This window comes from Cornus florida, unplaced genomic scaffold (assembly GCF_030987335.1).
Source record: "Cornus florida cultivar Cherokee Brave unplaced genomic scaffold, ASM3098733v1 CherokeeBrave_3.0.0_Hap2_Chr08, whole genome shotgun sequence".
Taxonomy (NCBI): domain Eukaryota; kingdom Viridiplantae; phylum Streptophyta; class Magnoliopsida; order Cornales; family Cornaceae; genus Cornus; species Cornus florida.
The window spans coordinates 94,846,551-94,918,639 of record NW_026775578.1 but is presented as its reverse complement, the minus strand read 5'-3'; the positions used below and the strand labels follow the sequence as shown (position 1 = coordinate 94,918,639).

General features: G+C 36.5%; 2 protein-coding genes and 1 pseudogene across 2 annotated transcripts; all 3 read left to right on the top strand.

Moving 5' to 3' along the window:
* The first annotated feature begins 22,754 nt into the window (after positions 1 to 22,754).
* Positions 22,755 to 24,539, top strand: LOC132270602 ((R)-mandelonitrile beta-glucosyltransferase-like). The gene is made up of 3 exons (XM_059771775.1): positions 22,755 to 23,367; positions 23,890 to 24,227; positions 24,309 to 24,539. The coding sequence occupies exons 1-3, from the start codon at positions 22,755 to 22,757 to the stop codon at positions 24,537 to 24,539; spliced, it is 1,182 nt and encodes a 393-aa protein (XP_059627758.1).
* An 8,371-nt stretch (positions 24,540 to 32,910) lies between these two features.
* Positions 32,911 to 35,674, top strand: LOC132268286 (7-deoxyloganetin glucosyltransferase-like). Its single transcript, XM_059769118.1, has 2 exons — positions 32,911 to 33,456; positions 34,493 to 35,674. Exons 1-2 carry the CDS (start codon positions 33,012 to 33,014, stop codon positions 35,434 to 35,436), a joined length of 1,389 nt encoding a protein of 462 aa, XP_059625101.1. The 5' UTR covers positions 32,911 to 33,011; the 3' UTR covers positions 35,437 to 35,674.
* Positions 35,675 to 37,829: 2,155 nt separating this feature from the next.
* Positions 37,830 to 50,926, top strand: LOC132270601 (7-deoxyloganetin glucosyltransferase-like; annotated as a pseudogene).
* Positions 50,927 to 72,089: the final 21,163 nt, after the last annotated feature.

The window sequence follows — 72,089 nt, the reverse complement described above, 5'->3', positions numbered from 1 at the left end:
ATTTAACCAACATTGGAACTTTCAATACAACGCATAAAGCACAATTTTGCAAAGTTAACATCCTGTAACTTAAAATGGAACGACAAATAAGAAACAACACGCTACAACATCATCTAGTTATCAACTTGAAAATGAAATGCGAAATCAAATAAAGTGGATACTCGGACGTCACGCCGGATCAGACCGACAACATAGTTACTTTAGGGTTACTAGCCCATGGGTAACCTCCTTATGTGCGCATTAGACTATATATAGAGGGACTATCCCCCGTACTAGAACTACGTCCTAGCCATAGTCAAACAACGACATCCCCAAGTTTCCAAAATTAAGAAGTTGTGCAACAACGCATATATCAACAGGAATATGCAAGATAATTAACTATCTACTAAGCACAACCAAATTTGGAAACCCATACAATACATGCTCTAAATCCACAACTAATATGATATGATGAATGTCGAATCTTCAGTGTGCAATTTGTTACACGCTATGCATGAAAGATGTTAAACACGAAGTGTGCAAATCATTACACAAGGCAACAATATATTTAATAAAGAAAACATATTCTCATGAATACAAACATAGCAACTATGTTATCCAATGTTCAAAACATAACCAAATGAATATATAACAAGTCGAAGTCCATGATTTGAATATAGAAACCACTTCTAAAACACAACTAAATCATGGAGCAAATTGATAGAATTTAAATAGATAAACACAATTAAATTCTCTAGATTCTGATTCAATTCCAAATAACCTCAATTTAATACATGTTAAAGGACATGGGATGGTCATCACCTATATCCATTCTAAAACTCAATTAGGTTGTTGGAACAACAAAGTAAAACTTTAATTAAATAATGCTAATTTAAATCCCAAGGTTCTAAAACAACTTCTAATAGTCCCAAATTAATATATGCTAGTAACAAGTCATGATCAATACAATTATCAAGTTAAAAACTTGATTAAGTTAAGGGGACCATTAAATAGATTTTAATTAATTCTTTTAATTAAAATCCCTAGATTTTCAAACTTAACCAAATGCTCTCAATTTAACATATCTTAGAGAACATGCCAAGGACTAGTGAAATATCACATTACAAGTTTATTTCATTCAATTTACGACCATGTGAATTAAACTTTCACTAAAGTTAAATACAAAATAAAAGTTGCAATTCTCATGCAATTAATTCCAATTTTATATATGTGAACAACTATACCTAAGCTTAATTTTCTAACATGCCACAATTCAATTCCAAGTTGTATATCACCATGAGGATTAAATCTTAAATATGGAATTTAATTAAATAAAAGGTTTCAAAACCTAACCGAATATTCTAAATCAAATATATGTTAAGCTATGTGGCATGTAAATCAAGAATATCAAGAAGGAATTTAAATAGAGTGAATAGTGCACTCGGGGCAAATTAATTAATCAAATTAATTAATAATTACTAATTTTCAAAACACCTCCAATTACTTTCAAATTCAACTATGTTGAAGAGCATGCTAAGGCCTAATATAATATACTAACATATTAATTTCAAGCTAGTTAATGCCACGTGAATTAATCTTTCACCTAAGATAAATATTAAATAAAATCTTTAATACTTGTTCAAATGTTCCACTTTTAATACACGACAATGAGCATATCAAGGGGCAATATAAAATCATTCTACATGTTTAAACCAAGTCATGACCAACCGGGAAAATTAGATCCCGTACAAGAAAAATAAATAATAAAATCTCTAGATTTTATATTTAATCATACAAACAAGTAGTATAAGCATCACAAGCATGCTATATAACAAGAATTTAAACCTAGAATATCCCCTATTTCAATTTGAGAAGAAAATCTCAAAAGTCATCAAAATGGAACGGCTCCGAATCCGACGAAACTACTAGGTTTTGTCGGGGACAACGCCGTGAACATAAACCCTATGAAAGCCCCATCAAAATCATAACTTGAGCTCAAAACCAAACTCAAGAAATGGTCAAAACTAAATTCTAATAAGGGGGAAAGGTAGAGCACGGCGAGGGGAACAACAACCGTTAAGGCCGAAGACTTTCCATCAAGGAAAAATGAACCAAAAGAGGAGAGAGAAGATGGCAGCACCCCTTGGGCTACCATGGTAGCTCCAGGTCGTGCATGAAGAGGGGAGAAGATGAAAAATGAAATATCTCACCCCTCTTTTATAGAAATCTCAAAAAGTGCCCCGAACGGGCCTAGCCGGGTCTGAAAAAGTAAAATTTGAGCAGACGCGCTCAAATGGCAAAACTTTGTGAACGAAAAAGATTCAAAATGATAAAATATAAATAACGGAAGAAATGACGTCAAAAACTGAATCTCGAGCAAAAAGTTATGCTCAAAACAAGTTTGACGCTAACTGGGGCCAGAAACCCTGAAACTGGAAAACATCGACCAGGAGGAAATTCTAAGAGTACACAACTCGACGAAATGTGAAAATGAATCTTGTACGAGGATCTAGGTTCAAAACAAGACATTTTGCAATAACTTTCATTAATTGCACAATGGCCCCTTCAAAAAGTGAAAATTACACTTATGGCCCAGAATGAAAATATCTTCCAAAAATATTTTCTTAAAAACCCCTGAAATAAAATATCTTCAAAAGATATTTACAAAAAACACCCTAAGAAAAGAAAATAATTTCAAAGAACTTTGCATCCATGCCCCTATGGACACCGGGAGTAACTAGAGTACTTTCTTGCAAAAGTAAAGATACGTATTTCGAGGAAACCACTCAAGATGAAGGCACATGAAGTCAAAAACCAACTCCAAGCATGAGAAGTGAGGTTGTGCCAAAAACTGACAAACAGAGATAAGGCGAAATAGGGAAAATGACAGAATAGGGAAAAGACGAAAAGCGCATAGTGTCCGAAAAACGAAAAATGCGAAAATGACTCGGTCCTTAAAGGAAGTTGTCAATTCACATGAAAGAGTCTCAGAAACCAATTCTGAGCACTCGAGATGACACTAAGCGACACGAAACAGAGCTCAGAAAAGAAAATTAAACGAAAAAAATTCATTCGTAAAATTTCAAGAAAAAGGAAAGGGAGGCAAATGACCAGGTCGTTACAACCAGAAGCCTCACGCAGTTTGCTTCCCATACCCAGCACAAGGCCACATTGGGCCAATGCTAAAGTTGGCAAAGATACTTCACCACAAAGGCTTCTATATAACCTTTATCCACACAAAGTTTAACTATGCTCGTCTTCTTAGATCCAGAGGCCCAAACTCTCTCCGTGGCTTGCCCACCTTCCGTTTTGAAACCATTCCCGATGGACTCCCGCCACGCAGAACCACGATGCCACCCAAAACGTCACCGACCTCTATATCTCCACCACCGAAAACTGTTTGGTCCCATTTCGCAATCTTTGCCATAGATTCAATTCTATGTCGGATGTACCTCCAGTGTCTTGCATTGTCCCCGATGGGACCATGACCTTTGCGCTTCAAGTAGCTAAAGAATTGGGAGTTCCTGGTGTGTTGTTCTGCATGAACAGCGCACACTGCTTTTTGTGCTATCTGCACTTTCCTGAACTCATTCGACGAGGTTTCACACCACTTAAAGGTATGATAGCTTGTGGGTATATATATATGTGTGTGAAATGAAAATGCTATCTTATGCACCAAACAACAAAAAAAAAAAAAAAAACAATTCCATGCTTTAAAGTATGGAATCTGATACTTGGAATTCGGATTGGATGATAACTAATTCAAACTTTTCTCTACCCAATTCTATGACATCATCCTGAAGTTCTTCATTTTTTTTTTTTTTTTTTGGTTCAAACACACTCCCATAAATACTCTTTGTAACAATCGTTTGTAAAAAAATAATGAAAATAATTCATTTATTTGACATAAATGTAATGCACAAAATATTGTATTTTAATATGTTGCAAGTAGTTTATTATCAAAAGTGAATTTTAATTAATTTGTTATATGTATTAATATTGCTAACAATACTAACGGGCCAGTGGCCAAGCGGTATTAGCCTCTTACTTTCCAAAGGGAGGTCAGGAGTTCAAGTCTCAGAAGAGACGTGTGTATGAGTACCAACTAGGAAAAAAAAAATATTGGTAACAATTAGTTTTTTTATTGGTTACAAAATATTGGCAGGAGAAAGTGAAATTTGTATTTTAATGAAGAAAGACGCTAATGTTAATTTAGTAATAAATGGCATTACTGAAAGAAGAAAAAAAAAAAAAAAAAAAAAAGAAAAGAAAAAAGTGACCATAATTCAGAGAATATATACTTATCTAAAAATATTTCAAAGAAGTATAATTTCTTGTAGTATAAATTTCTTATAGAACGAACTTGTGTTTAAAGTTTAAAGATAGGACTAGCCGGTAACTTCATTTTTTTTTTTTTTTTTTGTTACTTTTATTAGGTCATGTACTCATGGCCCCATGAATATAATCCGATAGCTAATATGTATTCACATAGAGTTACACAAGCTATATTGCTGTAAATATAATGGTGCTCAAGTCTCTAGAAAGTAAAAACCAAGTATGAATACAGCTTATGTTCCAAATGTAAATTCTAATAACATATAGTTTTTACAGATGCGATTTACCTCATAAACGGATATTTAGACACCGTTATTGATTGGATCGCCGGAATCAAAAGTATCCGCCTACGAGATCTCCTGAGCGATATCCGAACAACCAACCCGAATGACCACATGCTTGAATTTGGTAACGGTGAAATTTCAAAAACTCACAAAGCCTCCGCAGTTATCTTGAACACATTTAATGCCTTGGAAAGTGATGTTTTGGAGTCACTTTCGTCGATTCTCAAACATATCTACACAATTAGACCTCTTCAAGTCATTTCTCAGAATCAAGTGATAGTGATGAAGATATCCATATGATGAAGTTTATTTTCCCCAAAACGGTGATAAACTTATTCTTGAAACAGACACCTTCGATTTTTATTGGGGTTGTGTGTTAAAAGCCATTCCATCCGAAAAATGGGATGAGGCTATTTTCACAGATCATCAGATACGAGCACGCAAAACACCTATTCCCAAAAAGCTTCAAAAAGAAGAATTGATTTGTGGATACAATTCTGAAAAATTTAAACCAAATGAACAGAATTATATTATTTATGAAAAAGAACTTCTGGCCATCAAATTAGCAATCAAACGATTTCATATTTGTCTTGCTCCAGAAGACTTTATTATTCGAACTGACAATCAAGCAGTTAAAGATTTCCTAATAAACAAAAAGAATTGTTTAGATGGACGCCGATTAAAATGGTATAATGTTATTGCTCAGTATTCCTTTTTTATTGAACATATTAAAGGTACTAACAATTTTCTTACAGATTTTTTAAGTAGAAATTATAATGAAGTATCTAACCACGATATTTCTTTCCACACAGATGAGTGACCAAGGTAAAAAGCCTCTTCCTGACAAAGATGGTTAGATCACAATTGCTAAAAAGGCAATCGATAAGCCAGCCCCATCATAGCCGAATAAATGGTTTGTGGTTTTTGCTGGTCACCAACCAGGAATCTATTCAACATGGAACGACTATCACAAACAGTTACGATCCTTTTCTGGCTCATGTTTCAAAGCTTATGACACACTTATAGAGGCTCAAAATGTCTTCTATAATGTGGGTAAAGCCTCACAAAAAATGTTTTCGCAACTCTAGGAGCAAATAGAGGTAAAAGACTTCTATAATCCCGGACTTCCAAACAATTTTTATCATGAAATTAATAATGTTTGGAAATGTCACAAAATTGGTGCCAATAAGAAATTTAGGCAACACCTGAGGACTCTTACGTCACTTATAGCTGAACAAATAGCCATGACTGATGAGCTTAAAAAGCTTTGCATCCAAATCTGTCTCACCATTGACTGGGAAAAAGATTTTTCTTTACCACAAATAAATTGTTTTCTTAAACTTGCCCAGTTAGTTGGCGAACTAGATTTTCCACAAAATACATTTGCCAAGATCAATCGTATATGTCTTCTTGAAAAAGCAAGGAATATTTTTCCTCCTGAACTTTTTCGAATAATCCACTCCAAAACAGTGGATTATTCTGATACAATTAAAATTTTTTATTTCTCAAATCACGAAGACATTAACACTTTCGAAATGATTTATAACGGGAAAAAAATTCCAAAAATAACTCTTTTCATTGTTCTCGGTTTTCCCTGGTCAATGGAACCTATCGATTGGGGAGTAATTAACAAAATAACTTTCTCATCTCATGACTCCTGGAATACATTTCCTGCAATGATCAAAGTAATGGTCTATAAAGTCACTTCTCAATGGCAATACAGTCAAAATCTAACTTTCTGGATTTCGAGTACTATTGGATGGCGAGAAAAAACTCGGTTCTTTCAACCTTATCAAATTTGGTTTCTCAAACTTACTGAAGAAGCAGATTTTGAGCATACTCCACTTTTAAACTCAGAAGAAATCTCCAACAGCATCGCTCTCTATTATCTTGCAATGCACAGTCTTCTTCACCTGCAAGATAAAGGCCACAGAATCCTAAACGGAACTTTTAATAATTATGATCAACTCGGTTATTGTTGTGATGGACGAAGACTTTTCGTCACCTCTCTGACTATGTACTGTCCTGAATATTCAGAGACTCATATTTTAACAGCCAAAGAATTTTTAAAAGAAATTGTGGCTACTACAATTGATGTTCTGGACACAGTCCGTAGCGGTGCCGATGACATCAATCTTGATTGGGACATCGCTGATGCACAGTCACCAGTCAGCACTCCTCCACTTGATGAAAATGAACTCCATAATCTAATCAATGCAATGGAAGGATAACCTGTCACTCCTCTTTCTGAAGGACTGCAGTCCATCTAGCACACGACAAGAAGAGCTGTCATTTTTACTATTCATCAACAGTGAAAGTAGTCGACAAACTATTCATCAACAGTGAAAGTTGCCGACATCCACTTTAAAGGAACAGTAAAAAGAAAGATTCTTTCTTATCCTCTCGAAGACTGTTTAGTTTTTTAATGCTATTTAAACCGAACCTCCATGAAGGTTTCGGCATCTGAAGTTTTATATTCTCTCTCTCTCCCTTGTAAAACATTCTCAGTTTTATATTATCTTTCTTTTTTCGCATTTGCTGTAACTGGTATCAGAGCGGTACCTCAAGCTTGGACCATTATTCTAAGCTATCCTTATTATATTATTGTTCTATTACAGTGTTTATTGTGCTTTATTTACTGTTATAAATCTCATACATTTGATTACTGTTTAAAGCCCATATTTTACTGTATAAGTTTGTTTGTCTGTTGGACTGTATAAAAACTTTGTTATAAGAACAAAAGGTTTTAGGTACCATAACAGGAATCAAAAGGTCTTAAGAACCCTTAACTGTTTCTTATGGCACAATCTACCTCTGTAGGATGTATCTGTAATATCGTAGGAAAATACCCTAATAATTATAGTCATACCGCACACTTTTTAACTTCAGATCCTCCTAATTTTAGCCAACTTGGTGCAGGAATGAACTTTTTGACCGATATGGTTAATGATTGGAAATACTCATTTCAACTTAACCTTGAATCTATAAATTCTCAAATGGAAACCTCATTTGATGATTTGCAACAAAGAATGATTTCCTTAAATAATAAGCTGGAGACTCTTACGCAGATTATCTCGCTATTTGACAGTCAAGATCTAAAATATCAGATTCATCAGATGACTATTGATTTAGCAAAATTAAAAAAGGCAAAGTTATCTGATCTTTACTTTCGTAATGATCCACCGGATAAAGTAGATAAACAATCTACTCCTTTTTCTCACAACGAAGATAACCGGCCTACTTCTACTCGTACCATATATAAGGTTAAACCCCTTTTTTATGGTAATGTGGATATTAAAGTACTTAATGAGCAACCCTCATCAAGCTACAACAAAGAGGAATATGATAGCATCGTAGACTTTCTAAGTTGCCTACGAGAGCTATATATTAATTCTCACTTATCTATTGATGAAAGCACACACATCATCAATCAGATACGAGAAACTTCTATACAAAATGAAGCTCTCCTTACACACTTCGGATACAATTTCAATTTGTCCGATAGTGATACAAAATCAGAAGACTTCAACAATTCTGATAACTCAGAGTCTATTGATGAAGAAATACAAGCTGATCCACAGCCCTACACATCTTCCTCTCATCGAGAACGTGTTTCCGACACTATTTTTGATGAATCATTTTACGGTGATTTTCCTCCAACAGAAGAAATGCATCCAGCAGAGGAAACTGCTATTCCAGCCTCTGGTATACCTGTCGAGTCTTCTAAAACCACCGAACCCAAACCTACTGCTTCTGCCACATCCTATAATTACGATTATATGACCTTTCCCACCTTTACCAGAAAGGATGAGCTCAATAAGTTTCCTATTTCACAAAATGGAACTTATCTTGATCTTACGAATGTCCCCTATAAAGATCATCTCAAAACCATCGACGAATGGGCACAATCGTTAGCGTTCTTATCAATAACCAAAAACAATTTGGAAAAGAGATCGTTTCCTCGATTACATTGTAGCCACCCTGCAAGGAGATACTCTTGACTGGCTCCGTCAATGGGATCAAACTCCTCAAGGTAAACGACAAAAAGATGAGCTTCTTAACAATTTTGATGACCTTGATGGTGTTTTACGCGGTTTTGTGAAACTCCTTAAAGAAGAACTCGTCAGACATACCGGTGAAGTACTCCTTTCTGACGACGCTACTTTCGCTCTTTCTAAAATTGAATTATGCGACATCTGTCATTTTCCTGAATACGTCAAGATATTTAGCAAATATTTCAGGCGTCTTCCTCCAAATTCTATGGAACATTGGTTACCTCAGTTCTTCCATAAACTTCCCAATCCCTGGGATGAATTAGCCATTAAAGGCTATCCCAACTTTCTTGTTCGCATCAAACGAATAGATAATCTTGGCTTTCATACAAATTTCATTTATTGTCTTATTAATGAAAAATGTTTAGAAACCAAGGCCAAAAAATAGGTGAAGAATCAAATCAGCAATACTCCCGCCGGACAGCGTTGTTGCGATAAAATTCTTCAAGAAACCTGGAAAATTGGATATGCACCAAGCCGCACTACCTCTACACGATGACCATATAAGAAGAAGAAACACTTCCGATGGCGAAAATGGAAGAAAGGAAAACCTATCCAAAAATCCAAGAAGTATGTTAAACCGACATCTTCAACAGCCTCCACTTCTAAACGAAGCAAACGACGAAAAGGACAGAAAACTCCTGAGATCAAAAAGATTGCAAATGTTATATTTGTAATGAACCTGGTCATATTGCACCCAATTGTCCCAATAAGGGCAAAAGTGCATCCAAGATGATTAAACGACTAAACGCAGAAGACCTCTGTGTTGTTTATAGCAGCGATCTCTCCGATTCCGAAGATATACTTTATGAAATTTCAAGTCATTTCTCAGAATCAAGTGATAGTGATGAAGATATCTGTATGATGCAGTTTACTTCTCCTCAAAATGACGAAACCTCTAACATTAAATTAAGCAGTGTTATTGGAGAAGAAGTCCAGTGTATGAACGAACAACTAATTCAGTTCGCTAAACTCCAGAAGTTGAAAAAAGAAAAAGTTTATAAAACTTCTAAGTTCTCTATCTTTTCAAAAAGGATCCTTAAACAATTCAGTGGTGATACCACTATCGATTACACCTCTAGTGGTAAACATGGATTCAATATCCTCAAGAACAATAAGGTTGCTCGATACCGACAGCAGAATCCTCTCGCACGTTATATCCATATCAGAATGGTTCAGATCAAAATTACTTCGCTATTCCGCAAAGGAACAGATCAACCTATTCTTGCTCTTGTTATGGATAATCAATGTGATGACCCTAGTTTTTAAGCCAGCGTGTCCTGTGATGAACCGTAAGGATGATCCGATAACGGATTCGAATGCGGAAGCGAAAACAGAAAAGAAGACTCTAAGAAGTCAAAGTGAACTTCCATGAGGTCGTGGAACTCAACAAGAACTGATGTGGAAGCAAAAGATCGAAAATATGACAAATAAGCCCCTAGGGGCAAAATAGTCATTTCTAAAAACTGTAGATTCAAGTGCCACCGAGCACCCCGCTGGAAGGACAATGAAAAACTAATGAAGATGGACTCAAGAATCGCATGATTCGGAGTCCGGACGAAGGAGAAACGGCATGACGAAGAAAAACGAGCACTTAAAGCAAAAAGGGTAAATTGGTAATTATCCAGGAAGAACTGGGTGCAACCGAGCACACCGTTGGAAAGACAGCGAAAAATTAGTCAAGTTCAAAAAAAAAAAATTCACTTGAATCGGAGTCCGGACGAAGAAGAAAAGCCCAAAAGAAGAATTGACGTCGCGGCGGCCCAACGAGGGCCCATGGCGCACACGGCGCCCATGCGCGAGCCCACTGGCGCGCATGCCGGTGCCCAAAGACATGGCTGGTGGCAGCCCTTGGCTACTGCTACATTTTTTTTTTATCTGCCCAGAACTAAGGCTTGAAACAGAGGTCAAGACAAGTTTTTCTGGAAAAACACGAAGAAGAAACCCACGTAAATCGAGTTTTCTACTCGACAACGCCGACGGAATTGAAAAAAACTCACTGTGAAATCCCCAAAATGCCCCTAGATCAGAACTGAACAAGATGGTCATAAAGCTGCTAAATTAAAACTGGAAGCTGAAACTTTACGAGGGATTTACGGTACCAAGCCGACATTTTCTGGAAAAACACAAAGAAGAAACCCCCCCTAAAATCATGTTTTCTATTCAACCATATCAAAAGAAGAAAATAAAACTGATGTGAAAGGTCCATAATGCCCCTAGATCAGAATATGCAAAAAAAAAAATGCAAAATGAGTTCACAAGAGGCTCAAAACACAAACGATAAGGTTTTGCCCGCAAACGACCATGCACGTAAATGTAACTTACCTATTTAGAGGCGCTACAATGGTCCATGGCTTAAAAATATAGCCGATGCAAAATCCGACCCCCTAACGGGCAAAAAGGCGAAAATGGACTAGGAATGGAAAACATGGAATCCAAAAATGTAAAATGGAGTCAAATGACTATTTGGCCCTTGGCCACACTTCATACAAGATTAATAAGACCCTATAAAAGAATGAAAATGGAATTCCCACACCCGATGCAACCATGGTGAAGCAATGACTTTCGATTTTTTAAGGTTTTCAAAATATTTCATGAAGTTAAAAAGTTGTATAGAATACAATACACATGTCATTGGCCTCCGGCCTCATCTCATACATGTCAAATACATTGAAAGGAGTGCACTTATGTACACATTACATACATGGAATCAAATATACATATTTTGACATATAAGTCTACAAAATGACATTTCATGCTAACATTTGCATGAAATGGAAACTTGAAGGTTACACGACGTCCAACGAATGCTAGGCGTCATGAACCAAGTCTTCGTACCTGAAATATGCCCCAGTATCGTAGGGGTGAGTAACATAAAGCTACTCGTAGGAGATGAGCATGCATCGACCTAGCATTTTACAAATTTATCACCTTAAGGTGAAACATGTTAAAGGGGCTCATGCCACCTAACGTCTATATCCAAGTGAGACTCGGGGAGCATCCTAAGCTACCTTAGAGTCTAAGCAACAAGAATCATGATATACATACGTGTATGAAACGAATCATGGTTGGGATAATCTAAGAACACGACAAGAAGAATGCTTGAGCGTTGATTAACATGAATTGCATTTTCAATACAATTGAACTAGGTCTAGAGTAATCCATATAACATGACGAAAGCATATTTAAATACAAGTTAACAAGAATCACATTATCCATGCAATTCAACAACAAAAGAGCATGTTATACAGTGCAACAAGGTTTAAGTTCTCAAAGCCATCAACTTAGAATCTAAAGCACAAAATAACAGTAGTGGCTCATGCCACCTAACGTCTATGTTATAAATGAATCAATAGGATCAATCCTAAGCTTTATTAGAACGTCAAAACACGATTTTCAATATCGGTGCAATTTAACCAACATTAGAACTTCCAATACAACGCATAAAGCACAATTTCGCAAAGTTAACATCCTGTAACTTAAAATGGACCGACAAATAAGAAACAACAAGTTACAACATCATCTAGTTATCAACTTGAAAATGAAATACGAAATCAAATAAAGTGGATACTCGGACGTTACGCCGGATCAGACCGACAACATAGTTACTTTAGGGTTACTAGCCCATGCGTAACCTCCCTATGTGCGCACTAGACTATATATAGAGGGACTATCCCCCGTCCTAGAACCACGTCCTAGCCATAGCCAAACAATGACATCCCCAAGTTTCCAAAATCAATAAGTTGTGCAACAACACATATATCAACAAGAATATGCAAGATAATCAACTATCTACCAAGCACAACCAAATTTGGAAACCTATACAATACATGCTCTAAGTCCACAACTAATATGATGTGATGAATGTCGAATCTTCAGTGTACGATTCGTTACACGCTATGCATGAATGATGTTAAATACGAAGTGTGCAAATCATTACATAAGGCAACAATATATTCAATAAGAAAAATCTATTCTCATGATTATAAACATAGGAACTATGTTATCCAATGTTCAAAACATAACCAAATGAATATACAACAAGTCTAAGTCCATGATTTGAATATAGAAACCACTTCTAAAACACAACTAGATCATGGAGTAAATTGATAGAATTTAAATAGATAAACACAATTAAACTCTCTAGATTTCCGATTCAATTTCAATTAACCTCAATTTAATACATGTTAAAGGGCATGGCAAGGTCATCACCTATATCCATTATAAAACTCAATTAGGTTGTTAGAACAACAAAGTAGAACTTTAATTAAATCATGCTAATTTAAGTCCCAAGGTTCTAAAACAACTTCAAATAGTCCCAAATTAATATATACTAGTAAACAAGTCATGGCCAATACAAACATCAAGTTAAAACCTTAATTAAGCTAATGGGAACACAAAATAGATTTTAATTAATTCTTTAATTTAAATCTTTTGATTTTTAAACTTAACCAAATGCTCTCAATTAACATATCTTAGAGAATATGCCAAGGACTAATGTAATATCACAATACAAGTTTATTTCATGCAAGTTACACCTATGTAAATTAAACTTTCACTAAAGTTAAATATAAAATAAAGGTTGCAATTCTCATGCAATCAATCCCAATTTAATATATGTGAACAACTACACCAAAGCTTAATTTTCTAGCATGGCACATTACATTTCCAAGTTGTATATCACCATGAGGATTAAATCTTAAACATAGAATTTAATTAAATAAAATGTTTCAAAACCTAACCGAATATTCTAAATCAAATATATACGAAACAATATGGCATGTAAATCAAGAAAATCAAGTCAGAATTTAAATAGAGTGAATAATGCACTCGGGGTAAATTAATTAATCAAATTAATTAATAATTACTAATTTTCAAAACACCTCCAATTACTTTCAAATTCAACTATGTTGAAGAACATGCTAAGGCCTAATATAATATACTAACACATATTAATTTCAAGCTAGTTAAGGCTATGTGAATTAATCTTTCACCTAAGATAAATATTAAATAAAATCTTTAATACTTATTCAAATGTTCCAATTTTAATACATGACAATGAGCATATCAAGGGGCAATATAAAATATGCTACATGTTTAAACCAAGTCATGAGCAACCGGGAAAATTAGATCCCGTACAAGAAAAATAAATAATAAAATCTCTAGATTTTATATTTAATCATGCAAACAAGTAGTATAAGCATCACAAGCATGCTATATAACAAGAATTTAAACCTAGAACATCTCCTACCTCAATTTGAGATGAAAATCTCAAAAGCCATCAAAGTGGAACGGCTCCGAATCTGACAAAACTACTAGGTTTTGTCGGGGACAACGCCGTGAACATAACCCCCATGAAAGCCCCATCAAAATCATAACTTGACCTAAAAACCAAACTCAAGAAATGGTCAAAACTGAATTCTAATAAGGGGGAAAGGTATAGCACGGCGAGGGGAATAACAAACGTTAAGGCCGAAGACTTTCCATTAAGGAAAAGTGAACCAAAAGAGGAGAGAGAAGATGGCAGCACCCCTTTGGCTGCCATGGGAGCTCCAGGTCGTGCATGAAGAGGGAGAAGATGAAAAATGAAATATCTCACCCCCCTTTTATAGAAATCTCAAAAAGTGCCCCGAACGGGCCCTGCCGGGTCCGAAAAAGTAAAATTTGAGCAGACGCGCTCAAATGGCAAAACTTTGTGAACGAAAAAGATTAAAAATGATAAAATATGAACAACTGAAGAAATGGCGCCAAAAATTGAGTCCCGAACAGAAAGTGATGCCCAAAACAAGTTTGGCAAAAACTAGGGCCAGAAACCCTAAAACTGGAAAATATCGACCAGGAGGAAATTCCAAGAGTACACACTCGACAAAATGTGAAAATGAATCCCGTATGAGGATCCAGGCTCAAAACAAGACATTTTGCAATAACTTTCATTAATTGCACAATGGCCCCTCCAAAAAATGAAAACTGCACTTATGGCCCAGAATGAAAATATCTTCCAAAAATATTTTCTTAAAAACCCTTGAAATAAAACATCTTCAAAAGATATTTACGAAAAACACCCCAAGAAAAGAAAATAATTTCAAAGAACTTTGCATCCATGCCCCTATGGACATCGGGAACAACCATAGTACTTTCTTGCAAAAGTAAAGATACGTATTTCATGAAAACCACTCAAGATAAAGGCACGTGAAGTCAAAACCAACTCCGAGCATGAGAAGTGAGGTTGTGCCAAAAACTGACAAACGAAAATAAGACAGAATAGGGAAAAGGACTAAATAGTGCATAGTGTCCAAAAACGAAAAATGTGAAAATGACTCGGTCCTCAAAGGAAGTTGTCAATCCACGAAAAAGAGTCTCAGGAACCAATTTCGAGCACTCGAGATGACACTAAACCACACGAAACAGAGCTCAGAAAAGAAAATTAAACGAAAAAAATTCATTCATAAAATTTCAGGAAAAATGAAAGGAAGGCAAATGACCAGGTCGTTACAACCTACCCTCCTTAAAGGAATTTCGTCCTCGAAATTAGTAACACACCAGAGAGAACAGAATAATGACCGAACAAAAGGTCAAATCAAAAGACAGCTCACAACGCACTGAAGGTCAAATCCTAAAGTCTAAAGATCAACTGAAGGAACACGAAACCATGAACTGAGACAACACCTCATACGAATCGGCACGTTAACTGAACGTCAACTACCAAGAGAATCCCAAGACAACAAAATGTTGAAACATGATAGAAGAAGAAAGTAACAAGGCAGTACGAACAGTGACCCAAACTCGCCCACACTTACTCGTCAGTAAAGTAGCATGACAGTATAAGGCACTAGTTCGTAACATGCTCTGGAAGGGAACTTTTCGATACAAATGACATCAATGTCGAAAATGGTCATTACCAAAGGCACTACGGAAACCAGGCATCTACGAGAGTTGGGGTAGCTAATCCCAAAACTCTGACAACAATGACACTGGCAGAATTACGCTTAAGGCCTTAGATCTAGAAGCCACGAAGGAAAAGGAAATGAAACGGTGCCTCCCTGGCCCACGTCTCAGTCCACCAGACAAGAACTGCAATTCTACACTCACATGAGCCTTACTCGCATCAACAAAATAGATAAGAAGGTTCCCGACATGGGTCCTTACAGAATGAATTTCTCCTATCCAAGGAAGAAACTCGTGAAAACAGAATGCATCCAAGGAATACGACAAATCCTATGAGACAATGTCAAAACCTGACATAAAGGAAGTAGCTAGCATGCAACATAGCAATGGACTATCTACTCAAGGTGCCACATAAGCAAACAGACATGTTATCAAATCAAAACATGTTATCAAGAGTATATATACACATAAAGTATGCTTAACAAATAATAGATGTCTCAAAACACCTAAGCATGTGAACATGTTATCATACATGACATGTTATCAAAGAAGGCATGTTATCAAGATATAAATGACACATCAAAGCAAAACAACGTGAGCATGATATGCACCCAAAACCTGTCGTCCAAGGTATTCGAACTAGGACGCTCTGATACCACCTGTGACGACCCTGGTTTTTAGGCCAGCGTGTCCTGTGATGAACCGTAAGGATGATTCGATAACGGATCCGAATGCGGAAGCGAAAACAAAAAACAAGACTCGAAGAAGTCAAAGTGACCTTCCATGAGGTCGTTGAACTCAACAAGAACTGATGCGGAAGCAAAAGATCGAAAATATGACAAATAAGCCCCCAGGGGCAAAATAGTCATTTCTGAAAATTGTAGATTCGGGTGCCACCGAGCACCCCGCTGGAAGGACAACGAAAAACTAATGAAGATGGACTCAAGAATCGTATGATTCGGAGTCCGGACGAAGGAGAAACGGCATGACAAAGAAAAACGAGCGCTTAAACCAAAAAGGGTAAATTGGTAATTATTCAGGAAGAACCGGGTGCAACCGAGCACACCATTGGAAAGACAGTGAAAAATTAGTCAAGTTCAAAAAAAAAATTCACTTGAATCGGAATCCGGACGAAGGAGAAAAGCCCAAAAGAAGAATTGACGTCGCAACGGCCCAACGAGGGGCCATGGCGCACATGGCGCCCATGCGGGAGCCCACTAGCGCGCATGCCGGCGCCCAAAGACATGGCTGGTGGCAGCCCTTGGCTGCGGCTACATTTTTTTTTTATCTGCCCAGAACTGAGGCTTGAAACGGAGGTCAAGACGAGTTTTTCTGGAAAAACACGAAGAAGAAACCCCTCCTAAAATCGAGTTTTCTACTCAACAGCGTGGACGGAATCGAAAAAAACTCACTGTGAAATCTCCAAAATGCCCCTAGATCAGAACTGAACAAGATGGTCATAAAGCTGCTAAATGAAAACTGGAAGCTGAAACTTCATGAGGGATTTACGGTACTAAGCCGACATTTTCTGGAAAAACACAAAGAAGAAACCCCCCCTAGAATCATGTTTTCTATTCAACCATGTCAAAAGAAGAAAATAAAACTGATGAGAAAGGTCCATAATGCCCCTAGATCAGAATATGCAAAAAAAAATGCGAAATGAGTTCACAAGAGGCTTAAAACACAAACGATAAGGTTTTGCCCACAAACGACCATGTACGCAAACGTAACTTACCTATTTAGACGCGTTACAATGGTCCATGGCTTAAAAATATAACCGATGCAAAATTCAACCCCCCAACGGGCAAAAAGGCAAAAATGGACTTAGAATGGAAAACATGGAATCCAAAAATGTAAAATGGAGTCAAATGACTATTTGGCCCTCAGCCACACTTCATACAAGATTAATAAGACCCTATGAAAGAATGAAAATGGAATTCCCACACCCGATGCAACTATGGTGAAGCAATGACTTGCGATTTTTCAAGGTTTTCATAATATTTCATGAAGTTAAAAAGTTGTATAGAATACAATACACATGTCATTGGCCTCCGGCCTCATCTCATACATGTCAAATACATTGAAAGGAGTGCACTTATGTACACATTACATACATGGAATCAAATATACATATTTTGACATATAAGTCTACAAAATGACATTTCATGCTAACATTTGCATGAAAAGGAAACTTGAAGGTTACACGACATCCAAGGAATGCTAGGCGTCACGAACCAAGTCTTCGTACCTGAAACATGCCCCAGTATTGTAGGGGTGAGTAACATAAAGCTACTCGTAGGAGATGAGCATGCATCAACCTAGCATTTTACAAATTTATCACCTTAAGGTGAAACATGTTAAAGGGGCTCATGCCACCTAACGTCTATGTCCAAGTGAGATTCGGGGAGCATCCTAAGCTACCTTAGAGTCTAAGCAATAAGAATCATGATATACATATGTGTATGAAACGAATCATGGTTGGGATAATCTAAAAAACACGACAAGAAGAATGCTTGAGCATAGATTAACATGAATTACATTTTCAATATAATTGAACTAGGTCTAGAGTAATCCATAAAACATGACAAAAGCATATTTGAATACAAGTTAACAAGAATCACATTATCCATGCAATTCAACAACAAAAGAGCATGTTATACAATGCAACAAGGTTTAAGTTCTCAAAGCTATCAACTTAGAATCTAAAGCACAAAATAATAGTAGTGGTTCATGCCACCTAACGTCTATGTTATAAATGAATCAATAGGATCAATCCTAAGCTTTATTAGAACGTCAAAACACGATTTTCAATATCCATGCAATTTAACCAACATTGGAACTTCCAATACAACGCATAAAGCACAATTTCGCAAAGTTAACATCCTGTAACTTAAAATGGAACAACAAATAAGAAACAACAAGTTACAACATCATCTAGTTATCAACTTGAAAATGAAATGCGAAATCAAACAAAGTGGATACTCGGATGTCACGCCGGATCTGACCGATAACATAGTTACTTTAGGGTTACTAGCCCATGGGTAACCTCCCTATGTGCGCACTAGACTATATATAGAGGGACTATCCCTCGTACTAGAACCACGTCCTAGCCATAGCCAAACAACGACATCCCCAAGTTTCCAAAATCAATAAGTTGTGCAACAACGCATATATCAACAGGAATATGCAAGATAATCAACTATCTACCAAGCACAACCAAATTTGGAAACCTATACAATACATGCTCTAAGTCCACAACTAATATGATGTGATGAATGTCGAATCTTCAATGTGTGATTCGTTACACGCTATGCATGAATGATGTTAAATAAGAAGTGTGCAAATCATTACACAAGGCAACAATATATTTAATAAGAAAAACATATTCTCATGAGTATAAACATAGCAACTATGTTGTCCAATGTTCAAAACATAACCAAATGAATATATAACAAGTCTAAGTCCATGATTTGAATATAGAAACCACTTCTAAAACACAACTAGATCATGGTGTAAATTGATAGAATTTAAATAGATAAACACAATTAAACTCTCTAGATTTCCGATTCAATTTCAATTAACCTCAATTTAATACATGTTAAAGGGCATGGCAAGGTCATCACCTATATCCATTTTAAAACTCAATTAGGTTGTTAGAACAACAAAGTAGAACTTTAATTAAATCATGCTAATTTAAATCCCAAAGTTCTAAAACAACTTCAAATAGTCCCAAATTAATATATACTAGTAAACAAGTCATGACCAATACAAACATCAAGTTAAAACCTTAATTAAGCTAATGGGAACAGAAAATAGATTTTAATTAATTCTTTTAATTAAAATCTCTTAATTTTTAAACTTAACCAAATGCTCTCAATTTAACATATCTTAGAGAATATGCCAAGGACTAATGTAATATCATATTACAAGTTTATTTCATGCAAGTTACACCTATGTAAATTAAACTTTCACTAAAGTTAAATATAAAATAAAGGGTGCAATTCTCATGCAATCAATCCCAATTTAATATATGTGAACAACCACACCAAAGCTTAATTTTCTAGTATGCCACAATACAATTCCAAATTGTATATCACCATGAGGATTAAATCTTAAACATGGAATTTAATTAAATAAAAGGTTTCAAAACCCAACCAAATATTGTAAATCAAATATATATGAAACTATATGGCATGTAAATCAAGAATATCAAGTCGGAATTTAAATAGAGTGCAAAGTGCACTCGAGGGAAATTAATTAATCAAATTAATTAATAATTACTAATTTTCAAAACACCTCCAATTACTTTCAAATTCAACTATGTTGAAGAGCATGCTAAGGCCTAATATAATATGCTGACACATATTAATTTCAAGCTAGCCATGTGAATTAATCTTTCACCTAAAATAAATATTAAATAAAATCTTTAATACTTATTCAAATGTTCCAATTTTAATACACGACAATGAGCATATCAAGAGGCAATATAAAATCATGCTACATGTTTAAACCAAGTCATGGGCAACCGGAAAAATTAGATCCCGTACAAGAAAAATAAATAATAAAATATCTAGATTTTATATTTAATCATGCAAACAAGTAGTATAAGCATCACAAGCATGCTATATAACAAGAATTTAAACCTAGAACATCTCCTACCTCAATTTGAGATGAAAATCTCAAAAGCCATCAAAATGGAACGGCTCCGAATCCGACGAAACTACTAGGTTTTGTCGGGGACAACGCCGTGAACATAACCCCCATCAAAGCCCCATCAAAATCATAACTTGTTCTGAAAATCAAACTCAAGAAATGGTCAAAACTGAATTCTAATAAGGGGGAAAGGTAGAGCACGGCGAGGGGAACAACAAATGTGAAGGCCGAAGACTTTCCATCAAGGAAAAGTGAACCAAAAGAGGAGAGAGAAGATGGCAGCACCCCTTGGGCTGCCATGGGAGCTCCAGGTCGTGCATGAAGAGGGGAGAAGATGAAAAATGAAATATCTCACCCCCTTTTTATAGAAATCTCAAAAAGTGCCCCGAACGGGCCCCGGTGGGTCCGAAAAAGTAAAATTTGAGCAGACGAGCTCAAATGGCAAAACTTTGTGAACGCAAAAGATTCAAAATGATAAAATATGAACAACGGAAGAAATGGCGTCAAAAATTGAGTCCCGACCAAAAAATTATACCCAAAACAAGTTTGGCGAAAACCGGGGCCAGAAACCCTGAAACTGGAAAACATCGACCAGGAGGAAATTCCAAAAGAACACAACTCGACGAAATGTGAAAATGAATCTTGTATGAGGATCCAGGCTCAAAATAAGTCGTTTTGCAATAACTTTCATTAATTGCACAATGGCCCCTCCAAAAAGTGAAAACTGCACTTATGGCCCAGAATGAAAATATCTTCCAAAAATATTTTCTTAAAAACCCCTGAAATAAAATATCTTCAAAGATATTTATGAAAAACACCCCAAGAAAAGAAAATAATTTCAAAGAACTTTGCATCCATGCCCCTATGGACACTAGGAGCAACCAAAGTACTTTCTTGCAAAAGTAAAGATACGTATTTCGTGGAAACCACTCAAGATAAAGGCACGTGAAGTCAAAAACCAACTCCGAGCATGAGAAGTGAGGTTGTGCCAAAAACTGACAAACGGAGATAAGACAGAATAGGGAAAAGGACGAAATAGCGCATAGTATCCAAAAACGAAAAATGTGAAAATGACTCGGTTCTCAAAGGAAGTTGTCACTCCACAGAAAAGAGTCTCAAGAACCAATTTTGAGCACTCGAGATGACACTAAGTGACACGAAACAGAGCTCAGAAAAGAAAATTAAAAGAAAAAAATTCATTCGTAAAATTTCAGGAAAAAGGAAAGGAAGGCAAATGACCAGGTCGTTACAATCAATTCCATAGTCTTGTTGATGCCCTCATTGGCGACGTTCAATCCAATCTTGTTAACAATGTAATTTGGTTTAAAATCAAACCAAATTATTTCATTTCCCTTACTGATCCAAATATTGAGAAAGTTCTTCAAGTCAAACTTCAACTTTCAAACCTCAAGATGGATTTTGATTCTCCAAGTCTAGGAATACAATGGAAAGTTCTTTATGAACTTACTCATGAACCCGAGACTACCACCATTCCTACAATTGACTCAGAACTGGTCACATTGTTCTAACCTCGTCCTTTTGACTTAGTAATTGAACCAAAATTGCTGAAATGGACAGATCTTGAAATTCCTCGTAATTGGTTATTCGAAGATATCAACTCAGAACTAAAATTGCGTATAACTGAGCCTACTGTTACCACTATTCAAGCCTCAGGTTCAATCTTTATATAACTAATAAAGAAAATAAACCACAGCTACAACGATCAGCCTCAGCACGTATATCTAGCAGCTCATCTTCTGGATGGGACAAATTACTTCCTCCATGAGCATCTAATGTCCAAACCTCCGACCTACCACCTCCACGCCGAAGGTTTACTTGGACAGAGAAAGATAAAGCCCCTATAGATGCACCTTTCCTTCCTGGTTCTAATCAATCCATGAAATCTGCACGATTTTTTCACTTTTGACAAGGAAATAATGAAATCCTTATCGCTCATTCTCAAGGAAAAAAATGAAAGTATACCTATGTTAATGGTATCCTTAACTTCAAAGGTTATAAACCATATAGCCTTTGTGTACTCATTGACACTGGAGCAACAACCAGCTGTTGTCGTTACAACGCTATTCCATCTGAAAAATGGCGACAAATGAAACACCCTATTGGTGTACAAGGTATTAATGCTGAAGCACCCATGAATGCCATTCAATTCAAAGCAAAAGATATTGCGATTTGGTTAAATGATAAAAAATTCATCATACCAAAATTGTTCTGTTTTCCCTATATGCATGGTGATTTCATTCTAGGATGTAAGTTTATTTATAGTTATCTTCCTTTACAGTTAAACAAAAAAACAATTTCTTTAACTTTGAAAGACAAAACAATTGTTGAAATTTTAATTTAAGAAAATTTAGCTTCTGTTTGTAATGAAAAATTTTCTCCCCCAAAAAGAGAAAATACTGAACTTTTTGTCTTAAATGAATCTCACTGGTTATACTCTATCTTGAGATAAAATTTCTTTGATAATCCTTTAAATCTATGGCAAAGAAGTCCTTGTTTTTGCAGATTAAAACTCAAATACGATCACGTCATCATTCGTGTAAAACCAATGATCTATCTCAGAAAGGATATAGATGAATTTGATGATCAACTTCACAATCTTCTCGACAAGAAGCTCATTGAAAGAACAAAAAGCCCTCATAGCAGCCCTGCTTTTATGGTACGAAACCATAGTGAGGTTAAACGAGGTAAAGCCCGTATGGTCATCAACTATAAGCAGCTTAATGAACATATAATTTTTGATGGCTATTTTATTCCTCGAAAAGATGTTCTTATTAATCAAACTCGTGGAGCAAAAATCTTCAGCAAGTTTGATAGTAAAGCAGGATTTTGGCAAATAAAATTACGGAAAAAATCTAAGCCATTAACTGCTTTCAGCACACCAAGTGGTCATTATCAGTGGACCGTTATGCCATTTGGTCTCAATACTGCATCTCAGATATATCAAAGATGGATGGACAAGATCTTTAATGACCTTAAAGACTTTGTTGTTATATACATCGATGATATTCTTGTCTTCTCTAAAACAAGAGATGAACACAGAAAACATCTCCAATGTCTTTCAGAAAAACTGAAAAACCATGGAATCATTCTATCTCCAACAAAGATAGATGTTGAACAGGAATCTATAGATTTCCTTGGCCTAGTTTTAACCCACAAAGGTATAAAACTACAGGACCATATTATTATTAAAATCTGTGATTTTCCTGATGTTATTCAAGATAAAAAGCAGCTACAGAGCTTTTTAGGAATCTTAAATTATGGCCGCAACTTTATTAAAGATTTGTCTTAAAAAGAGCTCCCTTTAATAAAGAAGCTACAGAAAGATAATGCTTTTGATTGGACTACTGACGACACCATTATTGTCCAACAAATCAAACACGATTTAGTCCATATCCCTGAAGTTTATTTTCCCCAAAATGGTGATAAACTTATTCTTGAAACAGACGCCTCCGATTTTTGTTGGGGTTGTGTGTTAAAAGCCATTCCATCCGAAAAATAGGATGAGGCTATTTTCACAGATCATCAGATACGAGCACGCAAAACACCTATTCCCAAAAAGCTTCAAAAAGAAGAATTGATTTGTGAGTACAATTCTGGAAAATTTAAACCAAATGAACAGAATTATATTATTTATGAAAAAGAACTTCTGGTAATTAAACCAAAATTGCTGAAATGGATAGATCTTGAAATTCCTCGCAATTGGTTATTCGAAGATATCAACTCAGAACCAAAATTGCGCGAATCAGTGGTTTACATAAACTTCGGGAGCATAATAGTCGTGACACCCAATCAGATGGTTGAGTTTGCATGGGGACCTGCTAATAGCATACAAAAGTTCTTGGCGATCATCCGACCTGATCTCGTCACAGGTGACCCACTAGTTCTGCCACCCGAGTTTTTGACAGAGACTAAAAATAGAGGTATGTTAGCTTGCTGGTGTGACCAAGGACAAGTGTTGAAGCATCCCTCAATTGGAGGGCTTTTGACACACTGTGGGTGGAATTCTACGATTGAAAGCGTGGGTGCAGGAGTGCTGATGAGCTGTTGGCTCTTCATTGCGGATCAGCAAACGAATTGTATGAATATTTGCAGGGAGTAGGGTGTTGGCATTGAGATTGATAGTGATGTGAAGAGAGAGAAGGTGGAGAGGGTAGTGAGAGAGCTAATGGAGGGAGAGAATGGTAAGGAGATGAAGAATGGGGTGATGGAGTTGAAGAAGAGAGCTGAAGAGGCCACTGGTTCTAGCCGAGGCTCTTCTTTCTTGAATTTGGACAACTTGGTAGAGGAAGTGCTTCTGCTTCTGCCCACTGACAAAGTATCCCAGGCTTAAATTTAGCAGATTATGTGCTTGATAAATTTCCATTTAAGTTTCAATTACTATGTGTTATGAAATAAGGATCGAATAAGAATTTATGAGAACAATAAAAAATTAATAACAAGAAAAATAAAATAGGCACACATACAAATGAGACAAGGATTTACGTGATTCGGCTATGTCTACGTCCACAAGGAGAACATAGAACAATATTTCACTATAAAAATAAAGAGATATAAGGTAAAATAGTTCACACCCAAAATCCAAATACACCCAAAATTTCTCACACACAACCTGATATTATAAACTCACTCAACCCGGATGATTTTGGATGATCCCATTGCATGAGATTTATAAGATATATATAGGCAGAAGTGAGGTGACAAATCAGCTTGTTCTCCAAGCACCAAACAGCTATCATACAAAAAAAAAAAATGATTAGCTAGCAACCTAATTGTTGACCACGTAATGTCAGATTCCAAAAGCTTCTTGATGAAGCTGTAATTAATGACCAATTGAAGATGCATGAGAGAGAAAATGATGTCACACTTTTACTGGTGCATGTTTCAATAAAGAGGGGTTGAAGTATTTCATATGAATACCAAATACTTGATCACCATGAAAAGGTAACTGGTGCATGCAAGTTGTCAGATCAAAAAATTTGAGCCACAAATTACTCAACAAATCTCTATCTTGACAAAAATTTTGTATAAATCACTGTATCTCTGCCAAACAACCTGTCTTCTCCACAAAATAAATTAATTAAGAATTTTAGTTAAGTTTGAGTCATCCTCAAACTTAACACTCGAACTCTCATTCTTCAATCCATACATACCTTGCGCAGCCACAAGTATACCTCCAGTATTTCTGTCAAACTCTACATACTTACCAAAAACAACCTTAGAAATTCTAAGTTTGACATCTCCTTTAGCAACCTTCTCCAACCGCCCACAAACCATTGGTTGGTAATGAAAAGTCATCTTCTCACCCTTGTAGAGAATAGGACGTCCCTGACTTTTCCTTGCATCTCTATTATGACGACCATAGATTTTTTAACCAAGTGTGTCCTGTGATGACTCGAAACGGATCCAAAATGCGGAAGCAAAAGAAAAAAAGTGACCTCTAGAGATGTACGTCATCCCTAAGGCACCAAAGTGACTCCACATGAAGCCATGGAACTTAAATGAGCCAAGCAATGAGGTAAGAATGTCAAACCCGAGAAGAATGAACCAAGGGCAAAATGATCATTTCATATTGAAATAGATGTCACTGCACACACCATTGGAAGGACAACAAAAAATGAACAAAATTAGACTCAAGAATTGCCTGATCTGAGTCGGAACGGAAAAGATATGAAATAAAAACAAGGACCTTCTCCGTTTAAGGGTTACCACAACCCTATCTCACTAGAATTGGAATAACTCACACGTTAAGTGGAGGTTTGGTGAATGGTTGGTACCATTGGAAAGCTAACTTCAAGCTTTTGAATTTAGAATCAAGAATTGACAAATTTGGATCAGAGATGAAAGAGTTATGATCCCTCAAATTGGAACAAGAAAGCTGCCAAGGAAAAGATGTCGAAGTTGCCCCTAGGGAGGATCGGTCGACCGAAGGCAAGGGTCAGCCGGCCGAAACACAACCGTCAGTAGGCCAAAACCCAATTATCAGCTGGCTGAAACAAGGTTTTCAACAAAAAGCCTACTGGAATAGAGTCTCGAGAATCGTCAGTCGACCGATGGTGCTCCACCAACCGGCCGACACATCTGCTGCAGTTATAAAAAGCTGCTGCAATGTGTGGAAATGGTACTTGGGCCAATTCTAGGGTTCTACATGCATCCTACATGATCCGAACATGTTTCAAAACATTTCCTAACCCCGTTCAAGCATCTAAAACATGCCAAAACAAGGAGGAACTCTAAATAACACCCCATGGATGATTTTTTCATAAAATTCATAAAATTGCCCAAAAAAATTCAAAAGTTGAAACTTGAGAGTTTTATGCAATGTGGACATGCACGCAAATGTAAAAAGACATTTAAGACGCGTTCCAATGGTCCGCGGCTTCAAAATGTCAAGAATGTAAAATATGACATCTCAACGGCCAAAAATGCCTAAAAATGGAATAAATGAAACCAAAATGCAAAATCTAGAATGAATGGTGTTTGGCCCTTGGCCACACCTCATATGTGATCACAGAGATCCTATGAAAGAAAAAGAATGGAATTCCCACATCCGATGCAAACATGGTGAAGCAATTACTTGACATTTTCTATTATTTCCATAATAAACCTTGAAAATGAAAGTGTATAGAATACAAAATACATGTCGAATACATTGAAGAGAGTGTACTTATGTACACTTTACATATATGGAATCAAAGAATACAAGTTTTGACATATGAGCTACTAATAACATTTCATGCTAACATTTTCATGAAAATGATACTTCAAGTCTATGAAACTTCCATGGCATAGTGTGCATCCCAAATCAAGGTCCCTGTATCTGAAAAAATGTCCCTACTACGTGGGTGAGTAACATAAAGCTACTCGTAGAAGATGAGCATGCATCGACATAGCATTTTACAATTATATCACCTTAAGGTGAAACATGTTAAAGGGGTTCATGCCACCTAACGTCTATGTCAGAGTGAGACTTAGGAGCATCCTAAGCTACTCATGCAATTTAAAGTGAACAACGGCATACAAGTATACATGCTCAAGTATACTAAACAATGTTAAAACATGTTACACAACATACAAGTATACATTTCCAGAGTATACTAAACCATATTAAGACAAGTCACACAATGTCTAAGCATATTACCCAAGTGTACATTTTATATGAAAACCTCGTAAATCAAGTACACGAACACAAGTATACTAAGATAAAAGAGATACGCCTAAAACAAGTATACACGGCACAAGTATACTAAATGAAATTTAAAATCACAGAGCAAGTATACAAGTTCAAGTATACTAAGTAGGAATCAAATATCCAAGGCAAGCATTAATTCTCAAGTTAGAAGTAATTCATGATTAACAACTTGAAATTAAATGCGAAATCAAATAGTGGAAAGACTAGGATCCTTGGCTGCAGACCAATCGAGTTATTCCGGGTTACTAGCCCGCAAGGTACTACCTAGTGCGCACGTGTATAAGTTATTCCGGGTAATTACGACTCACAAGGTACTACCTACTGCGCACTTCATATGACTTAGGAAACTCACGAATCTGTACTAGAGCCAGACCCTAGCCATCACATGAACATGATCCTTACAAGCCTCCAAAAACAATAAGTTTAAAACTTATGCAAAATTAATAAGTTAAACCAAACTTATACATTTCAAATAATGTCTAGGAATCAATTTACATGCATAAGTAAGGTTGAATCTACAGAAACCATGTCTTAGAGTTCAAGTTTACAATGACATTAACAATGTCGAATCTTCAGTGTGCAATTTGTTACACGCTATGACAATTTCATTTCAACATTAGAATGCAATCTCATCCAAACGATCCCTAATTCAATTATGTTAAACAACATGGTATGGTCACTACACAAACCAACTCAAAAACTAAATTGGATCATTGAGACAACAAAATAGAGTTTAATTGAAACATGGTAATTAAATCTCTAGATTTTCTAAAACAACCCCAAATAGCCCCAAATCGATATATACAAGTGAACAAGCCCAAGTCACTACCATTATCATGTCAAAACTCAATCAAACTAGTGGAACCATTAATTAGATTTTAATTAATTCATTTAATTCAAAATCTCTAGATTTATAAACTTATCCAAATACTCTCAATTTAGCATAGGTTAGAGAACCTGTCAAGACCTATTTTAATATCACATTACAAGTTGATTTTATACTTGTTTCAACTATGTAAATTAAACTTTCATAAAAGATAAATATTAAATAAGTTTTGCAATTCTTATTCAAATGCTCCAAATTTAATATATGTTACACAACTCACCAAGGCTTAATTTACTAGCATGCCACAATTTAATTCTAAGCTATATACCATCATTAGAATTAAATCCTAAATAAAGAAAATAAATAAATCAAATTAAAAAAAAACTTGAACAAATCATGCTCACAAGTTGTATATGCTTATAAAACAATCAATATAACAATAATATAAACCTAAGACATTCCTTACCTCAATTTGAGATGAAAATCTCAAAAGCCACCAAAATGAAACCACTCTGTATTCGAAGAAACTTCGGGGTTTTGTCGGGGACAACACGATCTACATGAACCCCCATCAAAATCACAACTTGACTTCAAACCTGAACTCAAGATTTGGCCAAAAAAGGGTTCTAATAAGGGTGAAAGATGCGTGCTATCAAGATAAGCACAAAACGCGAAGGCACTACAACTTTATAACAAAGGGAAGGAGGTTTACTTGAGAGAAGAAGGGTGACAGCCCCCTTTGGGCAGCCATGGGAGCTCCTGGTCGTGCTTGATGAGAGGAGAAGATGGCTTTTTAACCTCCTATTTATAGAAAATCTCAAAAAGTGCCCTAAACGGGCCCCGCCGGGTCCGAAAAAGTGAAATTTGAGCAAACGCTCTCAAACGGCAAAACTTCGTGAACAAAAAAGATTCAAAATGAGAAAATATGAACAACAGAAGAAATGGCATTGAAAACTTAGTCCCGAGCAGAAAGATATGACCCAAACAAGTTCATCGGGAACTAGGTCCAGAAACCCTGAAACTAGAGAAAATGACCAGAAGGAAATTCTATAAGTAAACGACTCGACAAAATATGAAAATGAATCCCGTACAAGGATCCAGGCTCAAAACAAAGTACTTTGCAATAACTTTCATTAATTGCACAATGGCCCCTACAAAAAGGGTTAACTACAAAACTGCCCTAGAATGAAAATATCTTCCAAAAGATATTTTCATAGATACACCTGAAATAAAATATCTTCAAAATATTTTTACGAAAAACACTCCAAGAAAATAAAAAAGATTCTGAAAAACTATGCATCCATGCCCCTATGGACACCGGGAGCAACTAGAGTACTTTACTGCAAAAGTAAAGATACGTATTTCATGGAAACCACTTAGAATGAGGATACGTGAAGTCAAAAACCAACTCCGAGCACAAGGAGTGAGGTTATGCCAACAAAGTGACAAACGAGGAAAAGACAAATAAGGAAGAGGACAAAACAGGGAAAAGGACGAAAAGTGAATAGTGTCGAAAAACGAAAAATGTGAAAATGACTCGGTCCTCAAAGGAAGTTGTCAATCCAAAGGAAAGAGTCTCAGAAACCATTTCTGAGCACTCGAGACGACACTAAGCGACGAGAAACTGAACTTAGACAAAAAATTTCAATAAAAAAATTCATCCGTGAAATTCTGAGGAAAAAGAAAAGAAAGGAAATGACCGGGTCATTACATCTATTGTGATCAACTACTTGCCTCCCACACATCTTAATGGCACTCGAATGGACTATCTTATTGCCACCAAAATTATTGCAAGTCAATATCACACCTGTCCTCATGGGTTTGCTTTCCTGTAAAGACTACTGCAATTTTGGTTACCATCTAAAAATGGATTTCATTCTTCCACCATGTTGTGTAGTCCCCTCATAACCTTTTTGAGAACTAGGATCGTAACTCCTCTTTCTAACTTTTCTTTTGACAAGACCCGAACACAGATTTATGCTAACTGTAGAAGACGTTGTAGAAGCTCCACCTGTTACTGTATTCTCTTGGAAAAGATACAAATTTTTCACCTTGGTGCCCTGTAGCACCACAAGAGAATCCATCACGACCATCATTGCTCCAACCTCTGTTACAACCTTGTAACCTTTGGAGTCTAGCACACCTACTTGAATAAGATTCATCTTCAGATTCGGTACATGTCGAACATCTGACAATGTTCTCACCAACTCAGTGTGCGTCTTGATCTTGACCATTTCAATTCCCAAAAATTTGAAAGCTTTCCTGTTCGCAGTCAAAATCAAACCACCTTTCACCTCTTTATAAGAAGAAAAAAAATCCCTACTGCGAAACATATGAACGGAACAACCAGAATCAAGAATCCAACTGTCATTAAATGATATACCTGAACACAAGGTTGTCATGAGAACATATTCGTCACTTTCCGAATCACTCGTTGTAGCAGTTGCCACAGAAGCTGCTTCTTGAACCTTCTTTTTGCCCTTCCCATTCTTTGCCTTTAGTTTGGGACAATGCTTGATGATGTGCCTTATTTCGTGACAGTAGTAACATTCCACATTTTTATGAGATCTAGATTTGCCCCTATTACCAGAACTCTTTGTCTCACTTTTGCCTCTTACAATTAGACCCTCGGCCTGTTCATCTTCAATATTTTCAGACACCTTTTTTCTCAACTCCTGAGAGTTCAATGAGGATTTAATATCCTCCATACTAGTAGTGTCTTTTCTATAGAGTAATGTGGTAACAAAATGCTCATAGGAATGAGGCAAAGAACATAACAAAATAAGGGTTTGATCCTCGTTATCAATTTTAATATCAGTATTTTTTAAATCCATAATAATATAATTGAAATTATTAATATGCTCCTTAAGAGGCATAACTTCCTTCATACGAAGGGTGTAGTGTCTTTATTTCAGGTAAAGTCTGTTGGTGAGAGATTTCGTCATATACAGACTCTCCAATTTCAGCCACAACTTTGCCGCCGTGTCTTCATCAATAACTTCACGCAACACCTCATCAGCTAAATTCAAAATAATCGCACTGCGCGCCTTTTCATCGACCTCATCCTTGTCTTCATTCGATATAGTTGTTGGCAACTTGTCCTTCCCAAACAACACCCTCCTTAAACTTTGCTGAGTTAGCAGGGTCTGCATTTTAATGCGCCAAAGACTGAAACTAATCTTGCCATCAAATTTCTCAATCTCATATCTGGTCGACATATAAAAAAACTCCTCAAAATATTTCTTGGTGAATAGTACCGTATTTGTGAACAGTACCTGAAAAGTATCTGTGCCAGTATCGTACGTGTGAACAGTATTTGTACACAATACACAAACCGATCTCTGATACCAATTTGTTATGAAATAATGATCGAATAGGAGTTTATGAGAATAATAGAAAATTAATGACAAGAAAAATAAAATAGGCACACATACAAACGAGATAAGGATTTACATGATTCGGTTATGCCTACATTTATGGGGAGAAGACAAAACAATATTTTACTATAGAAATAAAGAAATACAAGGTAAAATGGCTCACACCCAAAATCTAATTACACTCAAAATCTCTTACACACTAACTGATATTACAAACTCACACAACCGAATGATTTTGGATGATCCCATTGCATGAGATTTACAAGATATATATAGGCAGAAGTGAGGCGGCAAATCAGCTTGTTCTCCAAACACCAAACAGCTATCATACAAAAAAAAGAAAAAAAGAATAAAAAAGAAAAAAAAAAAAATGATTAGCTAGCAGCCGAATCGTTGACCACGTAATGTCAGATTCCAAAAGCTTCTTGATGAAGCTGTAATTAATGACCAATTGAAGATGCATGGGAGAGAAAGTGATGTCACACTTTTGCTGGTGCATGTTTCAATAAGGAGGAGGGGCTGAAGTATTTCATATGAATACCAAATACTTGATCACCACGAAAAGGTAACTGGTGCATCCAAGTTGTCAGATCAAAAAATTTGAGCCACAAATTACTCAACACTATGTTACTTGTGATAAATTTCCATTTCAGTTTCAGTTCTTATGTTACTTGTAGTTGCATGTTTAATATATTTCCTTCTTTTGCCAGTTAACAAAAAAAAGAAAAAGAAAATACTAGACACCTAATAAGAAACGAAAGTTAACTACATTTCGATCACTGAATACACAAAAGACATCGGAGAGAATATATTTCATTTGTTCAATGAGAGGCCTTAAACAAACGTTGATACTGATGGGAGTATTGCTGAGATAAACAGAGAAGTTGATACTAATTGAGACAATGGCTGACTAACCTGGAAAATTCTACTGGTCCCGGAAACCACTATTGACCTCTTGAGTCCTATGGGCCAAGAGAAAATCTCAACTAATTGAGGAAAGGTACAAGTTCTGGGAAAGCATGTGATCAGTTTTCAGGAAAGGACTAAAATTTCTTATAGTGCAATTTTTACCCCATCACACACAAGACGTCCACAAGTCCATCCAACTTGTCCTCCCTGGAATGATAGTCATTAAAAAAACATGTCACATTCTAACTTTCCCTATCAATGTTGTCTCATGGATCGACCATTTCCATAAATGTGCAATTATGTCCTTACAATTAATCCGAACCTACTTTTCCGGCATAGTTTTGTACATCCACCTTTATAAATGATCCAAATTTCTCCTTGAAATTTGTTGTGAGGAGGCAAAAACCCAAGTTAGAGAGAGAGAACTTGAGAGAGCTGACGGTGACCCAGAGGCCTCATGCGGTTTGCATTCCATACCCAGCACAAGGCCACATTGGGCCAATGCTAAAGTTGGCAAAGTTACTTCACCACAAAGGCTTCTACATAACCTTTGTCCACACACACTTCAACTATGCTCGTCTTCTCAAGTCCAGAGGCCCCCACTCTCTCTGTGGCTCACCAACCTTTCGCTTCGAAACCATTCCCGATGGCCTCCCACCACCGCAGAACCCAGACGCCACACAAGACATCGTCGACCTCTCCATCTCCACCGCCAAAAACTGCTTGGTACCATTTCGTAATCTTTGTAACAGACTCAATTCTATGTCATCGTCAGACGTACCTCCAGTGTCTTGCATTGTCCCCGATGGGACCATGACCTTCGGACTTCAAGTAGCAGAAGAATTGGGAGTTCTTGGTGTGTTGCTCTGGACGGTCAGTGCATACTGCTTATTGTGCTATTTACACTTCCCTGTACTCATTCAACGAAGTTTCACACCACTTAAAGGTACGTGCCTGTGTGTGTGTCTATATATATATATTATATGAAATGAAAATGCTGTCTCATGCAATTTTTATAACTTTGAAATTTTTTGTCAGTTTTAGTACAAGAGTGTGCACTCCCTGAACTCATCCATACTGTTCTAATTTCTAACTTAATATATAGTAAGTTGCCTAGGCAGTGTAAGTAAGGCAGAAAATTAGACTGACTTTGTGTCTTCGTTGAATTAATATATTAAAAAAAAAAACACGCAACATATATTCTTTTGGTGAATTGTCTGCCAGTTTATTGTAACTTCACAAGTGAAGATTGATTCAATGCACGAGAGATGTTTGGATCGCTCGACTAACAGTAAGGGACGAGTGTGAGATGATCCTTACGGTCCTCCCCTGGCATTGAATAAGATTTTAATTCTCCAACTGGTAAAAACATATATATTACAAGAATAGTAAGGGCACGTGATTGTTTTATTAGGTCAGACAGCTGGGGAGTGGGGACCTCATTAATTTAATCTGACAGCTTATATGTATTACACACAGAGGACCACAAACTATATGTATTACACACAGAAGAAACTGTACATCAACATAAGGGCCAATTGAACATTGGGCCAGATCCAAACATTACATGAAGCCCACCCATTACCTAATTCCCACCCCAGTGAGCTCAAGCTTCGTCTCTAACACCAAGAGGAATACTGCTCTGGTTGCCATCCAGAGCACCATGCATCTGGGTGTTGGTTTGATCATCGTTAAGAATGAAGGTAGGAGGAAGATTCCATTCCAGCATTACCCTTCTAGTTGCTGCCGAGTCCTTCCATTGCGTAGTTCCCAGTTTTCCTTTAATTGTTTCCAAGATGTAATTCATGACCTGGTTCATGCGATTCTTTTTCATTAGATTCTTATATTTATTATTTTGATTTAAACTTTTAATGATATTGTTATCATAGTTTCCTCCAGCTAAAATGAATTTGGCCACGGGTGGCAATTATGAACCTGGTCTGTGGCTCAAATGTAAATTCTAATAATATTTAGTTTTACAGATGCAAGTTATCTAACAAATGGGTATTTAGACACGGTTATTGATTGGATCCCCGGAATCAAAAGCATCCGTCTACGAGAACTCCCGACCTTTCTCCGAACAACTGACCCAAATGATCGCATGCTCGAATTTGCCAAGGGTGAAATTCCACAATCTCACAAAGCCTCCGCTGTCATCTTGAATACATTTGATGCCTTGGAAAGCGATGTTTTGGAGTCACTTTCGTCCATTCTCAAACGTATCTACACAATCGGACCTCTTCAACTTCTTCTCAACTGGGTCTCAGACGATGATACGAAGGCAATCGGATCCAACCTCTGGAAAGAAGATCCGGTTTGTCTCGAATGGCTCCATTCACAAGAACCTGAATCAGTAGTTTACATAAACTTCGGAAGCATAACAATCATGACACCCAATCAGTTGGTTGAGTTTGCATGGGGACTTGCTCAAAGCATGCAAAAGTTCTTGTGGATCATCCGACCCGATCTCGTCACGGGTGACCTAGTTCTTCCACCCGAATTTGTGACACAGACTGTAGATAGAGGTTTGTTAGGAAGCTGGTGTGACCAAGAACAAGTGCTGAACCATCCCTCCATTGGAGGGTTTTTAACACATTGTGGCTGGAATTCTACGATCAAAAGCGTGAGTGCAGGAGTGCCGATGAGCTGTTGGCCCTTCTTCGCAGATCAACAGACGAATTGTATGCGCATTTGCACACAGTGGGATGTTGGCATTGAGATTGATAGTGATGTGAAGAGAGAGGAAGTGGAGAGGTTAGTTAGAGAGTTAATGGAGGGAGAGAAGGGTAAGGAGATGAAGAAGAGGGCGATGGATTTGAAGAAGAAAGCTGAGGAGGCCACTAGTCCTAGGGGAGGCTCTTCTGTCTTGAATTTGGACAAAATGTTGGAAGTGCTTCTGTCCCCTCACAAAGTATCCTTGGCTTAGATTTAGCAGCTCTATATAATTATGTTGGGTTTGATAAATTTCCATTTCAGTTTCAGTTTTTATGTCACTTGGGAGTGTTCTGTCACTCACCTAGTTGAACAATGCAACAATTCTATTGCATATTATACGACAATTTTTAAATAATTAGTCACATATTCATCCTCTAATGCAAGGATGATGATGGTGATACTCATGCAATAATGCCCGATTGCCTGTCCATAAACTATTTAAAACTCTATTTTTTTTTTTTTTTTTTTTACATCGATAAGACATTTAGTTAGTCGCATGCATAGCAAAATACTAGACCAACTTTTAAATACTGCACAAGCAGTGTTACAGCCCAAAAATGGGCCTACAATACACAAGCTTCACGACTAAAACAGAACCAGTAGGCCTGGCTACAATGATTCAAACACGGGACCAACTGTCCCAATAATATGTACAGAATCTACAGAATACAATGTATAGAATAGATAGACCTATTCCGACTCGGTAATGATACCAAACATAGCCAAACCCAAAGCTAAGATTAAAGGATTTAGAAATAAATAAATAAAATGCATGATTTCTTGTAATTTTAAGCCAGAAATGCGTGACTTTTCACCTAAAACAAAAGCATGAAATTGGCTTAAAATGCGTGGCTTTACAGCTAAAACAAAAGCAGGAAATTATCGAAATGAATTATCTCATACCTTCATTAAAAATCATGTCAATGCAAACACCTCCATTGGGAGATAAGGTGTGACACTCAATTGATGTAGCTCCACCATATGATAAGATAGGGACCTGCTAATCAAATTAGAGGAATGAAGAAGAAAGAAAAAGTAAAATAGATGAAAATTAGTTTGGTACTCACTTATGATATATTTGAGATGACCAGAAGTAATCTTTATAATAAACTGCTCAAGTACAGCAAGCAAAGCGGTTGGATAATCAAATTTGATTCTCTTCATTTTAAAATCCAGACTACTTACTACATGAAAAGATATTATCCCAAAATCAATACTCGATGCATATATAAATGGGAAAGCAGTTCCCAATTCAAAAGGAATATCGATATTTTAAAAACCATATGAAATAATAGGGCCTGGTAACTTTAATATGATTATCATAATCAAAAAGTTCAATTTGTTAAGCAAAGTATCATAGTGAATTTCTAAATTGTCAAAACTATTAGATATCTGATGAAACAATAAGATGTCAAGAGCAAGTTGAGGAGTAATCAAAAGCAACATATGCAAATGCAAAACTAGAGAAATCAAATGATATTAAGTGGTTCAGCCACTAGGGCTTACGTTCACGGAGAAGAGAGGGGGATTCTTCTTATTCAGTATGTCTCAATGAAGATCATAGCAACACAATAAATAGTTTACTGTTCTAATTAAGAAAAATCAGTGATATCACGAGTTAAGGAAATTACCATCAATCACCATATCAACCCATAAATAATACAAATCCCATAAATCTCTCTTCTTCACCAATAGAAGTTGATCTGATTGTATGAAGAAATAAAGACATGTTCTCTGTGGTGTGCCTTACACTGTTGGGCTTGTAATGTTTTGGTTAGCCTGGGCAAACTATTCAGTTTGTACTTCTCCTGGTTTTATAAAATTTATTTACCTTTCAAAAAAAAAAAAAGCGGAGGCATGGAACTAAGCATTATAGTAAAAAGACATCCAGCATGAAAAATTGAAAATAGCTTGCTTGATCATGTTTAATATTTGTTATTAGAGTTGGATTTGGAGGCCGGTCTAATAGAATGTCAGGTTATGACGTTGAAGTATTCTCAATGGGACAATACTTGGTCCTGCCCTTTCAGGTTATGACGTTGAAGCATTCTCAATGTCAGGTTATGACGTTGTCTAATAGAAACAAATCTTCAAAGCTATTTGAAATTGCCTTCTTTCGATCCGTTTGGTGTGCCTAATCACGATTTGGATCTTCCTCAATCCGTTTAAATAACCAAAACCTCAATAGGTTTTTCCTCGATCCGTTTGGTGTGCCTACTGATCACCATTTAGAAATGAGAGCTCTGTTCCAGAATATGTCTCTGTGTTTGCTGGCTTGCCCCAACTTTTTTAATTTTCAATTGGTTCTCAACGGTAGTTTGTCTAATTTGGCTTGGGCAGATTGGTATGGCTTTCATTATGTATTCTCAATGGGACAATACTTGGTCCTGCCCTTTCAGGACGAATTTTGTCTCCAATGATGGATTGGACATGTTACCATCGTGTCCCTACAATTAATTCGACCTTTCGTTACTTACTTTTCATGCATGAACATAAAATTTTATACATCCACTTTTACATATTGATACAAATTTCTCCTCCTTGAAATTTGCAGTGACGAGGCAATTAAGTACCCAAGTTAGAGAGAGAGAGAGAGAGAGAGAGATGGCAAAGACCCAGAGGCCTCACGCGGTTTGCATACCGTACCTTGCACAAGGCCATATTGGGCCAATGCTAAAGTTAGCAAAGCTACTTCACCACAAAGGCTTCTATATAACCTTTGTTAACACAGAGTTCAACTATGCTTGTCTTCTCAAGTCTAGAGGCCCCCAATCTCTCCGTGGCTCGCCAACCTTCCGCTTCGAAACTATTCCAGATGGTCTCCCACCACCACAGAACCCCGACGCCACCTAAGATGTCACCGAGCTCTGCATATCCACCCGCCAAAAACTTCTTGGTCCCATTTCGTAAACTTTGCAATAGACTCAATTCTATGTCGTCGTCAGACGTACTTCCTGTGTCTTGCATCATCCCCGATGGGACCATGAGCTTCGCGCTTCAAGTAGCTGAAGAATTGGGAGTTTCCAGTGTGTTGTTCTGGACAGTCAATGCATACTGCGTGTTGTGCTATCTGCATTTCCCTGAACTCATTCAGCAAGATTTCACACCACTTTAAGGTATTATTCACACCAAGGTTGTGCAATCTCTTGGGGGAATGTTTTATAAGGACAATTTTGAGATCCATACAATCCTAACTGTCCTAGAAGTGCCCTAACTGATAAAAAATAAAATTACAATTATAGTATGGGCATCTGTTGAGCACAAGGCTTTGCAGTCTTTGATTACATGAAAGTGGCACACATGTTGATCCCACTTTCATGTAATCTTTGGCTTTGCAACCTTCCACCTAACAATTCGGTGAGTTTTTTTAACTTTAAATATCATTTTTCATATTGAGAAAAATGATTAGAGTGAATTGTTTAAATTAAAAAAAAAAAAATTATTGGTCATTAAATGCACAATAAGAAAGTGGAATACTCTACTTACTTGTATGGTGCAAACCTGATCAATTAAAATTATTCAGTCAGACAATTTATTATAGTACTTCCTCCTAAAAATAACTGCTCTAATCAAACAGCTATATGCATATATGTAGATTTTGGTTCTTAATTTTATTTTATTTTGGTGTTTTTTTTTTTTCTGAATATATTTTGGTGTTGCAAACAAAAAAAGAAAAAGTATATATGTATTAAATGTAAGATTTGTGTGGGAGAGTGGAAGACCACAATTCAACTAATTGTCACACGAGTACGTACCATCCCTATCCATGGGAATGACGTAGCACTAAGTCACTAACCAATGGCGGAGCTACATAGTCCTTTTTATCAGTTCAAAGTTAAAAGTCCCATTTTGAAAGAATGAAGCAAAAAAAAAAAAATAAATAAATAAATAAACAAAAGGCACATTCCTTTTCTCAGGACCGTCACCAAGGTCCCAGCCAATCAAATGCATTTATTAGGCCTCCCAAAAAAAAAATTAGTCCCTTATATTTAGACCTCATTTAATGGCATGTATTGATGTGAGTGGTACAATTTAATTCTATCATATTTTCATTCGACAAGTGGTATTTTACACCTAAATTTTCTCCCCTTCTCCTCTTTTCTATTTTTTTTAATCTTTTTTACTTGTACTAAACTCTTAATTTTTATTTATTTATTTTATCCTTATCCCTTACTATCCTCATTACAGACGAATTATCTGATATTCCTAACCAATTCCGTGTATTTATAGTAGTCCCTACAATTTAATTTCTATCTAAAGGATAATTGGTATTTCAAAGTGATAAAACATTTCATCTATCCTTATATTGAGCTAGCCCTGCCTTTTCTCTCCGAGAGGACTCCAAAATATTTTTTTTAAACCCAAAATTCAAACAAATCACACATCTATAATATATTGCCCCTAATAAGGCTCCAAGCCTCCAACACTCTACCTAACCTTTGGGGGAGGAGAAATTATATGATATCTAAAAGCCATTGATTTTTTTTTTTTTTTTTTAACATCATTACCCATCCCACATTTCTAGATACAGAAAGGACCCCTCAATATTAATTTTTTTTTTTTAACATCATTGGTGTTGGGAGATTTCGACATCTACAATACAGTCACATGTGAGTGATAAGTAAAATTAATTTTGTTTTCGATTAATTTAGTTATTTTCCGATTGTCTTTGATTATTACTTGATTATTCACGAACTAATTAAAGAGGTTAATTAATATTTGAATTATTTTAGCAAATTTGTGAAACTTTTGATTAGTAAATAATAAAAAGAAAATTATTAATTAAAAGATTAATGGATCCATATATTATTTTATTTAAAATTTTAGTCCACAAAATTCTATTGCTATTTTGGATTTAAGTAAATTATGTTATTTTATTATTCATCCATTAAATATGAATTCTTAATTAGATTTAATTATATAAATTCATTTTTTTAACTATAATTTAAATATATTAATATAAATTTTTTTATTTTATATTTTATATTTTTGTTTAATTTTTTTAAATGATATTTTTGTCAAAGGTTGCCACCATTGAAATGAATTTCTGGCATGGCCACTATTGTCTCTAATTGAATATAGTCTTTGGCTCAAATATAAATTTTAATACTTTAAGTTTAACAGATGTGAGTTAACTAACAAACGGGTATTTAGACATCGTTTATTGATTGGATCCCCGGAATCAAATTCATCCATCTACGAGAACTCCCAACCCTTATCCGAACAGCCGACCTGAATGATTAAATGCTTGACTTTGCCTAGGGTGAAATTCCACAATCTCACAAAGCCTCGGCTGTCATATTGAACACATTTGATGCCTTGGAAAGAGATGTTTTCGAGTCACTTTCGTCCATTCTCAAACATGTCTACACAATTGCGTAAATACTCTAATTAATTTGTGTTAAACATTAATCACAAATTATCATAAATTCCTAAATCTTAGAACCTCAATTAATTTCACATCCTTATAATGCATAAATAAATATAGTTAGATATACATACCTCGATTCATGATATCAAACCTTGTTGAGATTAAATCCAACGTCCAGATCCTTTAACCACAAACCAATCAGCAACTCTGATCAACAGGAAAAGGCGAAAACTGGTTTCTCTTTCTTGGCCTTTTGCGCACATAAAACTTTTATGTGTTGTATCCTTAATCGTACATAATTGACGGAGTATATGCACTTTTATAAAGACAGAGAGAGGACCAATTTTCCTTTTAGTAACATAATTTTACTTTCCATCAAAGTAAGGAATAAGAAAGGAAAACACTTCTTCAATAAGTAATTACCAAAAAGGTAATTATAAGTTGACCAAAAAATAAATAATATTAATTGATATCTATTTACTTAGCCACCAAGTAATATGTCACATGTCCAAATCATGTGGGCCACAATTAAATAAATAATCTTACATTCTCCCACTTGGCACATATGATAACTTCTGTAGTGATTTACTAAAATAGTCATTAGTGTGTACCATAAATCAAATTAAGGTATTAAGTTGGTCATCATAAATACCATGGTAAACAAACTACCAATGTGAGTCATGACGGTTGTATGTCACTAAATGACACAGTCCCTTCTATGTACCACAACACTAGTAACCCATTTAACATAGTCTATAAATGAGAAGCATTAATAAAGGTCTAGCAATAATGTCTTTCTAAGACTATTCCTGTTTTCATCATTTAAAGTAATACATGCATGTACATACATAAATTAATAGGAAATATCATAAACACATTTTAATGAGCTTAAAATGTCAAATATATATAAGTATTGTTAAGTAATCCACAACAAAATAATAATTAACTTTGATTATATTCAAGACCCATTCTTTCAACATGCCCTATGAATGTCTTGGGTGGTAATCTTTTTGTTAATGGATCTGCAACCATAAGTTGTGTGCTTATATTTTTAAAAGACACTCGTTGTTTCTGAACTTCTTATTTAACAGTAAGATATTTCAGCTCCATATGCTTAACGCCATTGGAATATTTATCGTTTTTAGTAAAGAAGACAACTGCGGTGTTATCACAATAAATTTTTAGCGATCTGGAAATTGAATCCATAACACCAAATCCCGAAATAAAGTTCCGCAACCACAAACCATGATTTGTAGCCTCAAAGCATGCTACAAACTCAACCTCCATAGCAGATGAAGCAATAATAGACTGTTTTGCACTTTTCTATGATATTGCCCCTCCAGCTAAAAGGAACAAATAACCAAAAGTGAATCTTATACCATCCACACATCCAGCAAAATCTGAGTCTGAGTAACCAATAACCTCTAAGTCACCATTCCTTTTAAATGTGAGCATATAATTCTTTGTTCCTTGTAAGTATCTCATGACTTTCTTTGCAGCTTTCCAGTGATACATTCCTGAATTGCTTTGGTATCTGCTTAGCATTCCAACTGCAAAACCAATATCTGGACGAGTGCAAAACTGTGCATATATCAAACTTCCCACAATAGATGCATAAGGAATATTTTGCATTTCTTTATATTCTAATTCATTCTTTGGGCATTGCATCAAACTAAATTTATCCCCTTTCTGTATTGGAACAATACTAGCTGAACAATGTTCCATACCAAATCTCTCTAGAATTCTCTCAATATATGTTTTCTGAGACAATCCTAACAATCCACGTGACCTATCACGGAATATTTCTATTCCTATCACGTAAGATGCCTCACCCATATCTTTTATCTCAAAAATCTTAGAGAGATAACTTTTAGTTTATGCAATAAACCAAGATCACTACTAGCAAGCAAAATATCATCAACATATAGAATTAGAAATATAAACTTACTCCCACTGACCTTCTAGTATATACACCGATCAACAGTATTTTCATTAAAACCAAAAGAAGTAATAATATCATTAAACTTAATATACCATTGTTGGGAAGCTTGTTTAAGTCTATATGTTGACTTCTTAAGTTTACAGACCATGCGTTCTTTACCTTCTAATTTGAAGCCTTCAGGTTAATCCATATAGACTTCTTCTTCTAAACTCCCATTTAGGAAAACTGTTTTCACATCCATTTGATGCAACTCTAAATCATAATGAGTTACAAACGCCATGATAATTCTAAAGGAATCCTTCTTAGATACAGGAGAAAATGTTTCTTTATAATCAATGCCTCCTATCTGAGTGAAGCCCTTGGCTACAAGTCTGGCTTCATATCATTTAATATTGCCATTAGAGTCGCATTTGGTCTTAAAGACCCATTTACACCCGACTTGTTTAAATCCTTCAGGCAATTCAACGAGTTCCCAAACTTTATTTTGTTCCATTGACTTCAACTCTTCATTCATGGCATTAATCCAATTAGTAGAATTATTACTATTAATGGCTTGTGAATATGTAACTGGATCCTTACATATCCATATATCAAAATCAGATTTATGTAGATATACCACATAATCATTCGGAATGGCAGGTCTCTTTTCTCTTTGAGACCGTCTTAATGTTATTCCTTGTGGTTCTTCTATAACTTCATTGGTGATAGTTTCATTATGGAGTTGTTGATCATTTAATTATTCTTCATTATTATGCAATTCAACAACTGGAGAAACAACTATTTCTTTAGAAGTTGTGGGTAAAGGGATTTGTACCCTAACTTCTTGAATGATCACATTCTCATTTCTATCACTCCCACTGATTTCACCATCCTCAATGAATCTGGCATTACCGGTTTCAACAATTCTTATACTATGTGTAGGACAGTAAAACCTATACCCTTTGGATTTTTCTGGGTAACCAATAAAGTACCCACTAACTGTTCTAAAATCCATTTTCGTTTCATGTGGATTATAAATCCTAGCTTCCGCTGGGCAACCCCAAACATGCAGGTGCCTTAAACTAGGTTTCCTTCCTGTCCACAGTTCAAATGGAGTTTTTGAAACTGCTTTACTAGGAACCCTATTTAATATATACGTAGCAGTTCTAAGAGCATACATCCACAATGATATAGGTAACGAGGAATTACTTAACATACTTCTAACCATTTCCATAAGAGTACGATTAAGCCTTTCAGCTACGCCATTCTGCTGTGGCGTGCCTGGCATAGTGTATTGAGCACAAATGCCACGCCTTTCCAGGAATTTAGCAAACGGTCCAGGGCATTGACCCGTTTCATCATACTTTCCATAATATTCACCACCTCTATTTGACCTTACTATTTTCACTTTTTTATTTAGTTGCCTTTCAACCTCATTTATGTATACTTCAAGAGTAGTCACTGCTTGAGATTTTTCATGCAACAAATAGATATATCCATAACGTGAAAAATCATTTATAAAGGTGATAAAATATTTTTCTCCACCAAAAGATGGAACATCAAAAGGTCCACAAATATCTGTATGAATAATTTCAAGAAGCGCTATACTTCTTGTGGCTCCTTTCTTTGTGTGTTTGGTTTGTTTACCTTTAATACAATCCACACACACAATAAAATCAGTAAAATCTAGATTCCAAAGAATTCCATCTTTTACTAATCTTTTTAACCTTTCACTGGATATATGACCCAATCTTTTATGCCACAAGAAAGATGAATTTTCATTAATTGAGCTACATTTGGTTCCAACATTATGATGCAAGGTCAAAAGTGTTTCAGAAACTAAATCATCAAGCTTTATCTTGTATAAACCATCAACAAGAATACCAGAACCAGCAAAATAGGATTTTTTGAACAAACTGAAACATCCATTACCAAATTTAAATGAAAAACCATCAATATCAAGTTTGGACAAAGAAATCAAATTGCGGGAAATTGAAGGAACATAAAGAGTTTTAAACAAATCTAAATCAAATCCACTATCTAAAACTAAACGAAATGTCCCAATGGCTTCAACTGGAATTTTCTCCCTATTCCTTGTGAAAAAGAAATCATCATTTGGATTTGTGGTTTGGGTTGAAAGGAATCCCTGCATCGTATTGGAAATATGAACATTAGAGCCTGAATCAACCCACGAAGTATTAGAAGGAACTTCAATTAAATTTGATTCAAAACATACAAAAACCAAAGGCTTACCCTTCTTTTCGAACCATTCTTTACGTTTTTATGCAATCTTTCTGAAAGTGTCCAGATTTGTTACAAAAATGACACTTATCATTCTTGCGTTCCTTCTTTTGAGTAGCTTGATCAGAATCCTTTATTTGGGGTGTTGTTGGCTTAATGCCTTTTCCAGGCCTTTTTCCCAAATTTCTTTCTAGCTTTTTGAGTCATGAGATGAACATTATGATTATCTTGTTGCTTAAGTCTTTCTTCCTCCTGAACTAACATACTGGCCAATTCATTCACATTCCACTTGTACTTAATAGTGTTATAGTGAATTTAAAATGGCTCATACTGAGTAGGTAAGAAATTGAAAATAAATTGAACAAGAAAAGTCTCATCCACATTTATCCCTAAAGTTTTCAATTTCACAACAAGATTAGTCATGTCAAGAACATGCTCATGTATACTACGAGTACCATCAAAACGCATAGTAGTGAGGTTAGCCATTAATTTCCCTGTAAGAGACCTATCTGCAGTACGAAAATGTTCTTCAATATTTTTCAAATATTCTTAGCACTATCAGTATGGGGAAGAGTTGTTTTGATATTGTTTGCAATAGTCATTCATATAAACATAATACTCAATTTGTTCGATTTCTCCCAAACTTTATGGAGAGTATTTTCTTCCTCACTGCTTTCACTAGTAATAGCAGTAGGTTTCTCAATGTGAAATGCTAAATCAAGATCTAGCACACCTAAGTTGAACTGAACTTGCTCATTCCATTCTGAGAAGTTAGTCCCATTGAGAATTAGAACAGATGAAACATGCGAATTCACTGAAACAGGAAAAGATATTGCAATAAAATAATCATAATAAGGTAAATGCTCATAACATTAATACTTTGAGATAATAACACATATAAAAATAAATAAATACATTGTACAACTATGGTACCCCTTTGGGTAATAACCAAACAAAAAAAAAAAAAAAAAATGATGCTTAGATGTATTTATTTATATATATAGCTTCATTGGTGATGCACTAAGTAATTAAATAGACAAGTTACCTTTGGATATCCTATATCTATCCAATTAAAATTTACATACAACCCCTTAATGATTATTTAATCACTTGAAAATTAATTCCCTTTGAGGAATTATTTCTAATAATTGAATAAACCCAATATTCATGAATTTTACAAAAAATTATAAGCATTATTATTCATGAAATATTGCAATTATGTCAACCACTAAAATTAATATCCATTAATCATTATAGTTAAGCCACTTTGGTAGCTACCAACCTTTCTATAATATGAATATTTAATTTTCTAGTAATAAATTCAACATTAAATTACCCACCATGTTATGCACACATAATTTACAAAGTCAATTAATTAAACTGCTAGTGGGTGTCCTAAAATTTCATATATATATATGTACTGTAGGTGTATATCAATAAGCATATGTAATCATGTACAAAACAAAAGTCAACATTACAATTTGGCACCTCGTTTTGCGCAGAATCTTCATTCTGTATACCACTAATAGTGATGCACGAAAATCACTTAGATTTGTCTTATTAGGCTTATATATATATATATAAGTTATATATGTATAAATATATAACTATTCTACTGATAGTTAAACTATTCTATTGATAGTTAACTTTTAACCATTCATTAGGTACGAAAATCTGACAAAACTGATTACATACAAACAGATCCGTAATAGTAATTCAAAAACACTACTAGTGTACGAAATTGAAAAAGGTTTGATCAGATCTGTTAAATTAATATTATTTAATTGTTTAATTTTAATTTAAACTTAAACATATTATTTATGCAAGGATAATGGAAAAATAATGAGTTCCATAACGACAGGCTCTGATACCACATGTAAATACTATAATTAATTTGTGTTAAATATTAATCACAAATTATCATAAATTCCTAGATCTTAGAACTTCAATTAATTTTTGTTAGACCAAGAAGGGGGGGTTGAATTGGTCCTAGGTAGTTTCTTCTTCTTTTTCACTTGAGTACAAACATGCATAACATAGAAGATAAAACCAATGCAATCAATCAAATCACAATGACACAAGATATACAAGGAAACCTTATCAATAGAGACAAACCTTGGTTCTTGGCCTCAGCCAGTAAATGCCTCCACAAGTAGTATGAACCTTGTTATACACTCAGCTATCTCACTCACTGCACACACCCTTGTACAAGAATTGATACTAGCTTTCACAACCAATCCACACTCGCTAGTTCACCATCTTCACTTGCTGCATGCAACTAGTTACTCACTCAGCTGCCCCACTTTCCAACCACCTTGTACTCACTAGGACACTGACTTTCACAGCCTCTACACACACACAAGATCAAATAATGTGCACACAGGCACTCCCCCAATCCACAGCCCTTATGCTTGGACACAAAAGCTCTCAAGCGCTAATCAACAATGAAAGAAGGTGTTAACACACCAAATACAGAATACTTAAGCAGCAACACAAGATAAGAATGAATACACAGCCTAAGCAACACAAAAAAACCCTAGCTTCTCTTTTCTGCAATAGAGGGGTAGATCTGTCAACTCACAATGCAGCTTCACTTGATGATGAAACTAGGTTCCCACAGCCTTGAATAAGTCAAATACACTTGCTTGTATGGAATACACAAGTAGATAAGCAAGGTAGAACAAAATAGCTCCCATAAGGCAAAAACCCTAAAATCAAGGGTAATGAAGTAACTTCACAATGCAGCTCCAAGACTGGCTTGTAGTGGACTTCCACAGCTCTATATAGCCAAATAACACTTGCACAAATGTCTTCTTCAATAAACTCAGCAAGGTAGATCACATTAAGTGCACAATGAGATAAACCCTAAAACCAAGGGTAAAGAAGTAACTTCACTTTGTAGCTTCAGAACTGACCTGCACTTGTCACCCACAGCCTTGATATCTTCATACAACCCTGCTCAACAAGATTCACAATGATTTGAGCAAGGCATTACACTTTCACTTCACAAAGGCTCAAAACCCCAAGACTGAGGTTAGTATGGTCTCTTCACAGTGTAGCTTCAGTTTAGGCTTGAAATAGACTCCCATAGCCTTGAATCATCAAAATAAACTTGCTTGGTTATAGAGAGCAATTTAAACAAAAAGTTATAACACTTATACTTCATAAGCAACCTTAATCTCACCAAACTTTAGTGTTCAAGCTTTCCAGGGCAACATTGTAATTCTGCCTTAGGAACACCCCAAACTTTACTCCCCCAGTCTTAAATAGGAAATATACACTTGCTCACATATTAATCACATCAAACAAAGCAAGGTATAACAATATGTATGCTCACAGCAGCCTCTTCAGAATTAAAAACCTATTTTGCAGCCTTCTCAAAACTTTTCCTTAAGATGCTTCAATTCTTCAAAAACCAAAGACTTTCTCAGTTTGAAAATAATTTTTTACACTAGGTCTAATGCTAGGACATGTTATAACAATTAGGACATACCATAGCAACTCATAAACAGCAAGTTAAAAGCTCACAGCAGGTGCACTTTGCTGCACCTGTAACTTTCTGGTTTAAGGGGTAAATCAGTAAATTCATGGCTGGACCTCCTTGATTTCAGTTCTCACAACTTTCATTTAACATATAGCATATGCTCCAATTTCCACTTCTTAGTTTATAACAAGTATATATTAAATCACAGTTCAAAACAAGCTTTACTGGTGTATTCAGCAGCAGCACTGTTCATTGGGACTAAAATGTAATTCTGCAGTAGCATAGCTCGGTTTTTGGTTCCTACATTCATATACTATCAATTTAGATATGCTCACATGAAAATCACAGTAATAGCTTGATGATATTGAACACACAGTGCACACAACAGGCTTTTGAACACTAATAAACTTAATTAATGAGGTCTAATGTACCATAAACTGAACTGATCAGTTTCTTGCCCTTGTTACCACTAAATCAGCTTTATACCACCACATCAAACATACTCAGTAGATAGATAATCAATAAATGGCTCGAGTTAAACAAGATACCCTCAGATTTCAAGTACTTAAACCAGAAAATCAAGCTTGTAAGGGTTTTAAGATACTAAAAGTAACAGCAGCTAGAATATAGTGAAACACATGTTAACTGTAGATGTAAATCAACAAAACAAACTTGCCTTAACCTTATTTATGTGTCATTACCAACTTAAGCCAAATGCAGCACCTCAAACCTTGCTTTTACACTAGAAATCAGCAACTACCAGCCCTCTTTTTCTTCTTCAAGTTGTATACTCAGATTAGTGTGATTCTTAGGCAAATTTAGCTCACTTGATAGATGTATAACTCAGTAAAATATCTTCATTATAGTCTCTCGAGAGTTCTTTTTCATTTCAGCTTATTTTGCAGCTCTTTTGCTTTTTTTAAAGGAGGCCACTTTTGCAAGAAGGCTATAACAGCCTCTTTATAGTCACACTCAAAACCCTAGTGAGGATAAGACCTTCTCACTACAACCAATGATTGAACATGCACCTTTTTCTTTACAGGACCACAAGGCCACGTGGCAGCAAGCTTTTCATACCTCATTTGTACACAAACTCCCTCAAACACCCCTTTGCTGTTACATATTGAACACTAGAAAAAAATGCTGAGCTTAATCATATAAATGAAGACCATTTTGTACAATGCACCATATGTAGAGTATCTCACACTATCTCAGCAATTTGAATTGACCAAGATATCCTCGAGTCTCTTGACAGATTTACAAAAATACCCTTCAATGAAAACATCAAAGAACTTTGCTGCAGCTTGTATATTTATATGTAACTCATGAAATTAAGGTCTGTGATGCAATGTACAATTCCCAGCAAGTGCTATTAAAGGTTACACACATGTAGAAAGACTAGAATACCCCTCCAACTCATGAACCTTTAATATCTCTTGGCAGCCCTCTGAAATAGTAATAGTAATGCTGAGAATGTATGGTATACTCTTGACATTAAAAGTGCAAAACCTCTTGATCAAACATGGGATCAACAATTTCACATCCTTATAACGCATAAATAAATATAGTTAGCTATACATACCTTGATTCATGATATCAAACCTTGTTGAGATTAAATTCAACGTCCAGATCCTTTAACCACGAACCAATCTATAACTCTGAGCAACAGAAAAAGGCGGAAACTGGTTTCTCTCTCTTGGCCTTTTCTACACATAAAACTTTTACGTGTTGTATCCTTAATTGTACATAATTGATGGAGTATATGCACTTTTATAAAGGCAGAGAGAGGACCAGTTTTCCTTTTAGTAACATAATTTTACTTTCCATCAAAGTAAGGAATAAGAAAGAAAATCTCCAATAAGTAATTACCAAAAAGGTAATTATAAGTTGACCAAAAAATAAATAATATTAATTGATATCTATTTACTTAGCCAACAAGTAATATATCACATGTCCAAATCATGTAGGCCACAATTAAATAAATGATCTTACAAATTAGACCTCTTCAACTTCTTCTCAACCGGGTCTCAAATGATGATACGAAGCCAATCGGAACCTGCCTGTGGAAGCAAGATCCAGGCTGTCTTAAATGGCTCCATTCACAAGAACCTGAATCAGTAGTTTACATAAACTTCGGAAGCATAACAATCATGACACCCAGTTGGTTGAGTTTGCATGGGGACTTGCTAAAAGCATGCAAAAGTTCTTGTGGATCATTAGACCCGATCTGGTCACGGGTGACCCGCTAGTTATTCCACCCAAGTTTGTGATAGAAACTAAAGACAGAGGCCTGTTAGCAAGTTGGTGCGACCAAGAACAAGTGCTCAACCATCCCTCCAATAGAGGGTTTTTAACACATTGTGGGTGGAATTCTACGATCGAAAGTATGGGTGCAGGAATGCCGATGAGCTGTTGGCCCTTCTTCGCAGATCAACAGACGAATTGCTTGTGTATTAGCACGCAGTGGGGTGTTGGCAATGAGATTAATAATGATGTGAAGAGAGTGGAGGTGGAGAGGGAAGTTAATGGAGGGAGAGAAGGGTGAGGAGATGAAAATGAGGGTGATGGAGTTGAAGAAGAAAGTTGAGGAGGCTACTAGTTCTAGTGGAGGCTCTTTTTACTTAAATTTGGACAAAATGTTAAAGGAAGTGATTATGTCCCCTCACAAAGTATCCTTGGCTTAGATTTAGCAACTATATATAATTAATTATGTGGGATTTGATAAATTTCCATTTAAGTTACAGTTTTTATGTCACTTGAGTGAGTATATATTCTGTCACTCGACTAGTTGAACAATGCAACAATTCTCTATAAAACTTGTAGCTGCATGTTTAGTCTATGCCACTGTTTGCACTTTAGTCATGTTGACTTCAGGTGTAATTTTATTGCATTCATTCAAAGGTTCAGAGATTTTTCAATAATTAGTCACATATTCATGCTACAAGGCAAGGATGGTAATGGTGATAGTCATGCTATAATGACCGATTTCCTGTCCATAAACTATTTAAAACTCTATTTTATTTTTCATTAACATGGATCAGACATTACATACAAAGATGGGCCTACAGTACACAAGCTTCACCACTAAAACAGAACCAGTAGACTTGGCTACAATTTTCAAACACGAGACCAACTGTCCCAATAAGGTGTATAGGAATGTATAAATAGACTTAATCCCACTCGGTAATTATACCAAACATAGCCAAACCCCACGCTAAGATTAAAATATTTTAAAATCAAATAAATAAAATACGTGATTTCTTGAATTTTATGCCAGAAATGTGTGACTTGACAGCTAAAACAAAAGCAGGAAATTATTGAAATGAATTCTCTCATACCTTCATTAAAAGTCATGTCAATGCAAACACCCTCAATTGGTAGATCCGCCATATATAGTACGATATGAACCTGCTTATCAAAATTATAGGAAAAAGAAAAAGAAAAAGTAAGATAAATGAAAACTCAGTTTAGTACTCACTTAAGATATATTTGAGATGACCAGAATTAATCTTTAGAATAACCAGCTCAAGTACAGCAAGCAAAGTTGTCAGTTTGAATCAAATTTTGATTCTCTTCATTTTAAAATCCAGACTACTGACTACATGAAAACCAGTCCATGCTGGATATTATCCCATAAATCAAGTCTCAACGCATATCAATATTTTAAAAACCGTACGACGTCAAGAGTAAGTTGAGGAGTAATCAATTTAAAGCAACATATGCAAATGCAAAACTAGAGAAAGCAAATGGTAAACAAGTATCTCTCATCATAATCCATTGTCACATTCTCCTATACAACAAACAGTATCATAAACCTTCTACTATAATAAAATAAGCTTTTTACAATAATATCCTTTCTTTCAACTCTGAGGTTGGAACAGAGAGTTAAGCAATGCTCTATTTGGTTGATGAAATATTCCAAGGAACTAAGGTGATGTTTGGTATAAATAGGAGGGAACAGAACGAGAAAGGATACCATTCGATATGAGAAAAAACAAAAAGCAAGCAATGAATAGTGTTATGTTTGGTTAATGAAAGAAACCTTACAACATGTTTGAAAAACATACTGGAGAGAAAGGAAATGAAATAATTGTTTTATTTTGTGAGTAATAATCAAAACTGAAATTCAATTGTTAAAAAGAATAAAAAAGAAAAAAGAATATAACATTTTGAGGATAGAACGCAGATCCTCCCGTGTCATTTCATCACGTGCCGACTTGTGCCATTACATTGCTTATGCCACTACTATATTACACTGCTAATGGAACAACTACGTTTTTAATGTATCTATTGCATTACAAAACTACATTTTTAATGTATTTATTGCACTACAATGTAGTGTGTTGCACACTACACGTAGCACGAGACCAAGGCATAGGATCCCTCCACATTTGAAGAGGATAAGGGTTTAGTGGGATCATTCTTCTCACTCCAAATCCTTTCATCTCTCCCCACCTTTTCAAAATAAACACAACATAAAATTCCTTCCAAATCATCCCCTTTCTTTTCCATTAGTTTCCATCAAAACAAACAGCCTAAAAGAAACAAACCTTGGAACGCTATGTTGATATTTTATCTCTTATAATACAGTTGTAGGATTGAATTATTTACTCCTTGATTTAGGGCTAATTGGTAGGTAATTTGTTACCTATTTTAGCTAATCCTATTCTATAAATTGGATGTAATACTCATCAATGAATTATCGAATAGAGTTTTATAATTCTTAATTCTCATATTCTTTCTCTAAATTTTAAGATGGCATCAGAGCCATCCTGAACGTACCTTTGAATTTTTTGAATTTATCCTTGGAATTTATCCTTGAAATTCATAGACCCATATGCATACACAGACACAAATCCATACCCATACACAGACCCATATGCATACACATACACAAATCCATACCCATACACAGACCCATACCCATACATAAACCTATACTCGCTGATATCACAAGCCACAGCCCGAATCAGTCGCTAGATCTTTAGCCCGTGCTGAATTAGTCAGCGCCGAATCCGTCGCCGAATCAGTTGCCGTCGCCGAATCAGTCACCGAATCTGCAGCCTGCTCCATTGCCGGATCTGCAGCCCACATTGGAAGTCCACGCTAGCCATCTTTGTTATCGCCAGCGTTGAATCAGTCTCCTTCGCTACTCCAACCGCCGATCGGATCATCTAGCGCCACCGCTGCCGCAAAAGCCGATCTCTACCATCCACCGCCGCGAGTTCTCCATTCCCAAGCTCGCCGCTGCCTCTACTGCATAACCGCCGAGCTTACAATCACTGTCTCCAACTGTCAATGACGACACTGCCGAACCGAACCGGATCTTCTCCAAATCGCCGGATCTAGCTCACCGCCGGTTCGTCTTCTCCATGGTGTCATCTGAAGCACATATATAATTGAAAACAATATAGTTCTTCTGATATATCATATATATATATATAATATTCAATATATATAATATTCAAAAAAAAAAAAAAAATCAAAATCCTCTGTTTGGCTACAAGTGTAATACTATTCCAGTTCTGGATTAGTTCAAAACTAAACCAGTTTTGTAACCTCATTTGAAAATTGGTTTCCAAAAATAAAAAAAAATGAATGAAAAAAATATTGAATCATCTGGAGCAGACAAGTCTACCTACAAATGCACTCATTGCAACCAGACTGGTCATACCAAAAGTCGATGTTTCAAACTTGTGGGATATCCGGAATGGTGGGATCATCACCGTTGGACGAAGAATTCAACAAAGACCTCCGCTGCAACAGTTGTTAAGACAACAGATACTGGTGGTAAGAATTTCAATATTTCTACACATGTTGGTAATAGTGCATGGAAATTGATTCTGGTGCCACAAATCATATGACATTTGATTCTAGATAGGTCTCACCTCTTAATTCATCCTTACACAAATTTGTTTCTACTGCCAATGGGACTTCGACCCCAGTTATTGGGGAAGGATCTTTGACACTCATTGATCATCTGCATTTAGATTCTATTTTAATTGTTCCCTCTTTAGATTCTAATCTTTTGTTAGTTTCCCAAATAACCACAGCTTTATCTTGTGTTGTCATTTTTTGGCCTAATTTTTGTATGTTTAAGGACATCCAAACAAAGTAAACGATTGGTTGTGGTATTCGGCGAGGGAAACTGTATTACTTGGACTTGATGTCCAAAAGTTCTGATAAGCTATGACAAGCCCTGACAGTGGATGGTTCTGAGGGGGAGAGGAAAAAATATGAAATTTGGCTGTGGCATCGACGTCTAGGGCATGCTTCCTTTGGTTATTTGAAAAAATTATTTCTTAGTTTGTTTAAAAAATGTGATGTTTCTAGTTTCCACTGTGATGTTTGTGAACTAGCAAAGAGCCATCATGTTTTGTATCCATTATGTTTACCTAAAAGTCCACTTCCTTTTATGATTATACATTCTGATGTTTGGGGTCCGTCCAAAGTCACTACTTTAGGTGGATCCTGTTGGTTTGTCACTTTTATTGATGACTGTACCAAGATGACCTGGTTGTGCTTGATGAAGTCCAAAGGTGAAGTGAACTTATTATTTCAGAAGTTTCAGAAAATGGTTGAAACTGTGACGGCCCAAGTTTTTTAACCCGGTGCGTCAGTGATGAACCGAAAGATGACCCGATAACAGATTCGAAATGCGGAAGCAAAAGACAAACAATGGTCTCTAGAGATACAACATGACTCTAAGACACCATTGTGACCCTCAACGAGGTCACGGGACACAAAGGAATCAAATGCGGAAAAAACATTTCAAAAACGGACAAGAATGCACCTAGGGGAAAAATCATCATTTCCAGCCTAAAAGTGGGTGCAACTGAGCATACCATTGGAAAGAAAATGAAAAATTAATGAACTTAGACTAAAAAATCGCTTGATTCGGAGTCCGGATGAAGAAAATATGGCTAACGGAAGAAGAAGGGGCAAAACGGTCCAAAAGAGAACAACCAAGAACATCTAACCGGTTAGATGGCCTATCTAACCGGTTAGAAGGCCAAAAATAGTGACAAAAACGCTGCCCACACTCATCTAACCGGTTACGAAACCCCTCGTAACCATTTAGATGTGAAGGGGCAGTAAGGGTGCGACCCAAAAACCAGGCAGCAGGGGTTTTTCCGGAAAAAATAGAAATTTAAGGGCCTAGATGACATTTTCTGGAAAAACACAAAGAAGAAACCCCCCTAAAATCGAGTTTTCTACGTGATTGGGAAGAGAAAGTGAAAAAAACTCACTGTGAAATGCCCAAACTGCCCTCCCAAGAAAAATGGTCCAGAGGGTCCAAAAAGCTGCTAAATTTAAAAACTGAAAGATGAACTTCAGATGCGATTTCCGATGTCAAGATGGCATTTTATGGAAAAACACGAATAAGAAGCCCCCCCTAAAATCACATTTTCTAAGTGACCATGCGAAGAACAGAATTTATTTCCCGAAGAAAATTTCCAAAATACCCTTAGGTCAGAATATGCAACAAAAGTGAAAAATGAGTCCGTAGGAGGCTCATTTCACCAAAGAAGAATCTTTGCCAGGAAATGACCATGCACGCAAACGTAACTTACCTAATAAGATATGCTACAATGGTCCATGACCCAAAAATATGGCTGATACAAAATATGACCCCTCAACGGCCAAAATGCCAAAAACGAAGTTTGAAACGAAAACTTGGAATTTAAAATCATGACATGGTTTCAAAATACCATTTGGCCCTTAGCCACATTTCATACATGATTAATAAGACCCTATGGAAGAATTAAAAAAGAATTCCCACACCCAATGCAAACATGGTGAAGTAAAAACTCAATATTTTTCAATACTTTCTTAATATTCCATGAAGTCAAAATTTACATAGGATATAAATTACATGTCATTGGCCTCCGGCCTCATCTCATACATGTCAAATACATTGTAAAGAGTGTAATCATGTACACATTACATATAAGGAATCAAATGTACACATGTTGACATACAAGACTACAATTGGCATTCCAAGCCAACCTTCACCAAAAATGGAAGTCACCAAGTCCGCAAACCATCCAAGCATAATGAAGACCTCAACTTTAATTTTTGTACTTGAAATATGCCCCAGTATCATAGGGGTGAGTAACATAAAGCTACTCGTAGGAAATGAGCATGCATCGACCTACGTTTTACAAGTTTGCATAATTTAATTATAGTGGTTCATTCCACCTAATGTCTATGTCAAAGGTGAGACTCATGGAGCATCCTAGCTACCTAAGATCATTTCTAGCATCAATCACCTCATTCATGCAATTTTAGCAACATAGGGTCATGCTTACACAAAGCAACAACATAGGCGCATGCTTACATAAACCAACAACATATAGATTCTTAAGGTTATCAACTTGAAGTCTAAAATGCAACATCAACTAAATATAACAATTTAGCATAATTAGAATATCTAATACCACACATCAAGACATAGAGTCTCTAGGTTATCAACTAGAAATCTAAAAGTGTGAAATCAACTAAATATAGCAATTTAGTATGGATGTACTTAACAACATCAAAATCGCCAATAGCCAAAACCACAAGTCAACAAGGTAAACATGATTGTCAACTTGAATGCGAAAACAAATAGTGGAAGACTTGGACATCACGCTCGGAATTCTACCGAGACCTCAATGGTTATTCCGGGCACTAACCCGCAGGGAAGACCACCCTAAGTGCGCACTATCTCAATGACTTAGAGGACTCACGTCCCCGTACTAGAGCCAAACCCTAGCCATCTCAACTCAACAATGTTCCAAGATTCCAAAATAAGCTAAATAAGTTCATAACTTATATATATTACTACTATATAGTAACAAGTTAGCAATATAACTCTCAATTGTGCATAATAAGCATTTTATATCCATAATGCTACGAAATCACAAGCCAATAATATATTTATATTAGAAACATACTCTCATGAATATAAGCTTAACAACAATGTTCTTCAATGCATATAACACAATCTAGTGAATACATCATAAGTCTAAATCCATGCTCTTAAAATATAAACAACTTTTAAAACATGATTAGATCCATGGATAGAATTTAATTACATCAAAATAATTAAACTCTCTAGATTTCAAATCATTTCCAATTGGCCCCAATTTAATATATATTAATAAACATATCATGGTCATTACCTATATTCACACACAAGCTTAATTAGGCCCATGAAACCACAAAAAATAGATTTTAATTAATTCCCTTAGTTAAAGTCTCCAGATTTCCAAACTCAACCAAATGTTCTCAAATTAAAGTATGTTAACAAACATGCCAAAACTTAATTTAGAGACATAACACAACTCAATTCCATGCAAGGTATGGCCATGAACTTAAATCTTTCACAAAAGATAAATATGAATTAAAAAGAGCAATTCTTATTTAATTAATCCCAAATTAATATATGTTAACCAATATATTAAAACAAGAGTTTCTATCATGCCACAATTCAAATCAAAGTTATATATCATCATGAATTTTAAATCTTATACAAAGAAATAAAAATTACCAACTTTCTAGATTTTATACAAGGCACATATATAAGTTGTACAATTATACTAAACACTCAATACAACACACACAAAAGCCTAAAACATTCCTTACCTCCATTTGAGATGAAATCTGAAATCCCCACCAAAATAAATCGGCTCCAAATCCGTCGAAACTCCTAGGTTTTGTCGGGGACAACACCACGAACATGAATCCCAAGAAAGCCCCATCAAAAACACAACTTGACTTTAAACCCGAACTCAAGAAATGGCCAAAATGAGATTCCAATCGGTTGGAATCGAAGGCATCGCCGAGCGGAACAATAAACACGAAGGCATCACCACTTTTTAATGAAGGGAAGAAGTCCAAAAGAGGAGAGAGAAGATGGCAGCCATGGATGGAGCTTGGATCGGCCATGAGAGAGGAGAGAGAGAGAAAAATCTGATTTTTCTTTCTAAGACCTCCTATTTATAGAAAAACTCAAAAAGTGCCTCGAACGGGCCCCGCCGGGTCCGGAAAAGTGGAATTCATGCAAACGCGCTCAAATGGCAAAACTTCATGAACAAAAAAGATTCAAAATGAGATAATATGAACAACGGAAGAAACGGCGTTGAAAACTGAGTCCCGAGCAGAGAGTTATGCCCAAAACAAGTTTAGCGCAAATTGGGGCCAGAAACCTTGAAACTGGAAAACATCGTCCAGGAGGAAATTCTAAGAGTCCGTGACTCGACGAAATGTGAAAATGAATCCCATACGAGGATCCAGGATCAAAACAAGGCATTGAGCAATAACTTTCATTAATTACACAATGGCCCCACAAGAAAATGAAAACTGCGAAACTGCCCCAGAATGAAAATATCTTCCAAAAGATATTTTCTTAGATACCCCTGAAATAAAATATCTTCAAAAGATATTTATGAAAAACACCCCAAGAAAAGAAAAAGTTTCCAAAGAACTTTACACTTATGCCCCTATGGGCACCGGGAGCAACCAGAGTACTTTCTCACGAAAGTAAAGATACGTATCTCATAGAAATCATTTGGAATGAAGATATGCGAAGTCAGAAACCAACTCCGAACACAAGAAGTGTGGTTACGCAAACAAAGTGACAAACGGAGAAAAGACAAAATAGGGAAGAAAACGAAATAGCGCATAGTGTCGAAAAACGAAAAATGTGGAAACGACTCGGTCCTCAAAGGAAGTTGTCAATCCATAGAAAAGAGTCTTGGAAATCACTCTAGAGCACTCGAGACGACACTAAGCGACGTGAAACTGAACTTAGAAAGGAAAAGATCCACGGAAAAAATTTATCCCAAAAATTCGGGTCATTACAACCTTCCCACCTTAAAGGGATTTCATCCCCGAAATCTAGCCCCAACAAAACAAAAAGGCGAAACCAGGATAACTACGGAGTACATCTCCGAGTATCCCACACAACACGCCACACCAGCGACCTCAAAGATGAAAGGAACATACAAACCAGTGTCATTTGCACCCACGTGCTCATGACAAGACAACCTCTCGAAGGCAAAATGACCACATAGCTACACGATAAGTCAGAACTCACACACTGAACCCAAGGTCAGATAAGGGAATAGAAGACAACTACCGAAAGCATTCCTCCTGATGAACCATCAAACTGATCTAAAAATAACCACCAAAAGGACTCCAAGAAACCACATATCGAATCAAGGTACAGAACAAACACAATGTGGCAATACGAATAGCGACCAAAACTCGCCCACGACGTACTCGAATGTGTGGTAGCAACGACAGTACGTAGTGCCCGCCCACACTTACTCGTCAGTAAGGTAGCATCGACGACAACTAGTACTCGCCCACAATACACAACTTTGTACGGTAGCATGACAATATAAGGCACTAATTCATAACCTGCCCCCCACTAGGTCTACCCATGAAATCTCTCAATACAAATGACATCAATGTCACAAAACGATCACGGTCAATAGCAATATGGAACCAGGCATCTGTGAGAGTTAGAATATGATCCAAAGACGTTCCAGACCATCTCGGCCAATCTCAAACTCTGACAACAATGTCACAGGCACCATTATGCTTAAGGCCCAAAATCCTCAACACAACAAAACCAACAACTCCAATGTCTCAAAATGCTACTACCAATAACATCAACCGAGAATCCAGAGCAGCCTAAGAAGCAAATCAAAACTTCCAGAGATCGAAACGAACCTCACCATAAGGCATTTCATTGAAAGCTTACATTTTTCCTTGAAACTAATCAACTACAAGACCAATCACCATGATCAAACATTAGATCCACATTCCTATCACGGATAACTAAGTCCTCAAAATACAAATCCACCAAGTGGTACACACATCAAAATGCAAACAACCAAGGTCACAAGATAAATCTCTCAAAACCATGCTTGGCAACACCAAGCTAAATCAAAATTCCTCAATTTTTAATCCACAACCAATCATCAGAACTACGATTCCTCAAAACTATGCCTAGTCATAACTAGGACAAGAAACTCCACAACAAGCCATGTCCAACAGCCATCCTCCAAAACTTCTCCAAGAAGTTAACCACATCCAGGTCTCCAAAACGGAAACAAGTCTCCAAAAGACATTCTCAAAATAGCATCGAGCTCACCTCATAATCAAACAAATCCTCAATGATATGGACATAAGTCCCCCAAAAAAATGATCTCACACCAATCAACTCACTCTGAGCACCACAACTCCGTCAATAACTACGGCAAAAACTCCCTAAGGAAAGACACGAAAGAAAGGGAGCTACCAGTCCTAAAAAGGACATACCTCGACTCTGTCTCTGAAACGAAAGACAACAAGGTCAAAGACTTCACCCCCTACATGGAAGTAAGCCAACCAAAATCCAACAAATCCTCACCAAGGACTCAAGACAACGATGGTGACCCTCACGGATCAGTCAACCCCAAAACTGTACACAACGCAATGAAGGGAAAAGACTCACTCCATGTGAAGTCCCTTACTCGAACCAATACAAAACCCTTGTAGAAACCCGCACACACTACATGCGACCGAGGGAAACGAATGGGAAAACCAAACCTGGAAGTCATGCATATGACAAGGAATGCAACTACCAGAAAGAAAATCTACTCACGTAGATAAAAATCAAAGGTACATGTAACACGTCTCCACGTAAGCACAAAAGCATGTTACTAAAGCGCAATAACAACATGGCATCTCTAAGCATATAAAGAAGGCATGCTAATACCACACAATAAGAAGGCAAATGTGGACACACTTCCACCTACTCATATATCACAACATCATAAATCATACTACTAACATGGTAGCAAACGAAACTGCATAAGATAACATGATGCAACAATGAACCCTATGGACATCGTGTCCTAGAGTGTCTAAGAAAGGAAAGGACAATTCTTAGTCATAAACTGTCTCCAAAACCAATGCGACAATAACCTGTCTCAAAGCAAACGTGAGCCCTTACCATAACGGTAAGACTCTAACAATCCATCTCAGAATCTAGAGGTGACACTACAAGTGACACTAACAGTGCAGTGCTCTCACTATCTATAACATCAATCAATTGACTTGATCCCAAAAGCGTCATCACGCAAGAACTCCTCAAGGAAAATGGCAACTACAGCCATACCAATAACAACAAAATCAATCACCACGACTGATCGCCAAAACAACAATCATTATCACCGATCAAAGGACAACGCCTATCAAAACAAAACCAACATTGATTCCACCTGAACTGCGCTTGTAGCTAGCCAGTACGGTAGCATGACAGTGCCGTGCACCCGCCCACAAACGTACCCACCCACGAAAATTACAATCCCAGAGGAATCATCCTGATCAAACCAAGGATCCTAAGAGGTCCAAAACCTCATCATGGCTCAAAATCAACAAATCCATCACTATGGTAATGCCAAATGACTCATCTCACAAGAGCCTAAATAAATGGTGACCATCCACCTACCTCAAAACCAATACTAGGTCGACAACAACCTATACTACCACGAAACTGTGATTACAATCACCATCAACCTCAACTCGTGCCTCAATGACCAATCCCGTGTCATACCAAGTATGCAACACAATTATGCATATACAATTCTAATCTAGCATACGTCACATGTCATGCTCTTTACATTAGAATAAAATAATGTTAAAAAAACGGCATACAACATGTAGCATGTAAACACATAAACATATTATCAACCAAAACATGTTATCATAAAGCATATAAACAGATAGAGCATGGCAACAAAAGAATGATATGCAACCAAAACCCGTTGTCCAAAGGTTTTCGAACCTAGGAGCTTTGATACCACTTGTGACGGCCCAAGTTTTTTAACCCGGTGCGTCAGTGATGAACCGAAAGATGACCCAATAACAGATCCGAAATGCGGAAGCAAAAGATAAACAATAGTTTCTAGAGATGCAACATGACTCTAAGACACCATTGTGACCCTCAACGAGGTCACGGGACACAAAGGAATCGAATGTGGAAACAACATTTTAAAAACGGACAAGAATGCACCTAGGGGCAAAATCATCATTTCCAGCCTAAAAGTGGGTACCACCAAGAACACCATTGGAAAGACAACGAAAAATCAATGAACTTAGACTCAAAAATCGCTTGATTCAGAGTCCAAATGAAGAAGATATGGCTAACGGAAGAAGAAGGGGTAAAACGGTCCAAAGGAGGACAACCAAGAACATCTAACCGGTTAGATGGCCTATCTAACCGGTTAGAAGGCCAAAACAGTGACAAAAATGCTGCCCACACTCATGAATATAAACTTAACAACAATGCTCTCATGAATATAAACTTAACAACAATGCTCTTTAATGCATATAACACAATCTAGTGAATACATCACAAGTCTAAATCCATACTCTTAAATTAGAAACAACTTCTAAAACATGATTAGATCTATGGATACACAAGATAGAATAATTACATCAAAATAATTAAACTCTCTAGATTTCAAATCATTTCCAATTGGCCCCAATTTAATATATGTTAATAGACATATCATGCTCATTACATATATTCACACACAAGCTTTATTAGGCCCATGAAACCACCAAAAATAGATTTTAATTAATTCCCATAATTAAAGTCTCTAGATTTCCAAACTCAACCAAATGCTCTCAAATTAAAATATGTTAACAAACATGCCAAAACTTAATTTAGAAGCATAACACAACTCAATTCTATGCAAGGTATGGCCATGAACTTAAATATTTCACAAAAGATAAATATTAATTAAAAAGAGCAATTCTTATTTAATTAATCCCAAATTAATATATTTTAACGAACATATTAAAAAAAGAGTTTCTACCAGGCCACAATTCAAATCAAAGTTATATATCATCATGAATTTTAAATCTTATACAAAGAAATAAAAATTATCAACTTTCTAGATTTGATACAGGGCACATATATAAGTTGTATAATTATGCTAAACACTCAATACAACACACACAAAAGCCTAAAGTATTCCTTACACCCATTTGAGAAGAAATCTCAAATCCCCACCAAAATAAATCGGCTTCGAATCCGACAAAACTCCTAGGTTTTGTCGGGGACAACACCACGAACATGAATCCCAAGGAAGCCCCATCAAAAACACAACTTGACTTCAAACCCGAACTCAAGAAACGGCCAAAACGAGATTCCAATCGGTTGGAATCGAAGGCCTCGCTAAGGGGAACAATAAACACAAAGGCATCACCACTTTTTAATGAAGGGAAGAAGTCCAAAAGAGGAGATAGAAGACGGTAGCCATGGATGGAGCTTGGACCGGCCATGAGAGAGGAGAGAGAGAGAAAAATCTGATTTTTCTTTTTAAGACCTCCTATTTATAGAAAAATTCAAAAAGTGCACCGAACGGGCCTCGCCGGGTTCGGAAAAGTGGAATTCGCGTAGACTAGCTCAAATGGAAAAACTTCATGAATGAAAAAGATTGAAAATGAGATAATATGAATAACGGAAAAAACGACGTCGAAAACTGAGTCCCGAGCAGAGAGTTATGCCCAAAACAAGTTTGGCGTAAATTGGGGCCATAAACCCTAAAACTGGAAAACATCGTCCAGGAGGAAATTCTAAGAGTCCACGACTCGACGAAATGTGTAAATGAATTCCAAACGAGGATCCAGGCTCAAAACAAGACATTGAGCAATAACTTTCATTAATTGCACAATGGCCCCACAAGAAAGTAAAAACGGCGAAACTGCCCCAGAATGAAAATATCTTCCAAAAGATATTTTCTTAGATACCCCTGAAATAAAATATCTTCAAAAGAAATTTATGAAAAACACCCCAAGAAAAGAAAAAGTTTCCAAAGAACTTTACACTTATGCCCCTATGGGCATGGGGAGCAACCAGAGTACTTTCTCACGAAAGTAAAGATACGTATCTCATAGAAATCATTGGGAATGAAGATACGTGAAGTCTAAAACCAACTCCGAACACAAGAAGTGTGGTTACGCAAACAAAGTGACAAACGGGGAAAAGACGAAATAGGGAAGAAGACGAAATAACGCATAGTGTCGAAAAACGCAAAAATGAGGAAACGACTCGGTCCTCAAAGGAAGTTGTCAATCCACAAAAAAAAGTCTTGGAAATCACTCCAGAGCACTCAAGAAGCCACTAAGCGACGTGAAACTGAACTCAGAAAGGAAAAGATCCACGAAAAAAATTTATCTGAAAAATCCGGGTTATTACAGAAACTGAATACAATGCACATGTTTAGGTTTTCCGTAGTGACAATGGTGGAGAATATCAGAGTTTTGACCTTCAACAGTATTTGGAAGCACATGGAACTATTCATCAAACCACTTGTTCCAATACACCCCAGTAGAACGGGGTTGCAGAACGAAAAAATCGACACTTGTTGGAGGTTGTTCATTCTTCATTGATAGAAGCGCATATGCCATTATCGTATTAGGGAGCAACACTTACCTCTGTGGCATATCTCATCAATCGAGTACCTTCCAGCTCTATTGCCTTTCGGACACCCGTGCAGGCTCTTGCTGACGCAGTTGTTGCCCGAACCGTTGCTAATCTACCTCCTCATGTCTTTGGTTGTGTAGCATTTGTACAACTCCATAAGTATCAATGCAACAAGCTAACTCCATTGCGATGTGTTTTTCTCGGATATGCTACTCATTAAAAGGGGTATCGCTGTTATCACCCTCCCACTCGACGAATGTTTATCACAATGGATGTAAGCCAACCAAAATCCAACAAATCCTCACCAAGGACTCAAGACAATGAAGGTGACCCTCACGGATTAGTCAACCCCAAAACTGTACACAACGCAATGAAGGGAAAAGACTCACTCCATGTGAATCCCTTACTCGAACCAACACAAAACCCTTGTAGAAACCCGCACACACAACATGCGACCGAGGGAAACGAATGGGAAAAGCAAACCTGGAAGTCATGCATATGACAAGGAATGCAACTACCAGAAAGAAAATCTACTAACGTAGATAAAAATCAAAGGTACATGGAACACGTCTCCACGTAAGCACAAAAGTGTGTTACTAAAGCGCAATAACAACATGGAATCTCGAAGCATATAAAGAAGGCATGCTAATGTCACACAATAAGAAGGTAAATGTGGACACACTTCCACCTACTCATACATCACAACATCATAAATCATACTACTAACATGGTAGTAAACGAAACTGCATAAGACAACATGATGCAACAAAGAACCCTATGGACATCGTGTCCTAGATTGTCTAAGAAAGGAAAGGACAATTCCTAGTCATAAACTGTCTCCAAAACCAATGCGACAATAACCTGTCTCAAAAAAAACGTGAGCCCTTACCATAACGGTAAGACTCTAACAATCCATCTCAGAATCTAGAGGTGACACTACAAGTGACACACTAACAGTGCAGTGCTCTCACTACCTGTAACATCAATCAATCGACTTGATCCCAAAAACGTCATCACGCAAGAACTCCTTAAGGAAAATGGCAACTACAGCCATACCAATAACAACAAAATCAATCACCACGACTGATCGCCAAAACAACCATCACCATCATCGATCAAAGGACAGCGCCTATCAAAACAAAACCAACATTGATTCCACCTGAACTGCGCTTGTAGCTAACCAGTATAGTAGCATGACAGTGCCATGCACCCGCCCACAAACGTACCCGCCTACGAAAATTGCAATCCTAGAAGAATCATCCTAATCAACCAAGGATCCTAAGAGGTCCATAACCTCATCATGGCTCAAAATCAACAAATCCACCACTATGGTAATGCCAAATGACTCATCTCACAAGAGCCTAAACAAAAGGTGACCATCCACCTACCTCAAAACCAATACTAGGTCGACAACAACCTATATTACCACGAAACTGTGATTACAATCACCATTAACCTCAACTCGTGCCTCAATGACCAATCCCGTGTCATACCAAGTATGCAACACAATTATGCATATACAATTCTAATCTAGCATACGTCACATGTCATGCTCTTTACATTAGAATAAAATAATGTTAAACAAACGGCATACAACATGCAGCACGTAAACACATAAACATATTATCAACCAAAACATGTTATCATAAAGCATATAAACAGATAGAGCATGGCAATAAAAGCATGATATGCACCCAAAACCCGTCGTCCAAAGGTTTTCGAACCTAGGAGCTTTGGTACCACTTGTGACGGCCCAAGTTTTTCAACCCGGTGCGTCAGTGATGAACCGAAAGATGACCTGATGACGGATCCGAAATGCGGAAGCAAAAGACAAACAACAGTCTCTAGAGATGCAACATAACTCTAAGACACCATTGTGACCCTCAACGAGGTCACGGGACAGAAAGGAATCGAATGCGGAAACAAAATTTCAAAAACGGACAAGAATGCACCTAGGGGCAAAATCGTCATTTCCAGCCAAAAAGTGGGTGCGACCAAGAACACCATTGGAAAGCCAACAAAAAGTCAAAGAACTTAGACTCAAAAATCGCTTGATTCGGAGTCCGGATGAAGAAGATATAGCTAACGGGAGAAGAAGGGGCAAAACGGTCCAAAAGAGAACAACCAAGAACATCTAACCGGTTAGATGGCCTATCTAACCGGTTAGAAGGCCAAAAACAGTGACAAAAACGCTGCCCACACTCATCTAACCGGTTATGAAACTCCTCGTAACCGTTTAGATGTGAAGGGGCAGTAAGGGTGCGACCCAAAAACCTGACAGCAGGGGTTTTTTCGAAAAAAATGAAAATTTGAGGGCCTAGATGACATTTTCAGGAAAAACACAAAGAAGAAACCCCCCTCAAAATCGAGTTTTCTACATTACTCTCATGAAAAATCAAAAAAAAAATTCTGTGGAATGCCCAAAATGCCCTCCCAAGAAAACTGGTCCAGAGGGTCCAAAAAGCTGCTAAATTTAAAAACTGGAAGCTGAACTTCGGATGATTAATGAGACCCTATGGAAGAACCAAAATAAAATTCCCACACCCAATGCAAACATGGTGAAGCAAAAACTAAATATTTTTCAATACTTTCTTAATATTCCATAAAGTCAAAATTTACGGAGGATACAAATTACATGTCATTGGCCTCCGGCCTCATCTCATACATGTCAAATACATTGTAAAGAGTGTACTCATGTACACATTACATATAAGGAATCAAATGTACACATGTTGACATATAAGACTACAATTGGCATTCCAAGCCAACCTTCACCAAAAATGGAAGTCACCAAGTCCGCAAACCATCCAAGCATAATAAAGACCTCAACTTTAATTTTTGTACCTGAAATATGCCCTAGTATCGTTGGGGCGAGTAATATAAAGCTACTCGTAGGAAATGAGCATGCATCGACCTACGTTTTACAAGTTTGCATGATTTAATTATAGTGGTTCATTCCACCTAACGTCTATGTCAAAGGTGAGACTCAAGGAGCTTCCTAGCTACCTAAGATCATTTCTAACATCAATCATGTCATACATGCAATTTTAGCAACATAGGGTCATGCTTACACAAAGCAACAACATAGGCGCATGCTTACATAAAGCAATAACATATAGATTCTCAAGGTTATCAACTTGAAGTCTAAAATTCAACATCAACTAAATATAACAATTTAGCATAATTAGAATATCTAATACCACACATCAAGACATAGATTCTCTAGGTTATCAACTAAAAATCTAAAAGTGTGAAATCAACTAAATATAGCAATTTAGTATAGATGTACTTAACAACATCAAAATCGCCAATAGCCAAAACCACAAGTCAACAAGGTAAACAAGATTGTCAACTTGGAATTGAATACGAAAACAAATAGTGGAAGACTTCGACATCTCGCTCGGAATTCTGCCGAGACCTCAATAGTTATTCCGAGCACTAACCCGCAGGGAAGACAACCCTAAGTGCGCACTATCTAAATGACTTAGAGGACTCACGTCCTCGTACTAGAGCCAAACCCTAGCCATCTCAACTCAACTATGTTCCAAGATTCCAAAATAAGCCAAATAAGTTCATAACTTATATATATTACTACTACATAGTAACAAGTTAGCAATATAACTCTCAATTGTGCATAATAAGCATTTCATATTCATAATGCTATGAAATCACAAGCCAATAATATATTCATATTTGAAACATACTCTCATGAATATAAATTTAACAACAATGCTCTTTAATGAATATAACACAATCTAGTGAATACATCACAAGTCTAAATCCATACTCTTAAATTAGAAACAACTTCTAAAACATGATTAGATCTATGGATACACAAGATAGAATTTAATTACATCAAAATAATTAAACTCTAGAGATTTCAAATCATTTCCAATTGGCCCCAATTTAATATATGTTAATAGACATATCATGGTCATTACATATATTCACACACAAGCTTAATTAGGCCCATGAAACCACTAAAAATAGATTTTAATTAATTCCCTTAATTAAAGTCTCTAGACTTTCAAACTCAACCAAATGCTCTCAAATTAAAGTATGTTAACAAACATGCCAAAACTTAATTTAGAAGCATAACACAACTCAATTCCATGCAAGGTATGGCCATGAACTTAAATATTTCACAAAAGATAAATATTAATTAAAAAGAGCAATTCTTATTTAATAAATCCCAAATTAATATATGTTAACCAACATATTAAAAAAAGAGTTTCTACCATGCCACAATTCAAATCAAAGTTATATATCATCATGAATTTTAAATCTTATACAAAGAAATAAAAATTACCAACTTTCTAGATTTGATACAAGGTACAAATATAAGTTGTATAATTATGCTAAACACTCAATACAACACACACAAATAGCCTAAAGCATTCCCTACATCCATTTGAGATGAAATCTCAAATCCCCACCAAAATAAATCGGCTCCGAATCCGACGAAACTCCTAGGTTTTGTCGGGGACAACACCACGAACATGAATCCCAAGGAAGCCCCGACAAAAACACAACTTGACTTCAAACCCGAACTCAAAAAATGGCCAAAACGAGATTCCAATCGGTTGGAATCGAAGGCCTCGCTTAAGGGAACAATAAACACAAAGGCATTACCACTTTTTAATGAAGGGAAGAAGTCCAAAAGAGGAGATAGAAGATGGTAGCCATGGATGGAGCTTGGACCGGCCCTGAGAGAGGAGAGAGAGAGAAAAATCTGATTTTCCTTATTAAGACCTCCTATTTATAGAAAGACTCAAAAAGTGCCCCGAACGGGCCTCGCCGGGTCCGGAAAAGTGGAATTCTTGTAGACGAGCTCAAATGGCAAAACTTTGTGAATGAAAAAGATTCAAAATGAGATAATATGAATAACGGAAGAAACGACGTTAAAAACTGAGTCCCGAGCAGAGAGTTATGCCCAAAACAAGTTTGGCGCAAATTGGGCCTAGAAACCCTGAAACTGGAAAACATCGTCCAGGAGGAAATTCTAAGAGTCCGTGACTCGACAAAATGTGAAAATGAATCCCATACGAGGATCCAGGCTCAAAACAAGGCATTGACCAATAACTTTCATTAATTGCACAATGGCCCCACAAAAAAGTGAAAACTACGAAACTGCCCCAGAATAAAAATATCTTCCAAAAGATATTTTCTTAGATACCTCTGAAATAAAATATCTTCAAAAGATATTTATGAAAAACACCCCAAGAAAAGAAAAAGTTTCCAAAGAACTTTACACTTATGCCCCTATGGGCACCGGGAGCAACTAGAGTACTTTCTCATGAAAGTAAAGATACGTATCTCATAGAAATCATTGGGAATGAAGATACGTGAAGACAGAAACCAACTCCGAACACAAAAAGTGTGGTTACGCAAATAAAGTGAAAAATGGGGAAAAGACGAAATAGGGAAGAAGACGAAATAGCGCATAGTGTCGAAAAACGGAAAATGTGGAAACGACTCGGTCCTTAAAGGAAGTTGTCAATCCACAGAAAAGAGTTTTGGAAATCACTCCAGAGCACTCGAGATGACACTAAGCGACGTGAAACTGAACTCAGAAAGGAAAAGATCCACGAAAAAAATTTATCTGAAAAATCCAGGTTATTACAGAAACTGAATACAATGCACATGTTCAGGTTCTCCGTAGTGACAATGGTGGAGAATATCAGAGTTTTGACCTTCAACAGTATTTGGAAGCACATAGAACTATTCATCAAACCACTTGTTCCAATACACCCCAGTAGAACGAGGTTGCAGAACGAAAAAATCGACACTTGTTGGTGGTTGTTCATGCTTCATTGATAGAAGCGCATATACTATTATCGTATTAGGGAGAAACACTTACCTCTGTGGCATATCTCATCAATCGAGTACCTTCCAGCTCTATTGCCTTTCGGACACCCTTGCAGGCTCTTGCTGACGCAGTTGTTGCCCCAACCGTTGCTAATCTGCCTCTTCATGTCTTTGGTTGTGTAGCATTTGTACAGCTCCATAAGTATCAATACAACAAGCTAACTCCATTGCGATGTGTTTTTCTCGGATATGCTACTCATCAAAAGGGGTATCGCTGTTATCACCCTCCCACTCGACGAATGTTATCACAATGGATGTAAGCCAACCAAAATCCAACAAATCCTCACCAAGGACTCAAGACAACGATGGTGACCCTCACGGATCAGTCAACCCCAAAACTGTACCCAACGCAATGAAGGGAAAAGACTCACTCCATGTGAAGTCCCTTACTCGAACCAACACAAAACCCTTGTAGAAACCCGCACACACTATATGCGACCGAGGGAAACGAATGGGAAAACCAAACCTGGAAATCATGCATATGACAAGGAATGCAACTACCAGAAAGAAAATCTACTCACGTAGATAAAAATCAAAGGTACATATAACATGTGTCCACGTAAGCACAAAAGTATGTTACTAAAGCGTAATAACAACATGGCATCTCTAAGCATATAAAGAAGGCATGCTAATGCCATACAATAAGAAAGCAAATGTGGACACACTTCCACCTACTCATACATCACAACATCATAAATCATACTACTAACATGGTAGTAAACGAAACTGCATAAGACAACATGATGCAACAATGAACCCTATGGACATCGTGTCCTAGAGTGTCTAAGAAAGGAAAGGACAATTCCTAGTCATAAACTGTCTCCAAAACCAATGCGACAATAACCTGTCTCAAAGCAAACGTGAGCCCTTACCACAACGGTAAGACTCTAACAATCCATCTCAGAATCTAGAGGTGACACTACAAGTGACACTAACAGTGCAGTGCTTTCACTACCTGTAACATCAATCAATCGACTTGATCCCAAAAGCATCATCACGCAAGAACTCCTCAAGGAAAATGGCAACTACAGCCATACCAATAACAACTAAATCAATCACCACGACTGATCGCCAAAACAACCATCATCCTCACTGATCAAAGGACAACACCTATCAAAACAAAACCAACATTGATTCCACCTGAACTGCGCTTGTAGCTAGCCAGTACGGTAGCATGACAGTGCCATGCACCCGCCCACAAACGTACCCGCCCACGAAAATTGCAATCCCAGAGGAATCATCCTGATCAACCAAGGATCCTAAGAGGTCCATAACCTCATCATGGCTCAAAATCAACAAATCCACCACTATGGTAATGCCAAATGACTCATCTCACAAGAGCCTAAATAAAAGGTGACCATCCACCTACCTCAAAACCAATACTAGGTCGACAACAACCTATACTACCACGAAACTGTGATTACAATCACCATCAACCTCAACTTGTGCCTCAATGACCAATCCTGTGTCATACCAAGTATGAAACATAATTATGCATATACAAT

Bases quoted from the DNA above. Each gene is read 5' to 3' on its own strand.
- LOC132270602 (XM_059771775.1), top strand. From the start codon at position 22,755: ATGATCTATCTCAGAAAGGATATAGATGAATTTGATGATCAACTTCAC. The intron at 23,368-23,889 runs GTATAAAACTAC...TGAAATGGATAG, and splicing joins CCTAGTTTTAACCCACAAAG to ATCTTGAAATTCCTCGCAAT. The intron at 24,228-24,308 runs GTGGGTGCAGGA...TGCAGGGAGTAG, and splicing joins GGAATTCTACGATTGAAAGC to GGTGTTGGCATTGAGATTGA.
- LOC132268286 (XM_059769118.1), top strand. From the start codon at position 33,012: ATGCTAAAGTTGGCAAAGTTACTTCACCACAAAGGCTTCTACATAACC. The intron at 33,457-34,492 runs GTACGTGCCTGT...TTAGTTTTACAG, and splicing joins AAGTTTCACACCACTTAAAG to ATGCAAGTTATCTAACAAAT.